This window comes from Trachemys scripta, chromosome 12 (assembly GCF_013100865.1).
Source record: "Trachemys scripta elegans isolate TJP31775 chromosome 12, CAS_Tse_1.0, whole genome shotgun sequence".
In the NCBI taxonomy this organism is placed as follows: Eukaryota; Metazoa; Chordata; order Testudines; family Emydidae; genus Trachemys; species Trachemys scripta.
In genome coordinates, this window is record NC_048309.1 from 1,451,111 (window position 1) to 1,521,493 (window position 70,383).

At 51.2% G+C, this 70,383-nt stretch overlaps 2 protein-coding genes across 2 annotated transcripts in view; both read right to left on the minus strand.

Annotated features, from left to right (window-relative positions):
* Positions 1 to 253: 253 nt before the first annotated feature.
* TGM2 (transglutaminase 2) lies at positions 254 to 34,082 on the minus strand. The gene is made up of 13 exons (XM_034787187.1): positions 34,073 to 34,082; positions 26,700 to 26,879; positions 17,338 to 17,580; positions 15,611 to 15,729; positions 12,409 to 12,537; positions 11,314 to 11,491; positions 9,382 to 9,517; positions 8,906 to 9,009; positions 7,723 to 7,965; positions 7,057 to 7,329; positions 2,449 to 2,609; positions 1,193 to 1,329; positions 254 to 559 (listed from the first exon to the last, which is right to left on the minus strand). Exons 1-13 carry the CDS (start codon positions 34,080 to 34,082, stop codon positions 403 to 405), a joined length of 2,070 nt encoding a protein of 689 aa, XP_034643078.1. The 3' UTR covers positions 254 to 402.
* A 24,821-nt stretch (positions 34,083 to 58,903) lies between these two features.
* KIAA1755 (KIAA1755 ortholog) overlaps positions 58,904 to 70,383 on the minus strand; it is a 25,459-nt gene continuing 13,979 nt past the window's right edge. The window contains exons 7-14 of the mRNA XM_034787870.1: positions 70,318 to 70,383; positions 68,835 to 68,951; positions 68,013 to 68,111; positions 66,726 to 66,874; positions 65,225 to 65,363; positions 64,747 to 64,866; positions 63,799 to 63,990; positions 58,904 to 63,172 (exon numbers count right to left, since the gene is read on the minus strand). The exon at positions 70,318 to 70,383 is cut by the window's right edge and continues 21 nt beyond it. Coding sequence (XP_034643761.1) covers positions 62,117 to 63,172; positions 63,799 to 63,990; positions 64,747 to 64,866; positions 65,225 to 65,363; positions 66,726 to 66,874; positions 68,013 to 68,111; positions 68,835 to 68,951; positions 70,318 to 70,383 — 1,938 coding nt within the window. The 3' untranslated portion in view covers positions 58,904 to 62,116. The remainder of the gene's footprint in view (positions 63,173 to 63,798; positions 63,991 to 64,746; positions 64,867 to 65,224; positions 65,364 to 66,725; positions 66,875 to 68,012; positions 68,112 to 68,834; positions 68,952 to 70,317) is intronic.

Below are 70,383 nucleotides of genomic sequence, written 5' to 3' on the forward strand. Positions count from 1 at the left end.
GGTGTTTTTCTTATATAGGCTCCTATTACCCCCCACCCCTGTCCCGATTTTTCACATTTGCTGTCTGGTCACCCTGCATGGGACTGGGGTGTCAGCTTGGACTGATTTGGTCCTTGCTGTCTGACCGTGGCCGACTGGGGAAGTGTCCGACGCGCGGGGTCTGGGGGCTGCACCAGGCGCTTCTGGCAGGAGCGGCCAGCTCCAGGAGCTGGTCTGGTCAATGGCTGCCGCTGAGGTCAGGGAAGTCCTTTTGAACCCAGCGAATGGCGGAGGCGCCCAGCGTTTGGGACTGGCTGTGCAGGGCGAGGCGAGGTCTCTGGTCTCTGTGGGAATCGTCGTTAGTTCTTGAGAAGAGGCTCATGTCGGCGTCGGCAGGGCCAGGCGAGCACGGGTCCGGCGGCTTCATTTGGGCAGCGGGGCAACGATCACGTTGCGATAGCCCTTCACTCCCTTCAGCTTGTCGCTCTCGAAATTCACCACGAGCTTGTGCAGGCCGGACAGCTGGGGGGTCAAGTCCACCCTGACCTTCGCCTCCTGCCCCGGCTCAACGGGGCTGGCACTGTGGGGGGCATAGGTAAAATCAGCAAACCCCAGCACCACCCGCCAGCGTCACTCGGTCACTAGCAAGTACCTTTGCCAGACCCATGCGTGGCCCTGTCGGGAGCCCATCTCCTTAGAGCCTCGGGGACACCGGACAGGCCTGTCCCTTTGGTCCTCAGAGGCAGCACCAGCCTGAGGGGAGATCCTTGGGGAGCAGCAAAACAAACTGTTTGGGGGTGGGGGGGAGTTTTCCCTTTAATATCGGAGATGACACTGAGCGTCCTCAGTGAACTGCAGCAAATCGACTCTCAGGATACTTGCAGCCAAATGCCCCCAGACCGTTCCGTACGGCTATTTCTGCTGGGCCTGTATTCCTCCGCTATTCCCTGCTGGGGGCGGCTGGTCTGGGGATGCTCTGAGCTTCCCCCGCCAGCCCTCCTCCGCCAGTCCCTTCAGTGACTGTCACTGGGGCAGGAGCAGCTGCAATCTCTCACAGAGTTCACGTCCCCCCAGCAGCCCCCTGGCTGAGGTGGGACTGGAGGAGGGGCAAGCGCCTTCCCTGTGCAAAGTTCTCACCGAGTCTCGAAAGTCAAACTTGGCCCCTGACCCCCCACAGCAGCCCAACCCCGCAGTGGGAGTAGAAAACACCTACAGCTCCTGGGTCTTCAGTCCTTCGGTCAGACCAGCCCCCTCCAGGGTGAACACGCAGCCGCACAGAGGGGTCGAGAGGGGGTTAGGCAGGGTGAGCTCTGCCACCAGCTTCCGCTGCTGCATTGGCTCCCCTAAAACCTGTTTTGAAAAGAAACCAGTTGGATCCTCAGTGAAGTCCCTTTTGCCATGAGAGAGAGAGAGAGAGAGTACGTGTATGTGTGTACGTGTGTGCGTATGTGTGTGTGTACTGTGTGTGCGCGTGCGTGTACGTGTGCACGTGTGTGTGTGTGTGTGTGCAGATACGCTCCCTTCCATTGCTCTAGTTAATGTTGACCAGTTGACTGAGTGTATAACACTCCAGACACACACACGCCCCTCGCCCGGAGTGAAGCCGTGAAGCAGCACCACGCACGGCAGGCCGTGTCTGCATTAGTTGCTTCATTGATTCTAGTGAGACAAAGCCAGTTACTGCGGCTCCTGGCCCCATGGCCTGGTTTGGCTCTGCGCTTACTGGCTGTGTGTGTGTCACCAAGAGCTGTGGCAATGCACCCTGCCCGTCTGACAGCCGCAAGAACCTCCCTGCTGCAAACGCCTCACAGCGCTGCCCATGCCAGCCTGCTCCCCTCAGCTCCGGTCTCTCCTCTCTGCCCTCACAGCTGGCACCTGACCTCCTCCCACACCATGGGGCCGTACCCTGAATTGCTCAGCAACGCTGCAGTGTCCCCTCGGCGGGCTGAAGCCCCCTTGCGTTGCATGGGAGCCGCTCAGCCAATAGTCCATCAGAGGGTCCTGGGGGAGAGCGGGAGGCTGCTGGGTCTCCCTCTCCTTTCCGGTGCTGCGTGAGGTGAAACGGGCCGCACTGGGCGCGGGGAGCCGTGGGAAGGGGCTGGCAGTTCGGTCTCAGGATTGGGGCCCAGGGAGGTGCTGATGCTTTTCAGTTCTGACTTGGCACTGCATCGAACTCCCGTGTGCACTGGGACACAGGCACCAGGGCAGGGCTGCCAGAGGCAGGCGCTCTCCCAGGGCAGCAGCAGAGCCAGGCTGGTTCCCGCGGCTGATTGCAGGGATGTCAGTTCAATACCAGGCACTGGGGGGGGCGCGTATGCTGCAAGCTGCATCTCTTCCATTGTTGTGCCTGGCTAACACCAAGGATACTGGGCTGCGAATGTGTCCCAGTCCCCTCCACGTCTGCGGAGCTGGGCAGGGACTGGACCCGTGCTCAGCAGTGCCAGGACGGGGACATGCTGAAGCCCTTACCCTAATCTTAATGTCCGGGTTCTTTATGTAGATGTCTCGGACCCCCAGGACGATATCTCCCGTCTGGTACTCAGACAGGAGGGCCACCAGCTTGATCATGTTGTCTTGGGTCAGGCATCTGCCGTACTTCTCATACAGAATACGCAGGGGCACCGTCTTTTCTGGAGAGAAAGGTGAAAAAGATCCGGATTAGTGTCCCCCTGAAGCCCAACTTCCTCTGGCTTCCTGGTGCCCACGGATCACTGAGCTGGGGGCTGGGCCATCGCCTAGTCTGGGGCCGGCTGTCTCCCTGCAGCTGTTGCAGTCAGGGATGGAAATGACAGAGAAAAGGGGGCGATTTCAGGTCTGGCACAAGCAGGTGCCACAGACACACGTCAGTGGGAGGAGCCGCCCCCCCACCCTGGCTCTGAGCGTGGTGCAATGTCTGGTTTTCCAGGGTTGGGATTGTCCCCAGAGACAGTGGCAAAGTCTGATGGCAGTACCTTGGCAGGAAGGCTGAGGAGAGGAACTGGAAATCCAAAGGGGTTGTGCCCAGGGCAGCTGGCCTTGGGAAGCCTGGAGCAGGCAGGAGTAGCACTGGTATAGCAAGGGATGATGCTGAGTGTCTGCTTCAAGAACCATGCAGTAGAACAAGCTACGCCAGCAGCCCAGGGCCCCCAGATCTTGGGTGTGGGGTGCTTTCAGTGTAGGGGCACCGTGGAAGTGATTGCAAACAGAGGAATGAGTCCTGTTATCTGATGAGATACAGGCCTGGTTTGTGACTCTAATCTTCATGCATAACTTCCACCACTAAACAGGGATTCACATTCAGCTGCTGTTAACCCCTACACTGCTGGCATTTTCCAGACAAATCCCTAGTCTCTGGAAGGCTATAGACAGAGGTGTGTAGGGCCTGTGAGCCCCGCTGGTTCTGTTGGTGCTGACCCAGTTCTGGGTCCGCGGGCTGCTTCTGGCCAGCCCGATAAAGCTGCAAGCAAATGCAACGGTTCCCTGCGGTGTTAGGGCAGGTTGAGGCCCCTCGGAGGGGGAGCTGATGGGGTTGCTCAGTGACCTTGCTGTGCGATAGCAGGGAGATGCTGAATGGTCTCTTAATCCCGTGACTGGAATTCGGGGCTCCCCCAGCGAGAGTGCTGATGGGAGGGCAGCCTGGGCATGAGTCGCCCCTCGCCCCTTTGGGTTTCACTGACACCACATGGAGCTCTGCCGATGAATGCCACAGACAGGCAACGTCGGGGCAGGGGAGGGCGGCGTAACCGCAGCGACACAGCAGTGCTCGGGCCAACTGCTACCACAAGAACCAGCCCTGCGGAGCTGCCTCGCTAATGGGGGCAGGCTTTGGGCACGCCGGGCTGCCAGTCTCCTTTGCTCAGCTCCAGCAGCAACACTGGGAGCTGGAGAGAAGTTGCAAAACCCTAACAGCCGTGGAGCCCTGGTCCCCACAGGGCATTGGGTGGCAGGAGGCAGCATGGAGTATTGGCGAAAGCGGAGCACTGGTGCTCAGGAGAGCTGGATTCTGGGCATGATCCTCTAGGCCTGTCTACTCTGGCCAACACCGGCGACCTGTACGTCAGCTCAGGCCTCAGTGTCTGTTGTGAAATAGCAAATTCCTCATCTATGGAGTCTTTCGTCCAGAAGGATTCAAAAGCACTTTCCAGGTTAAAGACCTCTTTCTGATCTTTTTTACACTCAGGGAAGGAGAGCAGAGCAGCGCAAGAGAAAAAGGATAAGAGGTTTAGCAAACATGCCCTGTGAGGAAAGGGAAATCCAAATGCACGTTGATACGGCATGTTCTGTTCTCTATTGAGCTGTGTTAGTTTAGCATTTTAGATAGAGCAGAAACCTTTTAAAAGAGAAACCTTATGCTAACCTTCCTGCAATTAGTTTGTTTAATCTAAAAGGCATCTATCCTTTGATGGAATTTAGACCAGATGTAAAACTGAGGTCTTGATAAGCTGTCCCCTTTAAAGAACTTCTTGCATTTCTTGTCAGAGTCGAGGAGTGAGCACCACCTATCCTGGCTAAATGCCAGTTTGAATAAAGGCTCCCTGTTGGACTCACTGCACACGTTCAAATGGATGCTTCAGGTCTTCTTCACGTCCTGTCCTTTACCACTGGGTAGCATTGTTGTGCGTTGTTCAACAGCTGCTGCGTTCCACTCCAGAGGCAGCTACATCACCAAAGGGACTGATTCTGATCTCACCCTGCTGTAACTCTTTGACCTAGGTGCAGTTACTCCCAATTTACACCATAGAAATGGAGGCCTGGAAGGAACCTCAAGAAGTCATCTACTCCCGGCCCCACACGGAGGCAGGATTAAGTAAACCTAGACTATCCCTGACAGGTGTTTGTCCCACCAGTTCTTAAAAACCACCAGTGATGGGGATTCTACAGCCTCCCTTGGTAGACTATTCCAGAGCTTAACATTCCAGGAAAAACTTTCGCGCTATAAATCTATTCTGGTGTTTAGCCGTCCTATCTAGAAAGGTTGTGAAATCCCCGGCAATATAGATGATTTCACTTGAGGAATTGGCAAAATCACTTTTTTGCTGGTTTAAGCTGTGTCTGCACTAAGAGGGTTTCTAGCAGCTGAGCGTGGGTCCAGGGCTGTAAAACCCAGGTCCAGATGGGCCTGGGAGCCATAAAACCTGGCTTAACACTTCATGCATTTGTAAATGGGTTTGGGAACACCTGGTTATACCAATGAGTGGAGCAGCTTGAGTCAGAATTTTCAAAATAAAAATGTATTAATGAGAGAGAAAATAGAATGCAGAAATAGTGAGAGAGAAACTCCTCTGAGAGGGGACAGATGAAAGCGATAAAGACCTAGAAAGAGAGATCAATGCGGATAAGCCCAACTCATTTGGAGAGAGTCAGACGCTGCTTTGGCCCATCTCCAAATCCATTTCCGGCCCTGCTACCTGAATAACGTTCTTTATCCTTTCATCAAAGATTACACATCCACAACAATCAATAAATAGCAGAAAAGCACTGAAAGCTGCATGGGCCATAGAGCAGAAGCCCAGAGAGCCGGAGCCTATCAAATAACCCGCCTGCATGGGGGCTTGCACGTAGAGGCAGGCTGCCGCACCGCCATTTCAAAATCCTCTCCGGGCAATAGTGAAAGTGGCTAATGCAGCTTGGCGGCTGCCTACCAGGATAAACACAACCTACGTGTCTCAGCTGGGAGCCGGCCCAGAGGAAATAACAGCCTCAAGGTGCTATTATCTTGGTAGTTTGCCTCCAAGGTATGTTTGGCACCTTTATTATTTACGGGATTAAACACAAACACTGAATTCTTGCACTGCGCCAGCCCATAGTTTGTATGATCCGATGACCCAGGCGGCTTGCTATATAATTGAATTAAGTAAAATAACATCTGTAGACGCGCACACGACTGTGGCACAAACTGAAAAAGCGGGAACCTGATGTTCAGAATGAAAATTGTCCTCAGCTCACAGCTCGTTTAGCAATTCAATGCCAAGTGCCAGTCTGGAATGAGGGTTGTGTTAATCGGAGTTGATTGGAGTCTCAGCAGTCAATAACCACAATATGTTGGGCCAAATTGTCAAAAACGGGCTCCAACTTTGAACAAGCTAAAACCAGAATTTGCATAAACAGATGGCATGAGTGGGTGCCATCTAGATTATTGGATTTTGTCCATGCAACGTGATGCCTGCTTGATTTGCACCCACAAATCCCATTTGTGGGTGCAAATTGTATGCAAAAGTTTGCATATAAACTTAGCGGTTGGGATGACAGCCAGGTTAGATCTGGCTGTGAGGTTCTTCTGGCCTATGATGTCCTAGAAAAGGGATGATACAGCTGTCACGCTACTGGCAAGCTTCTTCCTGGCAGTGTATTCTTAGATAGCATTTCTGCCCTAGACTGCCCATCAGCGCTACGCTCTGCTGAGACAAAGGCACTGCCAGCCACAAGAAGAAAATGGGTGAGCATGAGGGCAAAGCTGCCTTGGCAGCTCGCCTGCCACCGGACAGTCCCGGCCTTCCCAGAGCACAGTCTCGTCACCTTCAGGTCCAAGTACAAAACTCACTCATTTGACTTGGCTTTCCCAGAATACTGATCAATGGAAAACCCGAACAGCTGGGCAGGGGGAGTAACAAGGGTTTCAATCATTAGATCTTCATTGAAAACACAAACATTAAGTCTTCCAAGGTTCTTCGATGCCCTGGTGCTGAGCAGCTAAACTCCTAGGTAGACATGCGCCATTCTGTGCACTGATTTCAAAGTCAGTCCCTCTGTACCATACAGACACTGCCCTCTCCACAGTACCAAATACTGTTTGAGAATGAGCTCGGCAGAATGCCAGTTCTACCACAATGGAGAAAACACTCTACAACGTTTGTCTGCGATCTCCCCTATTGTCTCAGATCCGGCCGTAGGGTACACACAGGATGCTGAGCTGTGCCGTGCTTTGCAATACATACAGCGAGGGATGGACAGCTACAGAGGGCCGCATATTCAGCTGGTATAAATCACTACGCTGCCACTGGGTTTAAAAGAGCTCGGCTGGTCCAGGAAGTAGAGTATTTTCTCCGCTCCGTTCTCCCTGCTTTATTTCCAGCATCATTCCCAGAGCCGGTCTCTTACCTGCATGGGGTAGGAGAACGACATTCAGAAGATCCTTCATCCCACACTCAGGGCCCATGACTCCACTGTAACTGGCAGTTCGGGCACAGAACATGAGCCTGCACAGCCGTTCGGTCTCGGTGTTGTTGCTGAGGACCGCGAAGACGTCAAAATCGCAGCCATTGTTCATGCCCTCGGACACCTTGATCTTGATGCTCACGCCCTTCTCCTCCTCAGTCAGGTCACTTTTCTGGAGTTCTGCTTTTGCAAACACTTCCCTTTCTTGGTCGGATCCTGCAGTGCGTGAAAAGATTATTGTTACCAGGTAGGTCAACACAGGAGCCCCAGCGGCCTTTGCCCTTCTCCCCACAACCGTCCTGAATGAGACCCCTGCAGCTCGACCAATCAGATGCTTTATTAATTAGATGATTCTTGTCCAATCCTGAGTTCTCCCCATTTATCCCCCAGCACTTGGCTTTTCTCTCACTGGGCAGTGGCCAGACCTCCCCAAGCTGCATCTGCTTTGCCCTTCCTTTCTACCTCTATTTCATCAGGACCCGTTGAGGTCCCTTCCAGTCCCATATGTCTCTGATCCTATGAGCTCAGTGGGAACCAGCATGGTTCCTGCCCACAAAGCGGCAGAAGAAATGAACACCAGCTGGCACCTGTCCGACAAGCAGCACATACCCTCGGGATACTTGTAGTTGTGGGTAATGTCTTCTCTGGCGTCTTTGCCCACGCTTTTTGTGCTCATGTTCTTTCCTACGATAGAAGAGTGGATGGTCTTCTTTCTGGAGCCATCCTTCTGCAGCACCCAATAAACCATGTCCGCGTTGACCTCCGCAAAGACAAACGGGATGTCGTATTTTTTCAGCCTCAGTTCACCTTCCTTGATGGCTTTGACTGGAGCTGGCCCGCAGCAGTATGCCCCTGGGGAGAAAGGACTCTGCATTAGTCTTCCGCGTTTAGCAAGCACGGTCCGTGCGCATGGGAATGCGGCCTGGGTGAGCCGCGCCAGTCAGGATCTTGGATGGTGGGCGCGTGCCATACGCCATCTGGACTGGACTGAAGTGAGCACTCAGGAATTGGCCTCCGTAACGGGGCAGCCTGCCCTTTAAAAGCCGGGAGGGCTGGGGAGCGGCCAGCTCTGTTCTGGAGACGAGCCCGGCAGGCAAGTGCTGGGAATCATCCGACCCAGCTGCGCAGCATCAAGTGAGTGGCTCTGACGGTTCCCATCTGGGGGAATATAAACAAGGACCCAGCTCCGCCAGGGGCTGAAGGGCCAGGAGAGGGCAGGGGGACGCTCTCCTAGGGCTGCAGCAGAAGACCGCGAGAGGGCAAGCAAGCCCCGTGAACCCCTGCCAAGGCTGGGGAAAGTCCTGAGCATTACGCTGCCTTCAGGGGCAACGAGGGGTGGGGGAAGCCGGTACAAATTACTGGGGCCTGGCGGTCCAGAAGGGGGCTCGGGGCCCGGCTTCCCCCCCTCTCGTCGGCCCTGTTTAGCCGGTTCGCCCTTGCTGGGGGGCCTGAAAAAATTCTGGGCCTGCTTGCCCCCCCCCCTCGTTGGCCCTGTTTAGCCAGTCCACCCTTGCTGGGGGGCCCGAAAAAATTCCAGGCCCGGCTTCCCCACCCCCTCGTCGGCCCTGTTTAGCCAGTCCACCCTTGCTGGGGGGCCCGAACCCGCTCTCGGCGGCCCTGGCTGCTGGAGACCAGGGGGCCCCACAACCTAGGTTGGGAGCAGGGCTAGTGCGCTATTTTTCTGTCTTAGAGAATAAAACGGGTCCTGCGGTGAGGGCTACGGGCCGAACCAGGCGGGGCTGATGGCTTTCGCAGGCAGGCATCAGGCCCCCGGCCTCTAGCGTCTCCTTACCTTCGCTCTTCTCCTGAGGAGTTGGATCCAAAGCCTGCCATCCATCATAGCCGGGGGGCAGGTCAGGCCGGGTCATCCAGGACTCCACCCAGCAATGGTAATTCCTGTAAGGAAAGCAAAGAGAGGGGGGAGAGAGTTGAAAGCTCATGTCGTCTGCATCCCTGACGCAGGAGGTGTCCAGGGGCCTGTCCTAGAGAGTCACAGCTTTCAGCATTGTCTGCGAGGGACACTCAGAAACTGTCCTCTGCCCCTTGCTCAATGCTTGCTGAGGGGGACATTGCCAAGTGCCATTACTGATCTTACGGGGGCCTCAACCCTGCATGAGATCTGCCTGTAACTGAGGGGAGAACGTGGCCGGCGTTCCTGCATAGCCCCGCTCCTGGCAGGCTGTACTGAGCAGTATTCATGTAGCCCGGGATATTATGATGAGCATTTCACCCTGAAGCACAGCGTCCCTTGCCGTGAATGCTACTCACCATATCATGTCTTTGGATGTCTTCTGCAGGTTTCCCATTTCGTCTAGGTAATGGTCAATGACCAAGTTGCTGTTGGTATCGTGGGCGGAGTTATAATTGGTCACCACGCGGGTGGGTATTCCCAAACATCTCAGGACTGGGGAGGAAGTGAGAAGGGGAGAGGTGAAGCCCGGTGCATTTGGTGACTGGTTATTGGAATCCCTTTCCATCCCAGGCCCTCCAAGTGCTGTCCACTCCCTGAGCCTCACAACCCCTCTGCAATGGAGGGAAGCATTGTCCTACCAGGGGCCCAGCCTGCGGTGTGGAAGCCCAGAGAGACCATGTCACAGACAGGTGTTGTGGCCACAGCAACCCAATTTTTTTTTTTTTTTTGGCCAAAATTTCATACATGCTCTAGGGGAGGCAACAATGACGGTGCCAGGTGGCCAATAGCTTCTTAAGCCCCATGTTGTCTAGCCATGCACAGAGCAGGTCTTCCCCGACATGACACTCAGAACACAAGTGCTCCCAGCAGTGCGCTGGTGCCTGGCGGGGCTGGACTGGGGAGCAATCGTCACATTCTCTATCATACCCGTTCCAGTGACAGAGCCAAGGATAGAAAACGTGGGTCTCCTGATTTCCAGGAGCTAAAACACCAGGGAAAAGATTTTCCTTTAGATCAACAACATCATCTCTGCCTTCAGCTTTGACTGAGAATCGCCCTCTTTGCCTGCATGAAGAGGATTTGGGGCTTTGTGCTTGAAAGCGGCGTCTGTTCCCCTCTCTGAGCTGGCGCCAGAGCTCCAGCCGGTGGAAGGGATGTTCAGTGACATTGACAGTCTGTCAAGCTCTGATACTTCACTAGAAACAGGGCACAAAAGAGACTGGGGAAATGCTTTCAAGGGATTCCAGGAACAGGTAGAATTTAACATCCAACCAGTTTATTTAATCTCCTAGCTGCTGCTTACAATAAACGGGGCACCCTTCGGAATATATCGGTAGTTCTAAAGTTTTGAAGGCCACCAGTAGGGGTGGGCCAGCCTGAGAAGTCCACGTATGTTTTAGCTATTTTCTTCCTCCTGTTTATGTACCCAGGAGAACAAGGCCAAACCCTCAGGCACTTTGTCCCCAAGAAAAATAAGTGCGTGTCTTGAATGTGTGTCTTGAAAAATGTAAGGCCGGATTCTGTTCTGATTTGCACCAGTTTGACTCCCCTCACACTGGTAAAGTTACCTTTGATCTAGACTGCTGTGACATGAGACTTTGTCCCTGGGTGCACATGGGGGAAGGCCAATGAATTTTCTGTCAATCATTCACATTCTCAACAGTCTCTGTGGATTAATTACATTATTTTAAACTATTCTTTGTCATTCATGTAGTACAGTGGTTCTCAAACTTTTGTACTGGTGACCCCTTTCACATAGCAAGCATCTGAGTGTGACCCCCTTATAAAGTAAAAACACTTTTTATATATTTAACACCATTATAAATGCTGGAGGCAAAGCGGGGTCTGGGGTGGAGGCTGACAGCTCGTGACCCCCCCGTAATAACCTCGCGATCCCCTAAGCGTCCCAATGTCCAGTTTGAGAACCCCTGATGTAGTACATGACGCTGCGCCCTGTTTGGGGTGGGGGGGGGGCTGCATGCTGGGGGGACAAGAGAGAGAAGTAACTGAGAAACCAAGGTGTTTTTATCATGTTTGCAGTTTCCTGACTAATTCGACTAACACAGAGAGTAACTGGTAGGAAATCAGCCCGGCGCTGACTCTCCCCTGCTGACCTGTGCTGAACAAGTCTGGTTTCCCTTGTCTAACGCCATGGACCTCAGCGGAGCTACTCCTGCCTCACCCCAGTGTCAGCTGGGTCACTGTGAGCCCTGCAATGTGAGGAGCGCGTGGGAATCTGAATGATCCAGTCCTGTGAGGAAGGGGGAAATGTCAGCTGGTCTCCTCACCTGTACATGCCACTGCCGCAAAGACCCAGCACTGGCCATATCGGACTGGCTGGCATCCGTACTTCCTCCACCTTCTGAGAATGTCCACGCTCCCTATCCAGGACATGGGGCTCACCCCATCCTCGTACTTATTGTCCCAGCGCCCTGCAAGCACCCCCTGATCATCATTGCAATTCACCTGCAACACAACCGATGAGATTCCTGGTGAGCACAGGGCATGAAAAGACCAGTCAGAAGGGAAGCTGTGGGTGTGAGTTTGGACCGGATGCAGAGATCAGTGGAGAAACGGATTCATAACTGGAGGAGTGGTGGATAGATGCGTGCACTGGTAGATGAACAGAACAGACCAATGAAGGGCGGATGGATGGGTTTAGGGATAGATAGAGGTAGAAGAATGAGTGGATGGGTTGACAGATGGGTGGAGATTTTATACATGAGAGGAAGAGAGAGCCACGTGGTCACTCACCTTTATTCCCCTTGCCTGCTCTCTGCCTCCTAACCCATCCCCCAGGGACCTCTCCCAACACCCAGGCAGCTGCAGACAATCACCCTCTTCAAAGGAAAATCAACCTGCCTCTAACACTGGCTGTTTGCAGCCCTTGACGTTCACCGTTACCACTGCAATGGTGGTCGCCCCCAGCCGTATGCACATTATGCAATTGCACGGTGTGTACCATTGGCAGTAATGCCAGTTGGGGGCAGGGCCACTAGGAGGGAGCAAAAGGGGTAGTCTGCCCCAGGCCCATGTTTGACAGGGCCCCCAAACCTGAGTGGCTCTGTGACCCCCACAACTCCCTGCTGTGGGTGAGTGTGGTTCAATTGTGCGGACCATGTGAAAAATTGCTGGGGTGCCTAGGTAGCCCCTACATACAGAATGAGACAGACCACAGCCGGGTCAGCTGGGCTGAGCGGTCAATGTCACCACTGTCTAATGGTGCCCATAATACCCAGGGGTGTAGCTGGCTGGCTAACCAGGGGCAGCTCGGGAATACATGGGCTCTGGGGATGAGTGAGAGGAATGGCCACTGGATGGGCGGAGCAGCCAGCCGATAAAAAGCTGCCTGTTGGCCTACTCCGAAAGTTTCCTGGACTCACCATGGCGCTCACGACCCGGCCAATGTAAACGGGGTTATTGCGGCGGGAGCAGTCTCGGTTTTGGTCTCGAAGGAATTTGGGGTTTGTATCCAGCAGCTGAAGGCAGATGTCCACAATTTCATCTTCGAACTGGTGTGGTGGAGAGAGAGACAGGAGCGCAGTGAAGCCCGGGAGTTGCTTGTCCTCCCTGGGCGGGCGGGCGAGTAGCCCAGCACTGGGACTAGGTTTGGGAGGGATAAAAAGTCTGCACCCCAGGGCGTGAGACGTATCGGGGACCCAGCCCCTCCCTCGCCTTAGGTCTGTCTCCCCGTTCCATTGTAACAAGGAGGAAACGTGCGAGGGTGTGGGAGAGCCCGGGGCAGAATCTTATATAGCGGGCTGCCCCCATGCCCCACCCTTCCGGCGGCAGAGCTCTGCAGCTGTCTTGGTAGCTGGGGGCCCCCCAGGAGTTTGCCCCTTAGTGTGCGGGCCATGGCCAGGACCAGCACAGGGGGGTCAGGCGCTGATTGTCTCCCTGGTTCAAACATCAGGGAGAATGCGCATTCCTGGCCGTTGCTCTGCTGTGTTTGCACCCGGCTCCCTGCCAAGGCTCCTGAGAAACGCTCGGCAGGTTTACTTAGGGAGGCAGCCCGGGGCACTTGGAAGGAGAAAGCGAGAGCCCGACAGGCTGACTGGGACTGGTGCCCTGTCCTCAAGGCACCTGTGAGAGCAGTTCTGCCATGGGGAGGCCTTGACATTTCAGAGCAATGTTATCCGACAGCCTGGGGCTTGTGCCAAGGGGGGAGGGGGACAGGGAGTCTGGCTGCTTTTGTCCATTTGTGCAGATAAGGAGCTGGTGTGTGCAAAGTTCAAGGCTAAGCATGGAAAATGAATGCGTTGAGCCTGCCCCCCTCGGCACTGAGCAGACTGCTGGCGTGCAGCTGGGATGCCTCTTGGAAAGCCGGGTCATGGCCGGGCCCCACACATCCGTGGGAACCCAGCTGCTTAGCCCATCATCCTCACAGGAGTCACAAGACTTCCCTGAAAAGGCTCGGATCCTCCAAGGGATCTGGGTGCCTCTTGCTGCTTTAGGAGCCTGAATCCACCATTTGGGCCCTACTGACATCCTCAGCAGCTGCCCAAATTCCCTCGGCGCCCACTGTTCTGCTCTCGGCACTGACTGTACCATTGGGTGTGCACACAGCACCCTCGGTGCCGCCCCACCCCTAGCTCTGGAGGTCCCTGCCCATCTCACCAACGGGGCCCCGTGCTTAGGCATGCCCGGAGCACGCCTGAGCCCTCCAGATGAGTGTGTCCCCCCACCCCAGCACAGCCGAGTGCGACAGCACATGTGCAAGTCCCTGGTCTGCAGCGGGAAGTTGAATGTCAGTGTCCCACTTCCAGGGCTGGCTCCAGGGTTTTGGCCGCCCCAAGCAGCCAAAAAAGAAAAGCCGCGATCGGGATCTGCGGCAGCCATTTGGCGGGAGGTCCTTCGCTCCGAGCGGGAGTGAGGGACCATCCGCCGTTGCCGCCAAATAGCTGGACCTGCCGCCCCTCTCTGGAGTGGCCGCCCCAAGCACCTGCTTGCCAAGCTGGTGCCTGGAGCCGGCCCTGCCCGCTTCCCAGGGGAACTTCCTACCCGCTAAAACACTGGCTATGCGGCGGGGTCTCTGTCTGTCTGTCTGCAGATGGGCTGAGGCCTCTCAGCTCAGGATCCCCGGTGGAGGGAGGTGTCTGTCTCTGGTGCCTAATCCCACCACGTTCCCTGCCTGTCACTCCTGGCTAGCTTAGGCAGCTCCCCACCCCGCTGGTTTCTGAAGAGTCCTGACTTAGGGTTTGTCTGCATGGCAAGGCGATGCCTGGCAAGGCCGGCTGTGAATGTCTCCCGCTCCCGCTTGCTGCGCAGTGACACGCTGTGTGGACAAACCCTTCAGCCAGCGTCGAACTCTCCTCCTGCATTGTGCAGGGAGCCGGGGGCTGAGGATTGCACTGGGCAGCCGGCGCTCAGAAGTGCCTTTGAGGAGCTGGGCTTGAGTGACAGCTGCTGTTCTGCACAACCGACCAGGAGCCAGGGAACTTTGGGGACCCAGGGTGATTTTTGTAACGGTGGAGGAGGAATTTGCTGCAGTCAGGGGTGCAATGGCGGTGAATGCTAAGAGGCTGGAAAGCCCCTGATTCAGCTCCACCCCAGACAGGACCCCCGGCGCTTAGAAGGAGGGATAGCTCAGTGGTTTGAGGCATTGGCCTGCTAAATCCAGGGTTGTGAGTTCAATCATCAAGGGGGCCAGGTGGGGATCTGGGGCAGTACTTGGTCCTGCTAGTGAAGGCAGGGGGCTGGACTTGATGACCTTTTGGGGTCCCTTCTAGTTCTATGAGATAGGTGTAGCTGCAGCTGTGTTGTCTGCCTTGGGAACTGCAGGTCATTCACCCCACTCAGAATCAGCCCCAAAGAGAGAGGAGCCCTCTGGAGCTCACGGGTGGGGGGACGTGGCTGGGAGCCAGTTGCAGCCCCCCAGCCCCAATATGGCCAAAGGCATTTGAAATGCAGACGTGACATGCTCCTGACTAGGCAGAGTTTATGGTGCTGGCAGGCCCCTTATCAGCACTGTAACTCGGGAGGGGAGCTGGTTATCTTACAAAGGCCCCTCCATATGTTTCCCAGACAGAAGGTGTTTTTGCCATTATTATGGAGTGTTCTGTCCTGGCCTCTCTCCCAGGCCTCGTTGGCTAAGGATTTATGGGCTGCTCCGGGGATCTGAACTCAGCATTTTCCCCTCCGGAAATGAGATTTTAATTTGCCTCTAGAGGCAGGTGGTGTGAGATGTCCATGAGATTTCCACTGAGGTGTTATCAGAGGACACAGAAATTGACACCTGCTGCCAGGCGCATGGGATGGGACATGTTGGGGGAGCAGCGAACCCTGTTCTGTGTGTTGGGGCTGGAGCTTTGAACCGCCAGGTTCACCTGCTGCTGCACACGTGAGATAAAGGGACGTTAGACAGGCCATTCGTGATGCTATCTGCCAGTAGTGGGTGGGTTCTGCTGTTATTTCCAGAGGGATCCTGCAGGCCCCTTAGAGGTGATATCCTGCAGAACAGACTCTGACTAGCTGCACTGTGATGCTCCACCTGGAGGAACTCCATGTGCGTGTTCCTGGGCAGAGATTACAGCCTGGGCCCCAAGTACCTGTACCTGGGCAGGGGAGTCAGGACTGGAGACTTACCTGTCCGAAATTCCAGGCAATAGGGACAATGAACTTCAGAGATCCCTGGTAGATGAGGCCCTGCTGCGTCAGCACGTACTCACACCGCTGGTCTTCATACTCGAGAAAGACAGAGTCATCTGTGGGGAGAAGGGAGCGAGAGAACAGTGTGAGACGCTCTCCCCCCTCGATCCTCTCATTCCCGCACCCACGAACTAGCAAAGCCTGGGCAGCAAAGGGGCAGCCCCCATCCCTTCTGGGAAAAGTACTGCAGTGACACTAGCAATACCTCTGCTGCAGAGTTTGCACCATTGCTGGAGCAGATCAGAGCCTAGGACTCATGACCCAAGGATGCAGGAGAAAATCCTTCTCTGGGCTTGTGTGGTGGTGCTTTGTCCCACGGCTCTGACCCCACTGGGCCAGATCCTCAGCTGGCATGAACTGGCGCCGCCCCACAGCTGCCCATCGAGCATGGTTCTACAGCTGCTGAGTATCTGGGCCACTGTGCAGAGTGGCCGCGATTTCCCATGAGCAATGCTGAAGGAAATGAAACCGTGCATGTCGCAGGTAACCCTTTTCATGGAATTTGCTGAAAAATTTCAATGCGATTAGATTTGAATTAAAATGTAATATGCGGGGGGGGGGGGGCGGATTTGCTTGTGTACCTGTCTCCTCCCCGTCCCCATCTTTTTTCCCACTGGAAAGGGGAGAGGAAGAAAAAAGAAGAGAGAAAGAGGGAGGGAAATGCAAGAAAATGAAAAATATTCCTGTCGATGAGATTTTTGGTTTTTCTTGTTTCAGTGAAATCATTGAACAATGTGGCCAAATGTTCTGTGTCGTCTGTTCATTGCAAAAACTTCCTGCCAGCCCAGGCGTTCTGTGCAGCGGTGGCCAAGTGAAACTTTCTAAACTCCTTATCTCTGACGAGTCAGCACAGAGCGCTTTGGAATTCAGGAAGTTAGTCATTTTAGGCCTGGTATTTCACTTGGGTGCACTTGGGCGGGGGAGTTGGTGGGGGCAGATTCCTCGCACTGATGGGGAGAGCAGTGGGGGACAAGAACAAGGTGCGGGCAAGCAAACCTGGCTGGTCACTTGCCCAACCATGGCCAGACATTGGTCCCTCCCTCCACATGCTGCTGTCTGATCTCAGCAGGGCTAGTGGTGGCTTTATTTGTGCCCTGGCTGGCTCGTTAACATGGTGGCGTTCAGAGCTGCGTGTTCTGCCCCATAACCTGTGTCCCGATGGCCACGGCAGCGTTGGAGCAGGGCAGCGAGTGGGCGAGGGGTGGGAATAGAGATGTCCCCTTGCAGCTGGCAGAGTTCATCCCACCTCTGGATTGAGTGGCAAGGCTGGCTCCTACCCCCAGTCCGTGCTCTTCCCACGCACCAGACTGCACCCACTGTCAGGGATTTTCCAGGGAAGGAGCAGGTCTGCTCAGCCTTTGGAGCGGGACGCAGGCGTCCGACAGAACGTGCGTTCCTATGGCGTGGGAAGGGGAACCAAGAGTCTCTAGGGCTGCTGGCTCTAGGGTGCAGCTAGAGGGTTCCTGGCTTGGAGCACAGATTCAAACCTCCCCAGAGTTGTGGGTGTTTGGCGCTGGTGTCGGTTCGGCCCATCCAAGAGAGGCCAGCGTGGGCCGTTCAGCTCCAGGCTTGTGCAGTCCCAGCCAGAGGTTGTTGTTCCGAGTCTGGCCCATCTCCATTTTGGAGAGACCCCTGCAACTTAAATGGATGAATGACAATCTCACCTGGACACCAAGGGTTAAAGAGCAAGATGAACTCTCCGAGCCTGAAGCTAGTGCCTTGGTACCCCGAAGAGGCCTCCAGGGTCAGGGTATAGCGGCCGATCCGGGCATCAGGAGGGGCGTAAATCAACAAGGAGAGAGAGGTTCCATCCTGATGGTTCACGACCGCGCTCCATGCTGACTCCTGGAGGGCATCGGAGACGGGGAAATGGGACTTGGTTCCCGACGACTCGATGGGGCATGGCCCTGCCAGAGCAAACGGCCTCATTAGCACACCCTGCCTCTGGCCTCTCGCTCTGATAGTTCTGGGGACAATGCCTCTGGGGCCAGGGGAAGGACAATTCACCCTGCGTGAGCGCTATTCCAGCGTCCCATGGCACAGCGCCCCTCACCCTTTACAGACGTGTCTGCGGGCCCCTGGTCTCCCTGCATTGGCTGTAGGTAGCTCCCCTTACTGAACCAGCCGAGTCTCAGACCCAGTGTTGGCACCACATCTGCCTTCACTGGCCCCACAGCAGGGCAGAGGCTGGGGGCTGTGGTGTCCTGAGCAGACCAGCATGCAGAGGGCAGGAGAGTCTAAGTGGCTGGCGTGTACGGGGGACTGCACCTCCTGCCGATGATTCCCTGCTCCCAGTACGGAGGAGCCACTCGATGGGTGATTCACTGGGGGACAGAATTCTCCTGATTCTTTCATATGCAGCTGATGCACGTGAGGGACTTGTCAGTGTGGCAAGCAGACAACGGGGATCGCATTGCTCTGCTGGCTGGATTGGTATGTGATGTCCCGATCCCCTGCCTGCTATAACGGGATTTTGTCTCATGATATCCTAGCGGGCAGGGGCCTGTAGCCATGGGTAACGTTCAGGCCCAAGGAGATGCCCGGGACTGGAATTTCAAAGCTATTCGGTACACTGTGTGCTTTGCATTGGCTGCATGTGCAGTAGAAACTGCACACACACGGTGCCTGCAGCTGGGGACCTGGGGTCCTTTCCAATCGCTCCCCGTCAGCCTTTCCCGGGCCTTTCCCCTTCGCTGTGATTGTGTCTGAGAGTCAGTCTGCTTCTGCTGCTGAGTGATATCTGGGGGCAACGGTAGGTTCGTGCCCTCCCCCCACCCTTCTGAGGACACACCAATGGAGACCCTAAGGGGAGCCCAGCGTTCAGACTGGGGCACCCCAGTCTGTCTGTGTAGTTGGGGGCCCAAGTCTTGCACTTGTAAGCTCAAACTAACAGCTCCCCAAATAACCATTTCTGGGTCTGCAGTAAGTGCCAGGTAACGCACCCAGATCCAGGACTGTGTGAAAGCATCTCTGCCGGCTACATCCAAACATCCCATAACAACACACCACAGCTGAGCGTCCCTAAGCCCCTTTTACACTGCGTTTCCGCTCGCGGCCTAGACCATCCAAGCTCCAATTCCAAAGCCAGCTGCTCTGGAACCGCAGACGGGTCCCATGGCAGGACAATACCCCCCCTTTCCCCTGCCCCGCGAGACGAGAGCCCCAGCTAGCACTCTGCACTTCCAGCGTCTAGCAGTGACATCAGTGCTCCCTTGCGCACAGAGCTGTCCTTTCACTCTGCTGGGAGTGTTACTCCAAGTGCAAGGAGCCGTCCTGGACCCAAACACAGCTCCTCCCAGAAACGGAGAGGAACACACAGAACAGCTCAGACCTGGCCCTCTGCGCCCTGTGTCCAGGCAGCTGCAGTGACCGGCAGATTTCATTTCAAGGGATGTTCTGTGTGCAGGCTTCCCTCCCACACTGGGAACTCTGTGTTATGCTGGTCCTGGGCCCACACTCCACCGCTCCAGCGCCCCGCCCTTGTTGGGGAGTAGAACTTCATGACCAGAAATACACATGAACTAATGAGAGTGACACACTTTCTCCTCCTCGCTCCCTCTGCGAGGCCGGGGAGAGCTGACCTGGCCAGTTCAGATACAGCTGGCTGTGCTCTGCACAGGCAGAGCGTTTCCCTTTTCAACCCTGCTCCTTACTCATGTCCCCAAGGAATCCCCCTCCCCAGACCGGCAAAGGGAAACTGCTTCCTTCCCTTGCTTCTCTCCCGCCCCCGCCCCACAACCCATTCCCGAAAAGAGCCAGGGGAAAGTTCTTCTCCTCTGCACAGAGATACTAATTGAGCATTGCGAAGAGCAGTGGGGTGGGGACGTAGGGCTGTATTTGGATCTGTCCACACAAGGTACCCGACTGGAACTGTCCAAACAACTCTGCTTTAAAAACAGACCCTGTCTGTCTGCACTGAAATAACCCCCCTTCTTTGCAGGACAGGGCTATTAGCAATCACTCAGGGTGGGGACGACTTGGTAGCAAAGGCTCAGGTTTGAGGGGGAGGGATAGCTCAGTGGTTTGAGCACTGACTACATGGACTCCCTGGGGTTGAAGCTGGCAAGGTGGAGACAGCCCTGTCCTGCTAGCCTGGCAGGTCAATTGAGGTCCGTGCAGTTTAGGCCCCCAAACGCTGAGCCCTCCGTGCAGATGTTAAGGAACCCCTAGCACTTTTCTGCAAGAGTAGACATGTTCGTCCCTGTGCCCTTGGCCAAAATGTCAGCTGCCTGCCACCCTCCACCCCAGAGGTAACTGCATTCAATTGTGCTGTATGGACACACTGGCGTTTGGAACCCCCTTTGGGATCACTTGGGATGAAAGACACTAGGTAAAAATCATACTGATAGCCAAAGGAAATGGAGGCAGCGAGCAGCAGGTCAGTGGCTGCTGCGTCTGTGTCCAGAATGGCCGGGGTCACTCTGACAGGGAACGTGTCTTTCCGCATACATTTACTGACGGCACTCGGCAGGTGTGTACCACCCGTGTGGCTGCAGGGAGTGCGGCAGAGACCTGAGAGCCCCAGGAGGTGTGAGTGCTGGTCTTGGGAATGAGTGTGCCTAGCATGAAGCTAGGGTCGCTGATTCTGGGCTTTCAGCCTCTGATGTCAGTTTGTAGAATTTGAAGCTTATACAAAACAGAAATGTTGTAAACAGGCAAGAAACACCAGGGCAAAAAACTGTTTCTAGGGAAGGGCACGTTTCCAAGGGCAGGCTTCAGTAAATCCCCGGAGCTTCAGAGAAAGGCGAGAACGGCTAAACGGCATCGACCCAGATGGGCAATTCAGGGGCAGGGGGGAATTCCCTCCTGGCCCCTGCAGGATGTCAGTTTATGCCCTGAAGCCTGATGGTTGATTAACTGGATCTTTGAGACAGGCCTGCAGCAAAGCCCCAGCTCCAAACACCCCGGAACTGTACATCAGGTTCAGACTTTGCCTTTCTCTAGACGGGGCTGTGACAAACCTGCACTCTTTCCCCTGCCCCATGGGTGCACCCTTAAAGCTACAATGTCAGTCATAGCCCTGGCTCGATGGGACACAGAGGTGCGGCCCACCCACTCATAACCCAGAGTCACCATCACAATTGCTTCTTTTGAATATCTGGCCCAGGGATCAGCAACCTTTGGCTGGTTTGTTTACCTGCCGCGTCTGCAGGTTCGGCCGATCGCGGCTCCCACTGGCCGCGGTTCGCTGCTCCAGGCCAATGGGGGCTGCGGGAAGTGGCGCGGGCCGAGGGTTTGTTATTTGTTCTACACTGATTGGCTGTTTGATTTTGATGAGGCGCAGTGGGTGTAGCTAGGGCACTGCTCTGAAAGTCACAGACCACAAACTCCCCTCCTCCAGCGCTGCTCCGAAACGTTCTATCCAGAGCCATTCTCCCCTAAACGAAACCCAGGGACACTAACCTTCCTCCCCCGGAGTTACAGGATGTGTCTCACAAAACAAAAACCCTCCCACAAGGATCTGTTCCCAAACGCAGCAGGAAGACAAACTCCCTGGGGAGTTCTTCGTCCTGTCACAGCAAAGGGCAAAACTCCCAATGACCTCAGTGGAGCCAGGATTCCACCATCTGTGCCTAACTCCAAGGCTAATACTGTTTTTCTAGTGAGATTCTCTAGATTCAATGACTTCTCTGGAGAATTTAGGGTTTCCCCCCTAGGGAGATGCCATTACTTACCGGGGTGGATCTTGCCCTAGTTTTGCATCTCAGCTCTGGGATCTAACTCCTCAGACACCTAAAATGAGTCATGTGCCTCTAGGCATCCGCCCATGGGGATGCCTTGTTCTTGAATTCCAAGATGGGGTAACAAAAAAAGCCTGGTCGGTTTTATTCATTACATTTTTTGTTGAAATGTTTTTTTCTGACCAAAAGGTTTTTTCTTTTTTTGACAGAATGGAAATGTTCATGAAAAGATTTCCATTTTCACTGAAAACATTCTCACTTCTCCCCTCCCCCCCCCCCCCGTCTCTAGTTTTAGGTTTTTTGATGAAAATCAGAAAAATTTCTATGAGACTTTTTAACAAAACCGAGTTTTAATGTTTTCGTTGCAACTTCTCATTGGGAAAAATGAATTCTCGGCCAACTCTATGGTTCATGATTTTGAATGTCATTCATGAGCCCTCCTGTCCTCGGCCCTGGCACAGGACATCCTGTTTAGGGCCCGCCACCATGGAGGAGGACCTGCAGGAGGCTAGTAAAACTGCTTGAGACAAGACCGGGCTGGAGCAAAGGCATTATTTATCCCCAGAAGTGTCACACTTTAGCCAGTTGCAGGGCAGATTTTCCCCATTCCTCCAACCAAAGTCCCTCTGCACTGTCCTGCTGGGACCTGCCGTGTGGGAGAGGGTAGCTAATGCTGCCTGGAGAGTTCAGCCTCTCTTTGGAAGCTGCCGACAAGTCAAATCTCGTATGCTAGACAGCGCAACGGCTTTGTGAGGTGGACACAAGTGACTGGATGGAGTCTCACCGAAGCGGCCAGGCCCGCACGTGGTAATGCCTCCTCCTCTGGGGCAGGGATGAAACTGGAGCAAAAGGCCCCAGAGCTCATTGCCAATCCCCTGGGCCAACTGGTGTCCCTCCGGGTAAAAGTTTGTCAGTACAAGGGATTGGAAAGACAAAAAGTGGCTGACGCTATTAATAGAATCTGTGCTGCATTGCAGGGAGCCGTCTCATCCCCCTGCCCTTGGCAGCGCTTCTGGGCAGCCTGAGGATGGCTCTCTGCGTGGAGGTGGGAGGGGCTGGGAGTCAGGGAAGGCACGCAGGTCGCGTCCGCACGTCAGAAATACCCTGTGGCAGTGAGTCGAGGGCCCAGGTCACCTGACTTGGGTTCGTGCTGCCGGGCTAAAAATGGCAGCGTAGCCCTTTGGGCACAGGCAGGAGCCTGGGCTCTGAAACTCGGCGAGGGGGGTGGGTCTCAGAGCCTGGGATCCAGTCTGAGTCTGAACTTCTACACGGCTATGTACAGCCCTGCAGCGCGAGCCTTGCGAGTCCAAGTCATTTGACTCGGGCTCCGAGACTTTTTGTGCTGTGTAGACATGCCCATTGGGACTAACTCCCGGAGAAATTCCATGCAGAGACTTGGGGAAGCTAGGCCCTTTTCTTCCTTGATACGGTATTGCTGAGGAAGATGGGTGTTGGCCAGCCTGCAAGCTTCCTTGTTTTGTTCCCCTCCCCAGCCCTCTTTGGTTGTCCTTGGCGGAAAACAGCTGCCTGATGTTCAGAGATAACACATGAGCCAAGATCTAAGTATCTTTCTCCCCCACACCCACCCAGGCCTGGAACAGCCCAGCTCTTGAATAAATAACCCTAGAGCAGGGGTTCTCCAACTGGGGGTCGTGACCCCTCAGCGGGTTGTGAGCTGTCAGCCTCCTCCCCAAACTCCACTTTGCCTCCAGCATTTATAATGGTGTTAAATATATTAAAAAGTGTTTTTACTTTATAAGGGGGGGGGGTGTCACACTCATAGGCTTGCTGTGTGAAAGCGGTCACCAGTACAAAAGTTTGAGAACCACTGCCCTAGTGTGACACTGAAGGTGGGGCAGTGTTTGAGAGAAACCTAGGAACAGGGCCAGCTCCAGGCACCAGTGAAAGAAGCAGGTGCTTGGGGCGGCCAATACAAAGGGGCGGCACTCCGTCCAGTATCGGGGTGGCACCTCCGGATCTTCGGCGGGAATTCGGTGACGAGTCCCTCAGTCCCTCTCTTCCTCTTTGAGCTGCCGCTGAATTGCTGCCGAAGAGGAAGAGAGGGAGTGAAGGACCCACTGCCGAATTGCCGCCGAAGAATGAAGCGGCGCTATAGAGCTGCCGCCGATCGGCTTTTTTTTTTTTTTACTGCTTGGGGTGGCAGAAAAGCTGGAGCCGGCCCTGGGTGGGAATATTGAGGCAGGAATTAAAGCCCCCAAATCCATGCAGGTTGCTATAACCATGGACAGCTATAGGAGTCCTCCAGCCTCTGCAATGCTGTGGGGTGGCAGGAAGTTCCGTTCTTGGGTGTGGTCTGCTCCCTCCATCCTAGCTTTGTTCTGCGTGTGTGTGCTGTGTGCGCCCAACTATATCCGGGATGGGGAGAGGAAAGGAAATGCAGCATCCTAGCTGCGTTCTCCCCGACAGCCCCTGTAGGACTGGATTAGTGGCGCACACAGCTGGTGGAAGTATGATCCAATGTGGGTAGCGGGTTGAGCATTGGAAATGGTCCAACCCGAGCACTGACAGTGGGGCTGGGTCTTTCTTACTGTATTCTACGGTCACCTGGGCAGGACCGAGATAAATAAACCTTCTGCCAGGCTGTCCCTTTGCTGGGCTTCCCTACGGTGTTCTGTCCATGGACAGATCTGGGGCTCACGCTGGGAAAGGAGTTTGGTCTGGCTAACCTTGACCCATCCAACACTACTGCACCAGAACACCTGGCCTCTCTTGGGAAAGTCCCTCTCTTTGGAGGTCTAATTTTACTCAGCAATTGAAAGATGGAAATTCCCCAGACACTGGCCCAACTCCAAGAGAAAAAATATGCCCAGACTTTGAGACGGTTCATAGCCAAAGCCTCACAACTAAACCCACATCTTTCTGGGCTGGGTCCACCACTGTTGTTCCTTCATGTCTGATTTCTCCCAAGATGGAGGATAGATGTACCTTGACCATGAGCAGAGGCCATCTCCTTACCCAGTCACTAGAAGGGAATTGGGATCTTTACACAGAATCAGAATCAGCCCTGGCCCACACACAGAGTAAGACTGGTTTAATTATAGGCGTGATTTTTATACTGATTTGGTTAAAACGGTACAACTTTGTGTGCAGACACACTTATATCATTTGAACCTGGCTTATATCAGTTTAGCTTGCACTGGTAAATGTACAGGTGCAAGCTAAAGGCATAGAACCAGTTTTAAAGCATTTTATGAGAGTCCACACGTACAAGTTGTATGATTTAACTAAACTGATTTACATTAAACAGTTACAGCTTCCGTGTGCAAACAAGCCCTTAGCCTATGGAGGGTGGAAGCACAGGGGGACCAGGAATTGGGAGTTTTGGGCTACATTCCTGACTCTACCACAGACTCTATGTGTAACTTTGGACTGTCACTCAAGCTCCCTTCTGTGCCTCAGTTTCCTATATGTAAAATGGGGATAATATTACTGCCTTTTGGCATGGTGGTGACATAAGGCTCAGTTAATTAATATTTATTAGGACCTTAAGAGTCTCAAGTGGAAGGGACTATGTGCATATACAGAGGGTCCATGCCACTAAGGGATATGACTTTATTTTATACTTCAATCCTTATTATTTTATTCTGAATTCCTTGAGCTGGAATCTTAGAGTACCATAAAAATAGCTTGTGGATGAATCTCTTATTTGGCTTCTGAAGCCTTCTGGCCAAAGTACCTCTTATTATTCGTAGTAGTCGTTTGTTTTTCTAGTTATGGTAACGCAAAGCCCAGGTGTGAAAGTGACTGCTTGCATTTTTGGAACACCACATTAGGAGTCTACCGATGTTATGGATTCCAACTCAGACATTCCAAAGTAATAGCTGGGCAAAGCCCAACCCTGTCAACTCATCTGAAATAATCCTTAGCCCAGACTGATTGACTTGTCTTCAGGCCCAAACACTTAAGACGTGTGGAACGTGGCAACAATGAACATTGTTGGCTATGGGGAGTTAGTGTTACACTCAAGCAAATAACGTTCACAAGTGCTGGGGCTCTTGTTTTCTTGCTTTCTTTCATAGAATCGGGTTGTAAGGGACCTCCGGAGGTATCTAGTCCAATCCCCTGCTCAAAGCAGGACCAACCCCAACTAAATCATCCCAGCCAGGGCTTTGTCAAGCCGGGCCTCAAAAACCTCCAAGGAAGGAGATTCCACCACCTCCCTAGGTAACCCATTCCAGTGCTTCGCCACCCTCCTAGTGAAACAGTTTTTCCTAATATCCAACCTAGACCTCCCCCACTGCAACTTGAGACCATTCAACTATTATTATATTGTGGAGCTTCTGTTTTTATATCTTTCTGTCCGGGACTGTGAGGACAAACCACCTATGACATCAGGATCAGTGCCAGGGAAATTTTACTTTAATGTTGGAAATAACATGACTGAGATAACAGTCTCCTGACAGGAAGAGGAAGCCGTCCTCTCAGATCCCACAATGTAAAACAAATAAATACAAAGTTTGGACCAAGGACTTTTAGATTCACTTTGTGAGTTGCAAAAACAAGCAAATATAAGCAGTAGGGGAAGCAATTAGTTTTCCTGAACAAAAATGTGAGGGCCATTCATATGGTAGTGCTTGCTTATCTGGATGGTGACAGACCTCGGGATGGACTGTCCAAGGGGAATGGGGTGGGGTTGGCCTCTTACTGAGGTTTCGGGGTGGGGAGGTGGGGTAATGGGGGTGGAAATTGAGGACGGCTTGCCTATAAAATGATTGAGGGAGAGGGGGAATCTGTATACAAGTGATGAGTGTGGAAAGTGCTTTTTTGAATGGGCTGGGGCAGGGATGGCTCTCTCTGCGATGACTGGGGTAGAAAGTGCCCCTCCTGGACACAGGGCCGGCTCCAGGGTTTTGGCCGCCCCAAGCAGCCAAAAAAAAAAAAAAAAAGCCGCGATCACGATCTGTGGCGGCAATTCAGCGGGAGGTCCTTCGTTCCGAGCGGGAGTGAGGGACCGTCGGCCGAATTGCCGCCGAATAGCTGGACGTGCCGCCCCTCTCCGGAGCGGCCGCCCCAAGCACCTGCTTAGTAAGCTGGTGCCTGGAGCCAGCCCTGCCTGGACATGACGGCGCTGAGGTGGCTTAGTTGGGCATGGCCTATCTCTGAGGGGAGGGTGGATAATGTCTCTCTCTGAGGGGAGGGTGGCTGGTGTCTCTCTGAGGAGAGGGTGGGTGAATATGTCTGTCTGTGAGGTGAGGGGGTAGGACGGCTCATCTCTGAGGTGATGTGACAGGGGTGGATATTGTGTGTGTCTCTGAACGAGGGGATGGAGGTGGCTCCTCTCCAAGCTGACCGCAGTTGAGTTTAGTGGCTAGCTCTGGACTTACCTGTCTCTACGTTGAGAGTAAGTCTATCCACTCCTTCCTCATAACCCCTTCCAGCGAAGCGCAGCGTGATGGTGAAAGACTGTCCCCTCCTCACAACGAGCTGCTGGCTGCCCATGTCAGCCGTCATGTGGTTCTGATTGTTGCTCTCACACTCCAGGTTGCATGATTCCATCACCAGATCTGCAAAACCAACAGCATCTAAGGCCGTGGCTACACTCAAAACATCAAAGCGCTGCCACGGGAGCTTTGAAGTGCGAGTGTGGTCGCGCGCCCCAGCATTGCAGGTACTCCACCTCCACGAGGGGATTAGCTTACAGCGCTACAGCGTCAGTGTCGCCAGGCCCTCAAGCTCTCTTTCAGGAAGGCAGCAAAGACACAGCACAAACTGACCCAGACTCCACTCTCTCTTCCTTTGATCCATTTAGTGGTTCAGAGGCTGGGCACCAAAATCTGATGCTCCAGCTGAGAAGAGATCAATTTTACTCCTATAGAGCTCATGCATTTGGCTTCCCTACCATGTGTTTCTCATGTGCACGCGCACACGGCCAGGTTGTTGTTCTGCTGCAGTTAGGGAGTGCAGGGTGCATCTCCATGCATGAGCAGGGAGCTCTGAGCCCCACGAGATTCACGAGTTGGGAATCTTTACCTTGGTGTATGTCGGTGTAACACAGGGCTGGATCTAGCCTCCTCCTCCCCCCGCCACCTCCCCACCCCCACACTCATGAATTGTCATCTACTAATAGTGAGTACAAGTTTGGTTGATAAAGGTAACACTGTTGATGTAATATACGTAGACTTCTGCAAGGCATTTTACTTGGTACCACATGATATTTTGATTAAAAAACTAGAACGATATAAAATTAACATGGCCCACATGAAATGGATTAAAAACTGGCTAACTGATAGGTCTCCAAAAGTAGCTTGTAAATGGGGGAACTTCCTCCAGGAGTGTTTCCAGGGGGGTCCCCCAGGCATCAGTTCTTGGCCATACACTATCTTTTTAACAATGACCTGGAAAAAAACATAAAATCATCCTTGGTAAAGTTTGCAGATGACACAAAAATTGGAGGAGTGGTAAATAATGAAGAGGACAGATCGCAGATTCAGAGTGATCTAAATCACTTGGTAAACGGGATGAAAGCAAACGATATACGTTTGAATATGGCTAAATGTAAATATACACAACTGGGAACAAGATGGGAGGACTCTATCCTGGGAAGCAGTGACTCTGAGAAAGACTTGGGGATCGTGGTGGATAATAAGCTGAACATGGGCTCCCAGTGGGAGGCTGTGGCCAAAAGAGCCAATGCAATCCTGGGATGCATGAACAGGGGAATCTCGAGTAGGAGCAGAGAGGTTATTTTCCCTCTGTATTTGGCATTTGTGCGACCACGGCTGGAATCCTGTGTCCAGTTCTGGTGCCCACAATTCAAGAAGGAGGCTGATAAATTGGAGAGGATTCAAAGAAGAGCCACGAGAAGGAATAGAAAACATGCCGTATAGTGATAGACTCAAGGAGCTCAACCTATTTAGCTTAACACAGAGCAAGTTAAGGGGTGGCTTGATTACTGTCTGTAAGTACCTACATGGGGGACAAATATTTAATAATGGGCTTTTTAATCTAGCAGATAAGGGTATAACATGATCCAATGGCTGAAAGTTGAAGCTAGACACATTCAGACTGGAAATAAGGTGTAAGTGTTTGACAGTGAGGGTAATTTACCATTGGAACAACTTACCAAGTCACGGTGGATTCTCCATCACTGACCATTTTGGACGTTTTTCTAAAAGATCTGCTCTAGGAATTACTTTGGGGAAGTTCTATGGCCTGTTCTGTGCAGGAAGTGAGACTAGGTGATCACAATGATCTGTTCTGGCCTTGGAATCTGTGCACACACACAGCGTACATACATGTACACACAGCGTGCATACATGCACACACAGCATGTACACACAGCGTGCATACATGCATACACAGCATGCACACACAGCGTACATACATGCACACACAGCATGCACACCTCTCCTCTAGCATTCTAGCATGGAAATGGCTTCAGTGAAACCTGTCTGAACTCCCGGGTTATCTGTCCTTTTAGTGTGCCTGGTCGATTGCCTCAGCAGTTAGGAAAATAGCTTCCCACCATGAATCATAGAATCACAGAATATTAGGGTTGGAAGAGACCTCAGGAGGTCATCTAGTCCAGCCCCCTGCTCAAAGCAGGACCAATCCCCAACTAAATCATCCCAGCCAGGGCTTTGTAAAGCCAGGCCTTAAAAACCTCCAAGGAAGGAGATTCCACCACCTCCCTAGGTAACGCATTCCAGTGCTTCACCACCCTCCTAGCGAAATAGTGTTTCCTAATATCCAACCTAGACCTCCCCCACTGCAACTTGAGACCATTGCTCCTTGTTCTGTCATCTACCACCACTGAGAACAGCCGAGCTCCATCCTCTTTGGAACCCCCTTCAGGTAGTTGAAAGCAGCTATCAAATCCCCCCTCACTCTTCTCTTCTCCAGACTAAATAACCCCAGTTCCCTCAGCCTCTCCTCGTAAGTCATGTGCCCCAGCCCCCTGATCAGTTTTGTTGCCCTGGCCTGGGAGCGGAATGCAGAGCTTCCCCTTGCACTAGGCTTCTGCTCTTAATGCTACAACAGCGGAGAGGCCTGAGGCCAGGCCAAAGGTGTGTCGCAGAGCTGCACTGGGTCCATCAGGATTCAAGGGCAGGAGAGTCTTGCAGAGGGGCAGCAGCAGAGAGGGCCAGCGCTTATCCTTCCTGCCTCTGGAGGAGTTTGGCTTCAGGCTTCCGCTGCCAAGTTGTTTGGGTTGTTTCCCCCCCCCCCTCCCGAAAGAGAGAAGCATTTCTGAACTCAGGGAACGCTTAGCTTTGGATGTTCCCTGTGCCCTCGGTCAGGCTGACAGGAAGTTTCCTATTTCCTATGCCTTGACAAATCGGAGAGCCTGCCCACGAAAAGGGATGTCTGACTGCATGGCCTGAGGCATTCTGCAGGGCGTGCTCTTGTGGCAGTCGGGCAGAGAGACACTGATGTAAGCAGGGCCTGTGCTAGGCAGCCGGTGATAATCAGACAGCGCCATTACCCGTTGTTTCAGCGTGGTTTCCTGGGGCAATGCGATATCACTCATCATTGTTCCAGGCTAGCGAGCCGTGAATGCATTGCAGTCAGGCAGATTAGTTGCCAGAATAAGTGAAAGTATTTAATGTAGGAGAACACATAGCGAGTTCAGTGCCAGAGTACCTGAGCTGGAAAACCAGGGCCTGATTTATGGAGCAAGTGCTGACAGTGCTCACTGCTGCTTCGTCCCCATCCTCTCTCAGCAATAGGTCACCTAGAGCAGTGGTTCACAACCAGGGGTATGCCTGCCCCAGGGGCATGCAGGGGTCTTCCAGGGGGGACATCAGCTCATCTAGAGATTTGCCTAGTTTTACAACAGGCTACAGAAAAAACACTAGCGAAGTCAGAACCAACTAAACTTTCATACAGACAATGACTTGTTTGTCCAGCTCTATCTACTATACACTGGAATGTAAGCACAGTATTTATATTCCAGTTGATTGATTTTATAATTCTATGGTCACAATGAGAAAGTCAGCCAGTTTTCAGTACTAGTGGCTGTGACCCTTTTGTATTCTTATGTCTGATTTTCTAAGCAAGTCGTTTTTAAGTGAGGTGAAATCGGGGGCACGCAAGACAATTCAGCCTCCTGAAAGGGGTACAGTCGTCTGGAAGGGTTGAGCACCACTGCCCTAGGGAAGGGGCTGAATGCTGGCCAGAAGGAGGAAGAGAGGGAGCTGCAGAAACCCGTTGCTATAGGAATGGTGCCAGGTGAAAAAAGGAAGACCACTGACCTTGCCGCATCCAGAGCGAAAGGCTTTCTTGCAATAGTGTTTTCATGTTCGTGCTTACGGATATGCCCCCAAAACCTCACCACAAAGTCAGCCCTGTTGCTTGCCAGCAGGGAAGGGCGTGTGAGAGAGAAATAATTGCTTTCACTGGTGGGAGGCTATCACGGTAAGACCTAAGAGATCTAGATAGATGGAGTTATGGGGAAAGCGTAGTGCCCATAATCAAAATGATTCCATCGGGCTGCCGAGCTGCAGGAGTGTGACCAGCGTAGAACAAACTGAAGGGAGAAGGGAGACTTCCATTTTACACATTTCACCCCTGATTTAGCGAAAACTGCGCCCAATTACATGCGTATGATCTTATATCAAGCTAGACTCTGCCAGAAAATGTGGGCCAAGTCAGAAAAAGTGTGTTAGAGAGAGGAATTCTAAAAAATGATGTTTGGCTCAAAAATCCAGCCTGAGCTGGTAACGCCAAACTTGTTGTATTCTGTTGGCCACTTTGATCAGTAACAACCAGTTTATTCCTTAGTTATTAAATTTATGATAACATATACTAGGATGTTTGCAGAGCTCTTCCGGGATCTCTGCATGCTATTCACGGCAGGTATTACAACGTTCATAAGACCATGAGTGGAATGAAATATCTTAACATTCCAGTTCCATTTTCTCTGTGTTTTAAAATCCTTTAATGTAACAGGGACACCAGTTTAACAGTCAAATTTCTGTCTGCCAGACTTCTATTTCCTACTGTTATAACTAACCCAGGACAGCTGCCACGAAAGAGATTAGAAGGGTTTTTCTCTTCTGGTTTTTTGAGTTGTCTTTGCTTTGTGCATTGGAGAGTCGGACCTAGACTCTGGTGCTCACTCCTGCGAGAGATAAGAATGGCCACGGGCCTTGCTGCGTTCACAACAAAACATGTAACTCCCTTTTTCACCCTTGCTTTCCCTCACCATACTTGCACTTTAAACATACACAAACCAGTTCTGAACTAAGCTCTTCCTGGCATCTAGCAGCAGGAGACGCAGAGAGAGATTGTCAGGGTTTGTTTCTATTTTGAAAGACGTGGGAGTGCTTGGAAGTTGGACACACCATGGGAGGGGCCCTGTGAGCACAAAGACAGAGGAAGAGGAGCTCGTGGAAAACTTCAGTTCCACCTTCTCCTAGGAACAGCCCAAGCCGAGGGCCCAAGGGAGGGCCCTCATGGAAGAGAAATGCCAGAAGCAACATTCCCCGGTGATGGCAGTGAGCACCATGCAGCGACCTCAGTGGAGTTTTCCCCATTTACGCCCGCATATAATTTGGTCCAATCTCTGATGTAAGGGATCCTGTTTTTCATCATCCTGAGGGGAAATGAAGGATGAGGGTCTTCAGACTCCTCTCAAAGTCCGACCGCTCCCCTGTAGCGATGAGCAGTCAGAGGGCTTAAAGCAGGCCCAGCTCACTCAGTGCCACAGAGCAGAGGGACCTTGTTTTCCTTAGGATGCAGTCATTGCAATGCCATTACGGGCGCCTCCTCTTTCATTCCTTTTTATTTTGTCTTGGGACTGGATTGAATAAAACCCGGTCTTGTCACTGAGATCCCAGGCGGTTGAACGGAATTAACTTCCCTGTTTGTTTTTGTCACTGTTGTGGATTTGACATGTCTCTCACCTGCCTATCTGCACCTCCACATGAGCTTGTATTGCCTGGTCTCACTGACCATAGACTGAACAAAGAAGGCTACACGCTGATCAGAATCTGACATGGGAAATATTATTTCATAAGAACATAAGAACGGCCATACTGGGTCAAATGAATGGTCCATCTAGCCCAGCAGCCTGTCTTCCAACAGTGGCTAATGCCAGGTGCTTCGGAGGGAATGAACAGAACAGAACAGAACAATTATCCCCATCCATCCCCATGTCCAGTCTCAGCTTCTGGCTGTCAGAGGTTTAGGGACGCCCAGAGCATGGGGCTACATCCCTGGCCATCTTGGTTAATAGCCGTTGACGGACCTATCCTCCATGAATTTATCTAATTCTTTCTTGAGCCCAGTTATATTTTTGGCCTTCACAACCTCCCCTGGCAGTGAGTTCCACAGGCTGGCTGACTGTTGTGTAAAGAAGTACTTCCTTATGTTAGTTTTAAACCTGCTGCTTATTAAATTCATTGGGTGACCCCTGGTTCTTGTCTTATGCAAAGAGGTAAATAACACTTCCTTATCTACTTTCTCCTCACTATTCATGCTTTTATAGACCTCTATCGCCCCTCAGTTGTCTCTTTTTGAAACTGGACAGTTCCAGTGTTTTAATCTCTCCGTGTATGAAAGCTGTTCCATACCCCTAACCATTGTTGTTGCCCTTTTCTGCACTTTTTCCAATTCTAATATATCTTTGTTGAGATGGGGTGACCAGAACGGCATGCAGTATTCAAGGTGGGATGTACTATAATATGATGTTTTCTTCTATCCCTTTCCCAATGGCTCCTAACATTCTGTTAGGAATTTTGACTGCCGCTGCACATTGATCAGTGAACTATCCACAATGACTCCAAGATCTCTTTCTTGAATGGTAACATCGTTTTGGGATTATGTCTTCCAATGTGCATTAATTTGCACTTATCAACATTGAAGTTCATCTGCCATTTTGTTGCCCAGTCACCCAGTTTACCCCTTTGTACCTCTTCACAGTCAGCTTTGGACTTCACTATCTTGAATAATTTTGTATCGTCTGCAAACTTTGCCACCTCACTGTTTATCCCCTTTTCCAAATAATTTTTGGATATGTTAAACAGCACTGGTCCCAGTACAGATCCTTGGGGAATGACTCTATTTACCTCTCTCCACTGTGAAAGATGTAGAGAAGAAAGTATTCTTTTCCCAGCGAAAGACTACACAGAAAAGCCACCTATGTGTCAGCGGGATTTCTAAAGGCTTAGAAGGGTTTTTTTTATGGCTTTATTTAGATAACTCTCTTTAAAAATAGGATGAGACGAAAAGCAAATATTTTTAGAGCAGCTCTCTGCAGAGTCCTGCTGAAAGGGAGCTTGCAATTTAAAACAGTATTTTAAAATTTCACTCTTGACAGCAACGGCTTTATTAAAACAATAGCAAATTACTGTAGTTATGGTAAAGAACAAAATTAACTCAAAATAGTTTCCTCCTGATCATAACTATCTTCTATTTTAATCTTTGGGGTGTCTGATTATTCTGCACTTGAGTCAAGCGTTTGCCATTGAGTTTCAATAAGTTCCAGAAATACAAACAAGTGCAGCTGACATAAAGGAGCTTGTTCATGTTCCAGCCTGAGCTAAATGAACAGACTGCAATACTCCTCAACTCCTAAAGCAGAACTTATGCACACAGATACATACCGACCTACTGATCTCACTACCCACCCTTACATAGCCACTTTGCAAAACTCACTATAACCAAGCAAAACATTTCTGATTTAGAAGAATTATAAAAAAGTTGTCAAGTTTTGCTGAAATGCAGCCTCTGGCAACGTGCCGTTCTGCAACTTTACCTTCAGCCATGGTGTCCAGCACTGGAATCCCTTTCACTCTGCTTGCGCTCTGCCTACAGCTATGAAAAAGGAGCTGATGGTTTATCTCCTCCCACCCTCACTAGTTGTGCTCTCCCTTTATACAGGCAGACACAGCACACACCCCCTCATCTGGGTGGATGGTGGAACCTAAGCAAGAATTGGAAAAAACCCCACTGTTTCCAAGAAAAACTAAATCCACCTATTTTTTTTTTCAACTTTGAGTATGGATTTGTGACAAAAGCAGGTCTGTAATAGCTCACTTCCCCCCACACAGGCTAAAAATATACAAGTAAGTGACACATACAGAAAGAGGCAGTGTGGGGACATTGCTGATAAATAGTCTCTCTTGCTGGTCAATGTTGTGAAATTCTTTCCCCAGTTTCAGGGAAGGAATTTCTTACGTCAGCCTATGAAAGTGGGGCTCGTGTGTAGTGCCTGAGGAGGCTAGTCACAAACCTGGGTAGTGGGGCTTTCTCTTTTAGTTTGCTGGTCTGAAGATTGTGTCCCCCCTAATCTGCACAGGCCGTTAAAGGGAAAGACAGAGCTCTTGGAAACCCCCTTCTTGTAAACACACTGGGAGGAGATGTGCTCTCCCCAGGGAAAACATGGCGGACACCTTGTATTCCTCACGTCAGACCCTCGTCCACCCACCCCCCCACGGGCTAACTAAGAGAATGAGTCGGCAGAGTGAAGCGCTGGGGCTGCGCTCTTTTCAGACTGCAACCCCACATTCTCCCCCTCAGCCACGACCCAGAATCCTTTGGGCCAGTTGCTGTGGCCTTTGACTGTGGGAATTGGCTGCTTTTGGTACCTCAGGAAAACCATTTGCAAGTACATGTAGTGAGCAAATCTGCGGGGGGAAGGCGGGAGCTTGTGACCAGTCGATGGTGCTGAGCTCTTGGGGGAAGGGAGGGAACTACCCACAGATGTGGGGAGGGAATGAAGGTTAAACATTCGGTGGTTCCCCAGGATGGGAGGTGTTGCTGCTCCTGCACTTGGGTGCTGCCTATCGATCGCAAGCGGCAGCGTCAGGGTCTGTCCATGAAGTGAGATGGTTGGACTCACTCACTGATGGGTAATTTACACTTCTTTCTCAATCCTCTCCAGATCTGGCCCTTCGTGAACATGGTCCAGAATAATTCATAACCAATCAGCGCTTTGGGGCATTTTGCTCACAAGCCGCCTGGGACCAGACAACCATATTGTATGTATTGCTGTCTCCCTCTCGGTTGGGCAATCCCAGCACTGGGAGGCAGTTCGTGGGAGCCCGGGGAGGGGCCTGCTCCATGCCACTGGAACTGGAAGATGTTCATGAAAAATGTGTCCCGTGTTTTTAGTTGAGAGGTTTTGACATTTGACACTTCCGCTATTGTCCGTAATGTCTGAGCTGCCCTGTAATGGAAACCGACCAAAACTTCCACCAGCTCCTCTGTGCGCTCGGCTGATGTGCCACCTTGTAAGCTGGAGGGCAGAGAGCCTTGGGCGTCCTGCAGAAGCTATGCAATAGAGGGACTATTTTCCTCATTCTCTATTGGTGGAAGAACCCCACTGTGCTGAGTCAGTGCCCTGGCCTTTTCTACACTGGTGCTAACAGTTCATTGCATTGCCACTGCAAAGCTGAAAAATGACTTTGTTGCAGCCACTGTGGCCCATGAATTGACCTGGCTGCAGCACCGGCATCTAGTCCCTCCCCGCTAAATGGCTACTCTGCTAGGTGGCAGGTGGACGGCAGCTGGGCATTCTCTCCATTGACCATGGGGGGAAAGCGCTCCAGCAGGGAGAAAACAAAATGACCGATGGATTCGGTGACACCCAAGGAGCTGGGTTGTTTTCACATCAGTGTGTGGGATTTTGCAAAAAGAAATCCTTGCTCTAGAGTTCAATCCCGCGTTTGGCACATGCAATGGAGGGAGGAGCAGCCACGGGGAAATAAACTCTGATGGATTTAGCTCAGCCAGTTGAGGTTTTCGTATTTACAAACACTTTGCAGTTGATTGTCCTAGAGATATGGCACAATTCTGTCTCACACGGCAGAGGGCCGGCTGGGGCCTCTGGAAATGAAATCTCTCCCAGCGCATGAAATGAAGCAGGCAAGCAGAGCCCAGCATGGATGTAACGTTCCAGCTGCCCAGCTGTGGCTGGGAAGAGCCAGGCCATTCATCATCACTCGCAGGAGGGGGCCAGGGAACAAGGTTAAATGTGCAATAAATCCGGGCTGAGTGGAAGCCTTGTGACCTGATGTGGTTAGTTCCAGCGTCCTGGGGAATCAAGTGGGGGAGCCATGTCTGGAGCTGCATTGCTGATGGACCTGAGGAGGAACACATGGCGGATGGGCTGCACTTTTCATCCTGCGTAATGTAAATCAGCCGTCTCGAGAATATTTGCCTCATCTTCCCATCGCAGAATGTACCAAGTCAGAACGCGACAGGAGCCCTTGGGCTGCAGAGCTCGTTTAGCGCACATGAATGACAATAAGGGCTGGTCCTGAGTCTCGTCTCTGATAGGCCCCTTCAATGGGCTTTCCTGGGCGCAAAAGCTGGTGGAACACAATGGATCAGGCTCCATTCATAGGTGCTGGAACTAGGGGCGCTCAGGGCCGACGGGGGGGGGGAACCGGTAGAAATTACCGGGGCCCAGCGGTCCAGAAAGGGGCCCGGGGCCCGGCTTCCCCCCGTCTCGTTGGCCCTGTTTAGCTGGTCTGCCCTTGCTGGGGGGCCCGAAAAAAATTTTTCACCAAGCCCGAACCTGCTCTCGGCGGCCCTGGGGGCGCTGATGCACCCCCCGGCTTGAAGTGGTTTCCATCACACACAGGGTTTACAGTTTGGTTCAATGGCTCTCAGCCCCCCCACTATAAAAATTGTTCCAGCGTCCCTGGCGCCATATGTTTTACATTGCAATTAAGTAGCTTATAGGAGGGACAAAATCAGTAATTCCCAATGAGTGAATACAACCGGTAGGTCTGGTAAACAACCAGGCTATGGAACTGCAGTAGTGCCCTCAGCACCCTCTGTATCTGCTTTATGCTGCCGCCGTCACCGGCCAGGCGTCTCCTAGGGCTTGGTGGTAGGATAGGGCCATTGTGGGAGCAGTTTTCTGGGACACAGTTGGGATTAGAGAATGGACTGATAATTAAATCCTATTTTTGGATGGTCAGCTGCCGGCACCTGCCTAGACAGCGTTGATGTGATGTACTAACGGTTTTAAATGTTTCACATTGCACTTTTATCTTTTCGCTAGGGCTCGTATTCTGTCATCACTCTGTACTTTCCGCGGTTGCTGACCCTTTTTTAGTTACCCTCCTAGGTAATAGAATCCGCTCCTGTGTGATCTCAGATGTTGCACATATCGTAACATCGGGCCAACTTTTCCAAGCATTCTCCAAAAATACGCCCCAAGATGTGCAAGTGGAACCCGTTCATTGAGCAACCCACGTATAGAGTATTTGTATCTGAAAGCGCTCAGATTCTCTTGTACATGTGAATTTGGGCACACACCAATGCAGGCTTTTGCATCTGCCAGGGGGTGGGGTACACCCCAGTTTTTTAGGCACATTTTTGAAAACGTGTCTCTTCAAATCAGATTGAGAATGCAGCTCACTACAATTCTTGCCTCAGTGCAGCCCACGTGCTTCATGTCTGTACTCAGGCAAACTCCTGTTGACTTTGCTGTTTTGCCTCAAGGGGAATATAAGAAATATCAGAGCAGGGGTAGTCAGTAGGTGGACTACGGGCCAAATCCGGACCGCCAGGTGCTTTTGAACAAACCACAACATTTTTTAATTTTTATATTATTATTATTATTTTATTTCTGCATTATTCTCTGGACCTTGACTAACCTTGACCAAGAAATTTGGACCTTGACAAAAAATAATTGATTACCCCTGTACCGGAGTAATGAGCGCAGGACTTGGCCCTGTCTGCAGCAGAGCATGCCAGGCAAGCCGTTCTGCCAGGACATTTCCGTCCTGCTCTCGGTCACTGAACTTTACTCCTGCTCGTCGCGTTGAGATGCTGTGCTCTGGAGGTGTTTTGTGCCATGTACAGCCAGCGGACCAGGAATGAGCATCTCAGCAAAGCAAATCTAAAACACATCGAGCAGATTTTTCTCACTCTGCTTTCATTTTGCTCCGAAACCCAAGCTGTTCCTTACCCCGTAATGCGTGTGTATTTGTGCATCTGCTTGAAGGAAAACAGATTAGGAGGACTGGATGGCGGTGAGGACTATTCACTGACTACGGTGAATTTCATCTTTATTTTCATTGTTGGGTCAAACATCGCCTCGCTCAGCAATGCCCAACAGTCGCTACCATCTGGCCATCTATGGCTATCATCATTGTAGTATCCGAGCACCTCACAATCGTGACTGGATTTGTCCTCGCACACCTGTGTGAGGCACGACAGAGTTATTATCACCATTGTACAGAGGGGGAACTGAGACCCAGAGAGATCAAGTGACTTGTCCCCGATTGCACAGGAAGGCTGTGGAAGGGCAGGGACTTGAGCCCCGGCTCCCAAGTCCTACGCTAGTGCCTTAACCACGGGGCCCTCCTTCCTGTGTGGATGCCGACTGGTGGCCTATATGAAATGAGTTTACTGGCGTCAGTCCATGTCCACACCCCATCAACCACTGTCGCCGATTCAGACGAATGAGCAGCTGACTGGCAACTGAATGGGTGAGAGACTGAGCTACTCTCTCATGCCTAGTAGGAGAGCCTTTTAGTTTGGGCATATCAGGACTTGAGTTTTTAGGGACATTTATGGGCACTAAATTCACCCACAGGATGCCAGGCATTAAGAGTGTAAAGCCAGCTATGCCAGCTTTGCGCCATCTGAGGCTTTGCCCACACTCCTTGAGTTTTTTGAGTGCCTAATGCAAGTTTTGACAGCCTTACGTTCCAACTGTGGTGAAAGATTGAGTGTGAGCAGAGTTCCCAAGGGTCACTGAAAAGCCCTCTGCTGTGGGAAGAAAGTAAGGAACGTTGCGGGAAGTGAGTTTGATTAAAGTATCTCGGGAAAGAAGAAAATCTTCATGTTACTGTTGTCTTCATCCAAGCTTCTGCTGCACACTGTAGTGGTATCCGCCATTCACTGGAAAGGCCCACAGACATGGAGAGCAAACCTCAACATGCTTATTTTTACTTTGCTTAGCAAGCCAAGGGCTTTTAGGAGGCATTTGTGCTGCTGGGTGCCAGGAATTTGCTCAAGGAGGATAGCATACAATTGTGTTTTCCTCTCACCCCTGCCTTTGAATCTGGCACCTCCTCAAAGTATGCACATTCTTGGCCTTTCCAAATCACTGTACTGTCAGGTTGAATAATATTTGCATTATTGGATGCACGTACACTAGACAAACGGCTCACCTCTACACTAACTCTGTTGTAGCAGTAGATCCTGACTCAGCCTCCAATGCAGACAGGATAGCAAGCCCACGAAGAGGCAGTACATTAGTCATTTTTCTAAGTTATCCACCCTCAGTTAAAAGTCGTTCTCTTTTCTTAGATTATTTCATGTTACGTGCAGGTGCCATTAAATATGATGAGTGAGTAGGGTCAGAAAAATGTCAACTCCCACTTTGCAAATCAACATGTAGAATTTCTCTGGAAAACCACAACGGCTGAATAACTTCTTTTATCCAAAAAGAACGAGGAGTCCTTGTGGCACCGTAGAGACTAACAAATTTATTTGGGCATAAGCTTTCGTGGGCTAAAACCCACTAACACGACTTCCACTCTGAATTATTTTATACAGTGCCTCCCGAGCACCGTACAGCAAAAAGAAACAGCCGTTCAAATGGGTCACAGGGGAAAGGCAGCTTTAAAGGCAGCCATGTTTCTTCAGGTTTCAGGTAGTGCCAATACTTTGGACTGGAAATCTTCAAAGAACATAAGAATGGTCATACTTGGTCAGATCAACGGTCCATCTAGCCCAGTATCCTGTCTACCGACAGTGGCCAGGGCCAGGTGCCCCAGAGGGAATGGACAGAACAGGGAATCACCAAGTGATCCATCCCCTGTTGCCCATTCCCAGCTTCTGGCAAACGAAAGCCGGGAGGAGATGGTGTTGGTGATTTAGTAGGTGATGGTTGTAGTCTTATGTCGTGCTCATCGCCCTAGTATCTGAGCACCTGCATTAAGCAGTGTCACTACGCCCATGTCGGGCGTTTGTTCTCCCATTCTCTCCCGCATACAGTGCGGTATCTGGTTTGGTAGGGTTGGTTTGTTTAATATCCATATTGCTGTGTATTTATTTGAGAGAAGGCAGGTCAAATAAATGCCCCTTGCACTTGGAGTGGGAGATGATGAGGTCTGTGATGGTCCTTAGTTCTTGGGGGAGTTTGTTCCATGGTCTGGGGCTAGGCCCTGAGAAATCGCTGTATCCTGCACAGACAAGCTTTACCCTACTGTATCCTGCACCGGCACCCTGGCTGCTGTGAAGGGCCGTAAGGGAGATAAGGAGGATGTAATGGCTGGAGATGATGAATCCTGACTCAGCAATGGGGTGACCTGAGTATCCTGCACTACACTTACAGGCCAGACAAGCTAAATGTTAATGTTTCTACCGGCCAGGTGGGCAGCCAGGGGCAAGGTAGCCAGGATGCCATGGTCTCTGTTTCTAGTGGAGGCCACGTGTGATCTCTGTCCTGCCCCTCGCCCAAGAGAGAGCCAGATAAGACTCCATAAAGCTGCAAGCACCATGAATTAGCCAAGCCCGCTGCGAGTTAATATCCTGTAGGAAGTGGGTCATGGATGTGTGGGAGGAGCCCCTGGTTCAAATTCTGCTGCCTACCAGAAGGGAAGGCTGGGGTGACTTCCCTGCCTCTGGTGGCACCCTCACCCCCACTCTGAGTGAGTGCATACGTCCCCGGGACTGACCTCACTGACCTGGACCATGCTCACCTCTCATTTTCCACTGAGCAGCAGTCAGGTTTCAATGGCTGTCAGTCGCTAGCGGCCAGGGCTGGATTTGCACCAGGGCCCCGGAGGTGACAGCCCCTGTGCCTCATTGCCAACCCTCTAGCCTGCCCGGTGCCCGGGCTGTATTGTACAAGAGGGTTGTTAAGTCTGCGTCTGGGGGAGGCGTTCTGGGGGCTGGGCTCTCACAGCTCCTCCTGCTGCAGGGTGAGGTAGGGGCTTTGATCAGGGCATACAAAACTCAGGATGATCAGGGGTTTATCAGCCACTTTCATGCCCCCAGTGTAAGGCAGAGGCCGGTTCCCAGAGGAGAGCGGAGAGGCCGGGAGGCCTTTTCTGACTGAGGGCTTGTTTTTCCCTCTGAGCTGCATGAAAGTCAGGTTTTGGTTTTCACATTGTGCAACATCCGAGCGCTGCTCTCCCTTGCCTGCCAAGTGACCGCCTCCAGACACAGCTTGGACTGGCCAATCCCTATTACATCAACCAGGCGGCTGCAGGCACCGGCGTGGGCTCGGGGCCCAGCCAAACACGAGGCGAGTCTGAGGGCTCGCGGCTCCCTCGGGGCAGAGTAAAGGCCGGTTTGACTTGGGCACTGACAGCGGGTTGGCTGGATGTTAAATTTCAGACCTGTCAGTGAAATCAATCCCAAGCCCAAAGGCCCTGTCTAACTGCTCCAGAGCAGGTTCTTTTTGAGAGAGCTGCTTCTCGAAGCCCTGCAGGCAGCTCTCTGCACACCCCCTCCCTCCGCACTGTCATTGCTGTCACCCCAGCTGCAGCTTGGTGCTGGAGCCAGACTCCATGTGGCCCAGCCTCATCTCCCCAGCTGGCTCCAGCCCTCGACAGAAATCCTGTTCCCTCTGTCCAGGGCTTAAATTCGTATAGAGGATTTCCCGGAGCCCCTCACGCACCTCCCCCCAACATGGTATAAGAACTCCAGGGGGGCTGAAAATATTTACCAGAGCTCCACTCAGGACAGCTGTGGCCGAATTTAAGCCCATTTCAAACATGGGATCTGCTCCCATCTCCTTTGCAGCTAAGGGAGTTCAGTGGGTATTGCATCACACCCCTCGTATTTCAATATTCTCTCAGGACATTGGGCTACGGACCAGGAAGGGAGGGGGCCATACAGCAAGGTATCGGCACAGCTAGGTGGTAGGGGCCTCTGGCTATTTGGACACCTAGGAAGGCTATTTGTGCTTTATACAGTCACCCAGCACAGGCTGCACAGAGCTCCATAGGGGCTTTGGTCACCTGGACCCACAAGGCGACTGCAGGAAAGAGCAAGTCGGGCAACAAACTCTCCCAGGTCTGACCCCATTCAGAGTCCACAGTGTAGCCCTAGGTGGAGAGGCAGCAGTTCTGTGCTGGGTGGGGCCATTCTGAATTAGTTGGGATACAGGGTATGAGGACTGTATTATGTTAGAGTGCAAAGGTGGGCCCCAGCACAGACTCCTGAGTCTCCTCCGTTTGGCCAGGGCCGGATCCAGGCACCAGCCGAGCAAGCTGGTGCTTGGGGCGGCAGATTCCAAGGGGCGGCATTCCGGACGCACTTTTTTTTCTTTTTGTTTTTGGTTTGCCGCTCCGGCCGCCCTGTAGGGGCCAGCGGCACAGAGGGGGGGAGCGCCCTGCAGCAAACTCGGCAGGGCAGCCCGCGTCCTTCCCTCCCAGCCGACTGGAGCAGCGCAGAGCCCTCCTGGCAGGCGGCGCGGCGGGAGGGGCCGCGTGGCGAGCACCCCACTGAAGCCCTGGCCGGCCCCCTTCTCTCTCTCCCCCCTGCTCCCTCCCCCCGCTAGACCGGGCGTGCACTCCACTGCACGTCTGCAGCACAGGGAGTCCCCCTGGCTCCGGCCGCCCTGCAGGTTTTTTGTGTATTTTTTTGCTTTGCTTTGCCGCTCCAGCCGCCTTGCAGGGTTTTTTGTTTTTTGTTTTCCTTTGCCGCTCCACCCCCTCCCCCACCCTCACGGTCCAGTTTTTATTTTTTGTTTTTGCTTGTGGCAGCAAAAAAGCCAGAGCCGACCCTGCGTTTGGCCCAATAACAGCAGAGACAAGTTTCTGTGAACTGGAGTCATGTTTGGAGTTGCCTCCATTTCTGATGAAGCAGGAAGTGTGGTAATCAAATTCTTGGGAAAACCTTGGGTCCAAGGCTCTGGGACCTTTTTTAAAAGAGATTTAAAGGAGAATTTGTTGTTTCACGATCTTTGCTCTCAGGCCCAAGGTCTGTGGATTTTATTTAAATAAGGAGAACCACAAACCTTTGCTTCCAAATGATTTCCAAATTTTTTCAGAAAGAGCCGGGAGTGGGAAGTGGAACCATTTTGTTTGCCGTTCCTGTGGTGGTTACATCTGTGATTTGATCTGTTTGATCTGGCCTTAGAGCAAGGGCAGTGGGAGTCCATTCAGAAGAGCTTGTGCCAAGGCTCCTCCTTAAAATGCCCAACCCCAAACTCTCATTGGTGTTACCTGAGCAGTGATATAGGGAGAACTCGGTAGTGTCCTAGTTAAACTGGCGCAGTATCGTTTGTTGGGCACTTGCATTTCTAAGCCATCTCCGTGTGTGCAGAGTGTAACAGCCATTTTGTTATGGGCACACAGCACAGAAGGTCACACACACACACACACACACACACACACACACACACACACACACACACACACACACACACACACACACACACACACTGTGCTCGCTCCTGGAGATTTCGCTTTTATTCATTAGTGGCCTCTTTAAGATAAAGTCGAGTCTGCTTAGAAGTCCCTGTTAACTTCTGGTTGTACAGCAAAACCTATTGTCTTCTAAATGTAGGTCAGTTATGTCAATGAACATGAAATCGTCTATCTTGGGGAGTTGGGAATCAGCGGGGCCTCAGTGCGGGCCCTTCTCCTACGCCAATGGGAGAGCCCCTCCCGCTGGTGCAGCTAATGTCTTCTCTGAAATGCTGCAGCTGGGCGGCTGCAGCCTTTTAAGCGTAGCCAAGCCCTTGGAGTGGTTAGCAAATGCAGGGTAACTGCACTGTCTACAGGCAGCCCCCCACCTCAGCTGTGGCTGCATTTCAGTGACTGGTGAATGACTTTCTTGGCTGTGTGCACGTTGCTCTCTGGTGTGCATTTGATGATACATTATCCGTGGGGATTTTAATTGTTCACCAGCTAATCTGCTAAATTCAGTCCATTGCAATGGGTCTCCCAGTTATTAGTGTGATCTAGTGAGGCTCTGGGGCGTCTTTGTAAATCCCCAGTGCCCAACAGTGATACTCTGCCGGGGAGTTGGCTTTGACCTAAGAGATGCTGATGACTGAAGTACTGGCCCCAGTGACAGCCGTCAGCTCTTCTTGAATCCTAGCTGAGGAACCTGCAGCAGCGCCCTTGGAAAGGTCAGCATTGGCAGTAGGTTTGGCCCTTGAAGTTTTTGGAGGGAGTGCTCCAATCCAATCCAAAAGCACAACTGAGTGACTAAGCCCCGGCATGTGGCCCCGTGGTGTGCCAAGGCATGGGATGGCAACTTTGCTGTTTGTCATTTGTTGGAGCTGCTGGGAGGAACAGAAAGATCGCAGAGCAAGACAAGCAAGTGACAGGTTGAGTTATAAAACAGGCCCAAGGTTTCTTTTGAAAATTGAAATACATAAATCTGACTTAGGTCAAATTGCAACCTCCCAAGTGCCACTTCCAAAACAGTTCGAGGCAAAAAAAACCTGATTGGAAATGGTCTTGCTCAATTCTCCTTGGAGCCTTAGTGTCTTTGAACCTGTTTATCCCTGAGGAATTTGACACCTCTGTGATATTTGAAAGTAAGTCCCCAAGAGTCTACTAGAGAAAACACAAGGTCTCTATTTGCCTATTAGTTACTTTGATGTGTAACGATACCTTTGCACCTATCCTCCAAGGACCTCAAAGTGTTTTCAAACATGAGTGCATTGAGCAACTTCTGCAGGAGAGGTACAGAATTTATTAGCCACATGTTTCAGTGGCTGAACAGAAACAGAGAGGGGATAAAATGACTTTCTCTCTTCCTGTAGTCCCTGGAGTTTCAAACAATGGCCTTTGTGTTTACCAGCAGGTGGTCAGGGTAATAACTGTACAATTCAAACTTTCCAGCAGGCAGCCAGAGAATGGCGCTTTCCCTGGCTCAGCTGATTTTGTGGAAAACCCAAACCTTGGCTTCCCCTCACTGACTGAGCTCAGACTCTGTCTGATTTTGGACCTTTGACCCTGCATCTGCCCTGTTGTCCCAACTAATCTGAAGCTGCTTTGCAGTTTTTTCCCAGATCTTTGCTGTCTGCCTTCTTTGTGGGGGAGAGAAGGCGGGAGGGCGGGGTGGAGATTCCTCTGTTCTTGAGGGGAAATAGCATCTAACAACATCTGCTCCAGTGCCAGAGGCCCCGTCTTGGCTCGTCATTAAAAAAAATCAATCCCTGGAGCAGATTTAAATGCCGTTGGAAGCTACTTGAGTCAACATGGTTTTCTGACAGGGTGACCAGACAGCAAAAGTGAAAAATCGGGACACGAGGCAGGGGGTAATAGGAGCCTATATAAAAAAAATACCCCAAAATTGGGACTGTCCCTATAAAATTGGGACATCTGGTCACCCTATTTTCTGATCACAGTTTAGCTGGCCACTGTGTTGAAGGTTCCTTAGTCTATTCGTTCATTTCCCCAAATGAAATCCATAGATGCGAATGGTGAGTTGCAGACCAGATCCGGATGTGTGTGAACTCTGTGACTAGCCGCTCTCTTTCTCATGAGCTGAATCCAAATCCTGGGTCCGAACACTTCCAGGCAGCCCTCTGACTGTGTGTGCCAGGCTTGTGGCCACAGCATAAATTACTGCAACCACCGGCTGCTTCCGCTTAAACCAAGGGCCAGGCAGGTCCCTGGCTACCCCGTGGGGAGCGGTTTGCTTCCACTCCATTACTGCACCAAAGGCACGACTAAAGCTACAGAGAACTGGGCCTGTTCCCGCCACTGTTGGCCAAGGGATGGGCCTGTTCTCTCCCCTCCCTCTGGCCCCACGTGTGCGCAGCTCCGAGAAGCAGAGCCGGAGGCCAGTTCCTGAAGCACAAACGCCACAGAGCAGCGGAACGTCGACATTTCCCTGTCTCACCTGCAGTGTCCCTGCGGGTGATTCTTTTCCACTTGTCACAATGCTGTGGGTGTGTCTACCATCGGTGCTGAGTCAGGTCAGTGATCCCCACAGGAGCAGGGCAGAACAAAAGCAGCTAGGGAACTTTATCAGCTTTTGGGCAAACAAAAGGAGGAACATACATAGTGACCTTGATTCAACCTCATATAGCTGTCAGAGTGGTTTCTTGCAACAAGTTCAGAGCTGGGTGTTTATTGGCGATAAGCTTCAGAATTTCCACAGAACATCTCACGCAGCTTTCTTGTTTAAAACAGTCCCTGAGTGGGCTTTGTCAGGTCAGTAGATGTTATTAAAAAGTCACCATGTATCCACAACTGCCACACAAGGCTATTAGAGAGATCGCAGTCTTTCCTGTTGGATGTGTATATTGGACCAGGAAGAGAATCATTACTCGGCCAGATTCTAAACTCAGACACATGCGCCAGCGTAAATCTAGTGCAACTCAGTTGATTCCAGTGGTGTTATTCCAGACAGAAACTTGTGCAAAAGAGATCTGAATCTGTCCCTCCCCCAATATATAATATCACAAAACCACACACACACATATTCCGTGTGCGGCCACATCTGGAATATCGTGTTCACTTCTGGAGGGAATTCAGAGAAGAGCAACAGCAATGATGAAGGGGAGTGGGAGGGATTGACGCAGGAGGAAGAAGATCAAGTGAGCGAAACATGCGCACCGTGGCTAAGCAACATCTCAGCCATGATAGCAGCCCCCGGGTATTTGAAGGGCGTACAGTGGGGGAAGAGTTTATACAGCGGAAGTGAGTGGGGAGAGTAGAGCGAGGCGTAATGGAATGAACTGAAAAAAGGGAAAATGTAGGTTGAATAAGTAATTCAAATACTCATGAAACTTCCTGCCAGCAAGGTCCATGAGGCTGTGGAGCCGTGTCCCAAGGGAAAGGGTTGGAACTCCCTTTGCTGGGGACAATTGAAGCTAGACAGGGTAAGGCATTTATCAACATGCATCAGGGAACAATCCTGCATTGGCTGGGGATGCACCAGCCGTTCAACAGGGTCTTTTTTCCATTTCCAACTCTGATGATTCTTTGAAATAAGTCTGGGAGCCTCCCCCAGATCATGTGAGCTTTGGGATATGGTTATCTGTGTGCTGACTTGTATTTTGTGCCGCTCTGGGCTCCAGTCTTTACTGACTCACTTCCTCCATTCCGACCATATATTGCTGGCTAATGAACTCATTTGCCTCTTTTGTGTCTTGTTTCAGGACCTTAGGTCAAATGGCTTCTTGCTGACACACACTAGAAAGGTTCCTGTAGAGACCATCGCACTTTCTATAGCAGCAGAGAGTTGGTTGCACGTTTGCAGTGTAGTCCGGGGCGGTGAACGAAGACTGGTGCTTTGCTGTGCATCGCAGCTATTGAACTATTTGAAGGGGGACCGCTATTTGGTTAGCCCCATTCTTCAGTCACCTCATTAGACATGAAAACTAATCAGCTCTGCCAGGCCGGGGAAGCTCTGCACTTGTCTGCTATTGACTCAGCTGTGGGAAGCTGGAAACATTCCCTATATTGTGCTTCATTCGCTGTAGCCGGTTTGGAACCATCTCCAAGATCGTGGCTTCTTGAGCTAAGTAGCCCAGATGGTGTCTCCACTTCGGCAAAGCACGCGTGGTCCTTGCGTCCACTGCCTCTTCGCTCTGTGTGGCAACTTTCTAAGCTTCCACCCTTCTGCAGTGTGGCTTGATGAGAAATCCAGCTCCCTTGGCCATTTCACGGCAGCGGGTTTGCCCTAATTCCCGGGGCAGATCCCCACCAAGAAGATTTAAAAGGAACTGACCTGCAGACACTCCCCAGATAACCCACCTCAGGCTTTCACAAGTGCGTGTGTTACACCCTTGATCACACGGCTCAGCTTTCGAAGGAGAACTTTTATTCTGGGAATCCCAACCTTTTTCTTTAAGACCTTCTTGCAGCCAGAGACCTCCTCCATGCCTAGCTACCAGCTAGCTTTCACTTGTGGCAGCCTGCCGGCCACACAAGTGCCTGGTGCCCCCACCCTGTTCTTAGAGGGGCAGCTCCCATTTCTGTTCTTATATCATTTATATCACTATTACCAAAACAACAAATACAGCACTGAACAGGCACTCAAAATGATGACTAAATATAAACAATATGAGTCTATTTCTAAAACCTCTTTTCCAGGGTCTCGTGCATACAGGGCGAGGAACTTGGAGAGTGGTCACTTGGGAGGGCGATGTAGACTCTGCAGTGAGAGTTGTTGCTGGGCCTGGTAATGGAAGGCTCCCAGTGACGTGGGTGCAACTTGGCAGCCCCAGAACAGCACTTACATTTTGCACAGTGCTTCATGCTGGTTAAGCTAATGTCAGACGTCTCCTACTGTCGTCCGCGTGCGGGCTGGCCTGTATGACATCGAAGGTACTGACTGCGTCGGTAGTGATGAATGAGGCACTGTGTTGGTAGTGGAATGGGGAGCGCTGGCGATGCAGTGCAAACAGACACTCCGCGAGGAAGCTAAGAGCTTTTCCAGTTATCTACATAGCCAGGATTAGTCCCTGGTTCTTTACAACACCTACGGAGACTGGCACTCACTGAACGAATACATTGGTATTTTATTTACATGCAGTGAGTTTTGTTCAGGCTAAACCAACTCCTTACTGGAGACAATAGTGGGTTCTCTCTCTCCCGTGGAAAGAGCCTTTGGCGTGTGGGGAGGAGAAGACACTCGCTCCGCCCCCCAGATTGTCCCAGAGGGGAGAAGGGCAGGCTTTGCCCACCATGAGATAAGGAGGGAGTTCCATGGCCAGAACCTGCAGATCTGCTACACACAGTAGGTCATGAGCACTGCATTGGCTCTGGGCCACCTGACTTCACCACCAGCTCCTGGGCAGCACCGCCCTGCAGTGCCAGGGAAGTGCCCATGGTATCTGTCCATTGAGAGTGTCGTTGAGGGGAGGGGAGTCTGGAACATGGGGCAGGGGAGAGACTGTACTAAAGTGAATACAGATTCCCTTCGGGAGGAACAACATGGCTCTCCACTAGCTCCATTCCTTCACTTCCCACCTGTCTCCCCTGCTTCGATCCCTGATGTTAGAGAGAGCTCTCCACAGAGCCTGGACGGTGTTGCTGTGGAAGCAACGGACACTTCCCCTTTCCCTAGAGATAGGGTGAGATGCAGGTGTGACGTTATTGATATAATCTGGGACCGTATAGATCATTGTTGCAACCAAAGTCCAGTAGTGGCACCAAATCTTGTATAAAGGGGGTCAAATGGGGTGTCTAAGACAAGGTTATGGTTGGCTGGTTATGATTATGCTGTCTATCTGTGTGTATCAATTTTGTAGTTGAAGTTATGAATATTGGCTCTAGACTGTCTGTATGGCAAACTTATGCTATGCTGCTGGGTGACATCCCAGACAAGCTGGTGTTAGCTCTGCCTAGCCTGCTTGATGGCCCATTAAGGACCATCAGCTATACAATGGACCCATTGAGAGAAGGCAGATACGCCTTGCAACTCAGCAAAGTATGCAGGGACTGGCCCATGTGACTCCAGACTCCATTTTGCTGTAATTTTCCACAGTAAGAACAAAGAGGTGTTCTTATACCTGGAAAAGACTATATAAGGCTGATGCCCCATCTCCATCTTGTCTTCAGTCCTGCTTCGTACCTCTGAAGGAACTCTGCTACAAACTGAAGCTCTGAACAAAGGACTGAATGACCCATCCCAGCTGGGGATGTTCCAGAGACTTGATTTTGAACCTGCAGTTTATTCCATCACTGCTACAAGCCTGAACCAAGAACTTTGCCATTACTGTATGTAATTGATTCCATTTAACCAATTCTAGCTCTCATCTATATCTTTTTCCTTTTATGAATAAACCTTTAGATTTTAGATTCTAAAGGATTGGCAACAGCGTGATTTGTGGGTAAGATCTGATTTGTATATTGACCTGGGTCTGGGGCTTGGTCCTTTGGGATTGAGAGAACTTTTTTTCTTTTATTGGGGTATTGGTTTTCATAACCATTTGTCCCCATATCGAGTGGCACTGGTGGTGACACTGGGAAACTGGAGTGTCTAGGGGAATTGCTTGTGTGACTTGTGGTTAGCCAGTGGGGTGAGACCAAAGTCTTTACTGTCTGGCTGGTTTGGTTTGCCTTAGAGGTGGAGAAACCCCAGCCTAGGGCTGTAACTGCCCTGTTTGAGCAATTTGTCCTGAATTGGCCCTCTCAGTTGGGTCCCGCCAGAACCGCATCGTCACAGCAGGCACAATGGACACCACCTGGGTTACTAAGGCCTTGGCTACACTTGAGAGTTACTGCACAATAAAGCCGCCCCCAGCGCTGTAACTCACTCCCCGTCCACACTGGCAAGGCACGTACAGCGCTGTATCTCCGTGGCTACAGCGCTGCAGGTACTCCACCTCCCCGAGAAATAACAGCTGGTGCGGAGTGGCTGAGACGCTGGTGCTCCAGTGTCAACGGGGAGTAACCTTATTACACAGTGATTGACCTCTGGAAACTCCCCATCATCCTTTTAAGTGAAGCTTCCTCTCTTGTTCCTCTCTTTGTTTTGTTGTGAACTCCGCTTCCGGGACCTGCTTATCAAAAAAACAAACCCAGCTACTGTTCGCTGTGAATGAGTAGAGGCAGGCAGGGGGGCTCCCTTTGGAATGCCCACAGCTAATGTTTGCTTGAAGAGAGAGGCGGTGCGCGCGGGGGGGGGGGTCCCTTTCGGAGAGTGGCTGCTTATCTGGTCTGTGAGGAAAAAACAAACAGCTGCTGTTTGCTTTCAGTGAGAGAGAGGGATGGAGGGAGGGAGGGAGGGGGGGTCAGAACTTGCATGGTAGGGTGCGTGTCTGCACTCCAAAAACCCACTCTCTCTCCCCCCATGCTCCCTGTCACACCCCACCCCACCCCCTTTTGAAAAGCATGTTGCAGCCACATGAATGCGGGAATAGCTGCCCATAATGCACCGCTCCCAATGCCGCTGCAAGGGCTGCAAATGTGGCCACGCCAGTGCGCTGTCAGCTGTCAGTGTGGACACACTGCAGCGCTTTCCCTACTCAGCTGTATGAAGACAGGTTTAACTCACAGCACTGCACAGCTGCAAGTGTAGCCATGCCCTTAGCTCTGTTATAGAAAAGAAGACACAATCTTAGAAATTGTTTCAAATAATGGGCTCCTCCAATAATACCTGGATCTTGCTGGGGGAATGAGGCCCCTGGAAATTGTGACCGTAGTTTTGTTTCTTAGGGTACATCTTTACTACCGTCCGTATCGGCGGGTAGCAATTGATTTATCTGGGATCAATATATTGCGTCTTGTTAAGATGCGATATATCGATCCCCGAACGCGCTCTCCGTCGACTCCGGAACTCCACCGGAGCGAGCAGCGGTAACGCAGACGACGGGGGAGCCGCGGCCGTTGATCCCGCACCGTGTGGACCCTAGGTAATTCGATCCAAGATACTTCGATTTCAGCTAAGCTATTTGCGTAGCTGAAGTTGCGTATCTTGGATCGATCCCCCCGCCCCCAGTATAGACCAGCCCTTAGTTTCAGTGGGTCAGTTTCTGTTTGTTGCGCCTTCTCTCTTCTCTTTTACATCGAAGATTGATTAGCTTTTCCCTTGGAAAGAGAATCATTTTCTCAAAGCCTCTGGGGGCCACCAGTCTTTGGGCTGCAAAAAAACCCATCTCAGCCTAAAATAATTGTTCACTTGAAATACCTTCAAGCCCAGCTCACCTCACACTTCCAGGACACTCTGCAGAGCTGTTGGAGATCTCGGAGAGATTTGCCACCGCTGAGACCTCATGCTGAAGCTCTTGACAAATGATTTTGCCATTTCAGGGATGGGGAAGAAACATTCATTAACTCCTGCACTTGGCTTCCAGAAAGGTTACAGCTTAATTGGTCAGACTGTCAGCTATAAATCAAGTACTGAAAGGGAAGGAGACACAAGGAAAGGTTTTACAAGAGGATGCAAAGGCTTTTCTTGGGAGAATCCATCCAAATGAGTGCAGAAAACCGAGGGCAGGCAGGACAGCTGAAAATCTGAGAGCATGCAGCTCTTCTTAGAGCAACACTGCACCCTTCCTGGCTTGCCAGTGGCTCTCCAGTCTGGTCTCAGTCACTGGCTAGGCAGCAAGACAAACATTTTTGAAAGAAAAAAAAATCAGTAATTTTATTCAAAATTTTCCATGAGTTTTTTAAATAAAAATGATAACATGAGAATTGTTTTAGAAAATATTCATGTCGGTTGAGTGGGAAAACCCCCACCATGCTTCTGGGTTTTTTTCATCTATAAAGACAGCAGCACAAAATCCAGATGCCTTTCCATGGCGTAGATGCCACCCATAAAGCATTCCCAGGCAGATCATGTACCTTAAACACGAATGGGCCCAATTCTCCTTTGCACAAAGGCCCCTTACACAGTTCTGGCAGTGCAAAGGAGCCTTGAAGTGGGTCTGAGACTGCTGGATTCAGAGTTTCTGGACCCATTGACATTCCCATTGGTGGAGCTTCAGCCGGTGGCTGTGCGAGAAAAGGGAGAAGCAAAGTGATTTCCAGGAACAGGCAGGTTTTCCCTAGAGATCCCAGCTGGTTTGTGCAGTCTCATTGCTCTGATGCTCGAGTGCACATCCCCCCAGAACACAGGAATTGGGGCTTCTCTTGCCAGGGTTCCATGACACCCCTGTTCCCACCCAAAGGCCAGGACTGGTCAGATTTCAGGGTTTGTCTCTGATTAGAAGCTGGGTGTGGACGTGGAAGGAGGCCGTGGAGGGCCCAGGGGATTGGTAAAGGGCAGTGGGTTCTCTCTAGTTGGCTGGCTGGTACTACACAGCATGGTGCCTTCTTGGCGTGAGACTCACATCACAGCCAGCTCCTTTGTTTGTGATTTTGGCAAAGAGTCAAAGGACTAAGCAGGCCACACAGCCTGACTGATGCTTCACCCTAGAACGGGCCATTGTCAGGGGCCGAGGAGAGGCAGATTGCCCTGCCAGTGACCTGTAGGTAAATCAAGGCTGTCCCTGCCTACCCCTGGCAATCAAGCACCTTTCACGAGCACGGAGTTCACCAGGAACAAATAACCTCCCCCCAAACGCTGTTCTCCAAGAAGGGCCTCTGCCAAAGTCAGTTGTGAGACCGGTGCAGATGTCAGCTCAGATATTTTGCCAACTGGCATATGCTAAACTGCGAACAATTAGATTCTGGATGACATTGAGCAGGCAACGGCTGATTGGGCTGGGAGGCCTCTTTGCTACTCAGGTGTGTTGGAAACATTCATAATCCCCAACAAGCCAAAACCAACAGGCATGGCCCTTGGAAGGACATGGCAGCACCCTCACTGCCATCTGCCTGGTCCATCGGGGAACAGGCCGTTCAGAAGGAAGAATAAGGGGGTTACAAAACGTTCCTAGGTAGAAATCAGTGGCAATGTCTTACTGACGAACAGCACAGCACCTGTGCTTAGTGCCAGCCTCAGCGACTCCTGCTGTCCACCCACTGAGGCTGGCATCCCTCACACTGCCCGCCTGAAAGCGAAGCAGGACAGGACAGAGCGGGTACTGCTCAGGGGCTGACATTCAGAGCCAGGATCAAGTGATGCTTGGGCGGGCTGGTAGCCGGCAGGTCAGTTGGTATTAGAGGGAGACCAGGCAGTGGTCAGAGTTCTCGCAGGGGGTCTGTAGCCAGGAGATTCAGTCAAGGGGGCCAGGTTGGCAGAATAGGCAGGTGGCAAGGCAGAATCAGGAGAGACAACGGGTCAGCAAGGCCGGGGCAGATGAGAAAGATTACTGATTGCTTCTTAAATTGGGGAGGGTTGTGTGTCTTTCCCTGTCACGTGCGTTTTGTCAGTTCTATTTAAATCGGTGGAGCGTTAGATATAGTCTATCTCTGGATCTCCACTCAGACATCCCTACCACTTAAATACAGGCAATGAAAGCATGATGCCAAGCCAAGGCTTCCCTCTTGATGACAGGCTGATCGTGGCCTGGCCTGAATCAGCTTATCTGTATTCACAATGCCCTGGTCCCAGAGGCTCCTCCAGACATCTGCTGTGCAGCCCTTTTTTGTTTCCTGGAGCATGTGGTTTCCTGAGACACCCTTTGCTGCAACCAGGTCTCAGCACAGCCCTTTACTTGGCAAAGTTCGGGTCATGCCAATCTGTGAGAACTGCACAGCAAAGGTGCATCTCTCCAAACTTAGAGATGGCAAACACCTTCTGGAGCATCTGTTCCATTCCCTGCCAACCAGGTCAGTCCCAAATTCTTTGTGTAGCTAGAACATGAGTGACTGCTGCAATGTGGGAGACCAACACTTCCCTGAAAGCCCCTTTTGCTGCCTTTGCCTTTCCTGATATCCAGTCTGACTCTTCTCACGTCTCATCATCATCATCCATAATCGTCAGCGCTCTATCCTGACCAGCCCTAAGTAATTCTTCCCTGCCTTAATTCTGATGTTCTTGCTCTTCCTGCATTTGCAGATAGTTCCTTGCTCATCTCTGAGCCAAACTGTTGTTTTTTCTGGCTTTCCGGGTGCTAATATTTAGAGATGAGCCCAAGTCATAAAGCACTGATCCATTATTTTAATCTGCAAAATTCAGCGATGGGCAAGAGTTGGGGGCAGGGAGTGGTTTGGCTGCAAAATTTGGATCCAGATTCCAAACTTCCCTCCCAGAGTTTAGGGATGATTAGAAATAGGAACTTTGATCCATTCCAGATCATGATAAATAATGCATTTGTACAGCTGCCTTTCAAAGGATTCCCAGGGTATTGTACACAGTTAAAATCAATGAAACATAAAGGGCTCCTTTTCCAATTTCTGTTTAAAAATTAAAAGCGACTCAGTTTGCCCAGGTAAGTAAGGGGAGAGGACAGAATATCCAAGGTTCTATCCCCCAGATACTGCCAGATCCTGTATCAAGGGCACTTCAATAAACAACACATTCTGACCTCCATATAACAACGGGGGACATAAGAAAATAGCAAAGCATAAAAGTCTTCTGGGGCATTGTTGTTATTGTCCTTATAAACAAGTAAACACTTTTAAAACCAGTATGAAATTTTATTTATGGCCACAAAAGAGATTTCATCTTCTAAATGATCAGATTGGATAAACTAGATCGGGCTGGCATCTTTTCTATCAGCTGTTTTCTTTTAGCAGCCTGGCTGGGAAACCCTAAGAATTAATTAGAATAATCAATCCTAAAAATGACAAAAATATTGATTAGCATCTCCGTCTCTTCGCTGTCGAGCAGTGCTCCAAGTCTAGCAGGATTGCAAAGGTAATCAAAAGCAGCCCTGGCTATGGATGGAAGATGCTTATCCAATGACGTGCTGTGAAAATGTAATATTCAGTGGTTTTATATCCAAAGATGGCGTCCTTCTAACACTGCTATATCATCACAATATTTTAGCAATAATCATATTCTTCCTCTTTCTTTCCATTTTGCTCTTTTGTTTATTTTATCCATCAGTTAGCTTTTAATACTTGCTTACTTATTCATTTCCTGGATACAATAAAGAAAGTGTGTGTGTGGTGTGTGCGCACGTGTGCCCGTGTGTGTGTCTGTGTTAGTCTACATGCAATTTATATGTAAGGGGAAAAAGTCACGAGTGAGACAGCCAAGCAGAGGAGACCCCTGGAACCAGTCATTACAAGCCCTTGCTGCTTAGGACCTCTTGCTTACATAGGATTCTAGACTGATTCACAAAACTTTGGCTATATTGGGATGCATCTTCAAAAAATTATTTACCATCTGATTCTGGACCTTGCAGACAATTTGTCTAGATTGGAAAGGGCAACATTTTCATCAGAAGGCCCAACACGTGTGTCTAGAAAATACTCCCTTCATAGCATTTGCACATGCAAACAGGCAGCTAGGTCTCCACATAAACAAATGCAAGACTGAGCAGTGCGTGCCCCTTTTCAAAACGGGTCGCTTTCAGCTCAGACGTCCGGAGTGATCCAAGATACCAGTGCTGAGGGAGTGCCCACACTTCATGCCCTGCAGTGACACGCGCCAAATCCAGCCGCTACTGAGTCATTAGCATGGCCCCTGCACATGGCTAGGGTGAGGTTTCTGTGCGTGTGAAACGTGGCATTTATTTGAGAGTGAGATCAACTACAATTAGGAAATGGCTCTAAACTGCTGCTTGCGACGTTTGAAGTTTAGGATGGCTGCTGAATCCAGACTGAACTACTTCAAGTAAATGGTGTCGACTGAGAGCTCAATTTAAGACAGTGTAAATATATTTAACGTTTTGCAGGGAAAAAAAGAAGGGGGTGACAAGGAGACAGATCATCCTTAGGCAAAGGAGGGAACTCAGCGAAGGAATTCGGAGGGCTGCCTTTCAAATGGTTAGCATGTAAGTAAGATTCATAGCTCTCCAAATAAGAGACCCCAAGCCCAGCTGATGTTCCTTCTGCCAGCTGGGTTGGAACTGGATCAAGAGAAGGCAGACTCTAGTTGTTACTCTTCAGTAACATCTGATGAGACTACCTGAGAGAACCTACTTAATATGTCTCGTGAAACACTCCAAGCCCGTTGAGTGCAGGGGAGGGCGGGAGATTCACACCTGTCTTGCTTTCTCTGTGTTTGCAAGTGTAAGCAGAGTCTGGATGAGCTCTCGCCTGACATCTAGTGGTGAGCTGTGGAAAAGGACGTCAGGAGCTGATCTTGTTTGCATGGACACACCCACCCCGCCTAGGTGCTCAGCATGATGGGATTGCTTGCCCAAATGGTCAGTTTTGGCTAGTGTGGGATCCACAGGCTCCTCGTTATTGGGGCAGGAGGAATAAAGGGTTGTTGTCCTTGTGTGAATCAGGGGCAGCAGAACTGTACCTGGCATAGCCTGATGGAGGGACTCACCCTTAACTAAATGGCACTTGCTAGGCAGGGGACCTGGGTTCCAAAGCCCAGTGAGTTGTGAGAGGGTGGGGCCTGGTGCTTGTACCTGGTGGTGTTGGCCTTGCCTAAGGGTGCCAGACACCGTTTGACCCTTCCTTTCTCCACTCTGTCATAACAGCTCATTTAGACTCAGTTGCAAGTCTTGGTACACGCTGCAGAGCTGAAATCACTGACACCTAGGTCAAAGTATGAGACCTGCTTTGGGACAGTGTCTCTGATGTAAGAGGCTGCCCTGTGTGCCCCACTGAGATCATCTTGGTGTGGGCAGCAGGGCGGCTGGTGGAGAGGCATGGCAAGCGAGCAACTGGCGGAGAGGTGTGGCAAGTGGCCAGCAGGGTGGCTGGTGGAGAGGGCCGGACCAGAGCCCCACAGAGAGGGGCAGCGAGTGAGTAAGATGCCTCCTTTCCCCCCAGCACCCAGGGGGGGAGGTGAACTCTACAGATGCACCTCTGAACTCTGGGGCTGCACTTTCCAAGGACAGCAACTGTGAGTGAGGTGCAGAGAAGGAATGGACACGTGAAAGGGACTGTTGGGTTGCTGGACTTAAGAGCCTGAGGAAAAAAGGACACTGCTCACCCTACTTGGTGGTGGGTCTTTTGCTCATGGTTTATGTTTATGAGCCCTGTTTGCGGTGTTTCCCCAAATTAATGCCGCATTATTTCCTTCCTTTTATTAAGTGTTTTGCTACACTCAGACTCTGTGCTTGCAAGAGGGGAAGTATTGCCTTTTAGAGGCGCCCAGGGGCGTGTGTAATTGTCCCAGGTCACTGGGTAGGGGTTCAAGCCGGTTTTGTGTTGTATTGGTGAAAAGGAACCCCTAGGTTCTGAACCCGGCCCTTGTTGCTACCAACTCTGACTGTCAGAAGGGTTACACAAGAAAATCATTATGTGCATTCCTGGAAAGAATAAAATCACGCTTATTCCTTCCTTGGCCTTAGCACGGGACAGGAACCTCTGTACAGCACAAGCCTTCAGCTGGTATTGGGGATTTAGCACATGGAGGTGGAAGTCAGTGGCTGCATCTTGAATCTAATGGCTTCGGAAATGCCCTTATGTGGCCTCCTTCACGTTCCTTTGTGGTGGAAAGCTGTGCAGAGGACATGGCAGATGACTATGATGGTCTGGGAGATTGCCCCACCTAGTCTTTGCTAAGAGCCAGGGTACTGCGGCTAAGGTGTCCAGCTCCCGCAGAAAGACCTATAGGAAGGAAGTTTCCTCACTTCACGCACACCCACAACTACATTCCCCTTCCCAGGACACCCACACATCTAAGGAAGCAGCCTTTTGGACAGATGCTGCTCCAGTGCTCGTCTGACTCCGATAGGAAACGGGGGCTAAGAAAACAGGGGACTTTGTCTAGGTTTCCAAACATAGATGCTCCAGCTCAACCAGACATGATGGGCTCGATGCAGGAATCCCTGAATGAAATTCTGGGGCCTGCGGTGGTTTGTGACGTTATTTTGGATCTCATTATGATTGATAAAGATGATTTACTCACTAGACTGCAAGTTGGTGGTTGCCTAGGGACTAGTGATCATGACCTGATTACATTCAGTCTGGGAAAACAGAGGGCAGTCCCAACTCATCACAAAAAGGTTTGGTACTTCCCAGTGGTCAGTGTCCCAAAGCTGAGGAAAACTATGAACAAACTGGATGGGGAGGAAAATGTTACACAGAAAAATGCAAATGAAAATAGGGAGTTCTTTAAGCAGAGTTTATTAGGAGGCCCAAAAGCCAGGATTCTACCTCCAGGAAGCAAAAATTTGGCTAAAAGCCCTCCTGGTCCAGTGGAGTATGAAAGCAGCAATTAGAAATAAAAAAGCTACATATAACAAGTGTGTGTGTGTGTGTGTGTGTGTGTGTGCGTGTGTGTGTGTGAGAGAGAGAGAGAGAGAGAAATGGATAGCTCATGATATAAATCAGAAGTTGTGAAGTATAGAAAATTGATAAAAGAAGCTAAAGATATTACAGAAAAATCTATGTCTGGGAGGGGTAAGAACAATACTAAGGAGTTTTTTAAAGTGTTATTAGGAACAAAAAAGAATCCTAGCTATGATCTAGGCCAATTAGTAGAAGGAAATGGTAAAACAGTTAATGCAGAAAAGGTAGAAATGTTCAATAAATATTCTGTTCTGTATTTTGGAAAGAAGCAGGATGATATGTTTGTATCACATGATGAATGGAGTACTTTCCAGGCTATTAATAACCAAGGAGTATGTTAAACAACATATACTAGGGATAAACATTTGTATATCAGCAGCCTGGATAACTTGCACACAAGAGTCTGAAAAGAGGTGTCAGAGAATATCTCTGTCTCTCTGATGTTCATTTTTAATAAAACCTGGAATATCGGGGAAACTCCAGAAGACTGGAAGAGGGCTAATTTTGTGCCAACATTCTAAAAGGGCAAGCAGGATGACTGGCCGGTTAGCTTGACATCAGTCCTGGGCAAAATAATAGAAAACCTGATATAGGATTTAATTAATAAAGAATTAAAGGAATATAATTAATGCCAGGCAACAAGTGTTACAGAAAATAAGTCTTGTCCAACAAACCTGATTTCATTTTGATGAGGTTACAAGTTTGGTTGCTAAGGATAACTGCCTGGATGTCATAGACTTGGACTTTTGTAAGGAATTTGACTTTGTACTGCATGACATTCGGATTAAAAATTAGTGCTACACCATATCAATAAATCACCCATTAAATGGCTTGTGAATTGGCAAACGGACCAATCTCAAGTCGTTGTCAATGGGAGATCACCATCATATGGGGGTGTTTCTCGTGGGGTTCCTCAGGGACCAGCGCTGGTCCCAACGCTATTTGACATTTTCATCAGTTACCTGGAAGTAAATATAAAATCACTGCCGATAAAATGTGCGGATGACACAAAGATTCGCTGAGTAGTAAAAAATGATGAGGCCAGGGCTGTCAGAGAGAGCAGTCAGAGTTAGTTGGTATGCTGGGTCCATTTTAATAGAATGTGTTTTAATACAGACAAATGCACAGTTATACGTCTTGGGACAGGAATGCAGAACATCCCTACAGACTGGAAAGCAGGGCCTCTGAAAAGAATCTAGTGGTCACGGTGCATCAGCAACTCACCAGGAGCTCCCTGTGCGATGCTGGGGCAGATGAGGCTAATGTGATCCTTGGAGGTCTAAAGAGGGGAGTAGTGAGTCGGAGCAGGGAAGTGATTCACCTCTGTAAATGGCACTGGTGAGACCGATACTGGATCCTGCGTCCAGGTCCGAGGTCCACATTTTGGACAAGGTGCAGGAAAGAGGCACAAGGGTGGACAAAATGGCTGACAGTGAGCCAGTGAGCGAGCTCAATCTGCTTTGCTTCTCGGAACGAGGGCTGAGAGGTGATTCTGTAAATCCTGCGCCCGGAGAAAAGCAGACTGGGAGCCCGTGGCTGGACGCTTCTGTCTGGAAGACTCTTTGGCCAAACATAAATAACATTGAGTTGTTTCAATACAGGGACAACGGAGTGAAATTTGAGGGCTCTGATCTAGGTCAGACCAGATGATCTCACAGTCCCTCCTGGACTTGAACTCCCTACGTCTATGCAGGAGCTCAGACTAGGAACCAGAATGGTCCCTCCTCGCCTTACAATCCAGGAAGGACAGTGACCTGACCCCACAGGCCTGGAAGCAGGTCCTCTCGTTCCATTGCCAGCTGGCTGTGGGGAAAAGGATGGAACCAAACACAACGCACCCTTCTGAACTGACGAGGGGACGGGAAAAAGGAGGAGGAGGCAGCGCAGTATGAGAGACGAGCCTGGGTTTGAACGTTTTGTTAAAAAGAAAAACACTCGAGACTTCACCAAAATCCTTCCCAGGCAGACACACGGGGCCGGATTTTTAAACCACTCAGACATGAGATTCCTGTGATGACACATGAAAACTGGGTAACAGTGTGTGCAAACTGCTAACAACTGTCACTTGCATGTGCAGTCTCTGTAATAGTGCATGCAAGTTATGGACATCCCTGCATGCGCTTTGTATGCACAACTGTGGGTCCTGCGTGCTTGAAAGTCTATCCAGGAGCCAATCTGAAATGTCCACCCTTGGATCAAGGAGGATAAATGCCTGTCCGCTGGGGATGGATTATGGGCACAGCCTCAGAGGAGTAGAATCCGACACTGACAGGATACTGAGCACAGCTGCTAAGAGAAGATGAATCAGGAATGGATTTTGGTGCTCCCCTAGAATTTATTCCTCTGGCTCCTCCTGCAGGAGTAGTAGCACCCGAGAAGGATTTCTGTTCTGGACGCTGTCTGACTGCAGGCTGCAATGTAGTTTCCTTTGCACTGCTCTACACGGAGAGCTCTGCATTTGGGGTCTATTATTGGTAATAAAATTAGCCTTGAGTAACAGGGACAAAATATCGCAACACAATCTGCAGCAGCCCCATAGACCAGGAGGGAAAGGAGACAGTAAAAACATGTGGGCAGGAGGGAAATTCCACTGGGCAGGCAGGGGAGTTGGGACGAGGAAGGAGGGATTTGGTGATCGCTCTGTTGTGGTAACAATTTACACTCCGAGGCCTGGCGGCTCTGGACGGGGGAAGGTTCAGCAGTGAGGAACATCCTGTAGTGAGCTGCATGGTGCTCCTGCGGGGGATCAGGGATGACCGGTGCGCCTCGGGGAATACGGGTGCTGCTAGAAGAGAAGTGACCAAACTGTCTCCATTTGCCCTAGGCTTTTCTCCTGCAGTTACTGAATGTGAATGGTACCATGAGAACGTTACTGTTAACTCGACCAGTACCCTGCACTTATCCAGCTGCATGCCTTTCATAGGAGGACCACAAAGCACTTCACGATTATTAATTAACTGAGCCTCACAGCTCCCCGGGAGGTAGGTAAGTATTGTTATTCCCATTTTGCAGATGGGTAGAAGTTAGGCACAAGGGAGTTAAGTAACCTGCCTAAGGCCAAGAAATGAGTCAATGGCAGGGTAAGAAGTAGACCCCAGTAGGTCTGATGCCAAGTCCTGTGCTATAACCACTAGACAGCATAGCCACTCCGTGGCCAAAGTTGCCAGGACTGGAAAGCCAAAGCCAACCCAGTTTCGAAAGAGCTGGTTTTACTCGGCATCTGCTTTTTCATGGCTATTTGTGTGGTGGTTTTCCAGATATATGATCCCCAGGGGCTTTCCCAGAGGCCCGGGCAGTCTAGGACTCATGAGTTCCATGGGCAAAATGAGATTAGTTGTTGAAGGGTCTCGGGCCGAGTTCTGTGACTCTGTATCTTCAGAGGAAAAGCTGCCATGTCTGGACACCTGAAAGTATTGGGCTGCTTCCGGCATCTTACCCCAGTGCTGCTGACCACACGTGCTGGGGGCTGAGCAAGGCCCATCACCCAGGGACTCACTCGCTCTGTCCCGAGGAAACTGGCCAGGGTCTGGGCTAGAGGCTTGGGAAAGAAGAGACAGAGGAGGCTTCTGGGGGGGTGCCCCATGGAGGCTTTCTAAAGCCTCCGTGCTGGGATTCTGAGCCAGGGCTTCTCTCTGTTCAAGATCAGCTCCACATGCAGCACTCAGGGGAGAATCTTCAGCTGTTATAGAGCCTTGATAAATACCTCTGCCCTCCTGCACAGCCTCGCAGGACAAGGATTCCTGCTGGGGACACCTGGGGTCCCTGGGATCTGTACCTAGGTCAGAGTCTGTGGGCAGATGCGCTTTTAACTCTAGCTCACTCCTCGCTCTGCATCCTGATTCTTTAACTTGTGTCTTGCTTCCTGCCGATGCTTGGGCAGGGTTGGAAGCGGCTTTGCAAACATGAGGAGCTTTACCTTGGACTCTGGGGCCTGACTGAGTAGCAGCTGAGCTGAAAGAATCTTCCTCCCCACGACAGTCTGGCTCAACACCTTGGGCCTCCTTGAATTTTTCCAGCATCTCCTCAAGGATCTGCCTGGTTTCTTGACACGTCTGCCATGCCTTGTTCCATACTCCTAGTCCTCTGCAGCTGTGCAGGGTGTAGGCTTGTACCTTCATCTCCTGGAACCTCTCTGCTGAAAACTCCACAGAGAGCTTCTGTAGCAATTTCTCTAGGCATTGTAGGGCCTCCCGACTCGCTGGCTGTCCCTCTCCAAGCTTCACACGAGCCATGTGCGGTTTGCAGTCAAGGCTAAGCAATATTATCTAGAAAACAGAGCAATAGTTGGTAGTTTTTCCTTGTCACTCATCTAGAACCTGCTGTCTCTCCTCCCCCACGATCCCGCTTGCTGCTGGTGCAAGAACCGTCTCTTATACCTTCCGCCCATTGCAACATCCTTCCCATGCTCTCCATCTAGTGCACTTTTCTCTCGCTCCAAACCTCATTTCCCACTTGTTTATTTATCCCTCTGTAACTTCTCTCACCCCCTGTTCTGCTGCAGCCCCTCCACACCAACTTCCTTCTGGAGTCCTACAGAAATTCCATCGTAATCACCAACCTGGAGTTTCTCCACCAGTTTGTCTCTACCAGGGTCAGGAGAGCGCATCCTCTAGGGAGAGCGGGGGGGAGGCTCCGTTTCATAGATTCATAGATTCTAGGACTGGAAGGGACCTCGAGAGGTCATCGAGTCCAGTCCCCTGCCCGCATGGCAGGACCAAATACTGTCTCCTTTCCTTGCTATGCAATCAGCGCTGGGGGACTCAAACTACTTCACTGCTCCTACATTTCACACTCTGCCCCACAGATTCTCGTCTCCTGGCTCAGAGCAATATTGTCCGGGTCCAGTTTGCTGCAGTGTACCCATATGGAGCAGCTAGCTTAGCACAGTCACCTTGTCGCAGAACCTGCAGAGGTTGAGCAGAGTTTCCAGCTCCGCCTGCTGCCGCTCCAAGTTCATGTAGAAGCTCCTCAGCTTGGCCTGCACGGTACCGCCGGCTGCCTGGAAGGCTTGTGCCTCCGGGAACACGGAGCCTTGGAACTCAGCAGCTTCCTTACATAGCCCCAGTCCGTGGTTGTAGTGAGCCTAAAGGAGGATACAAGGGAAATGATCTATTCCTAAACAGGCTCTGCTGTCTTTATCCTGGGGGCCTTGTTTGCTGAGGGCCAGGAGCTCTGCTGCAGCTGGAAGATTCCAGCATCAAAGTCAGAGGAACGTTCTCGGTTTGGGCACAAACCATTTCTGGGTGCAAGGAAGCAGAAGAGAATCATTCTATCTTGGGAGGAAATAAGAATGGAGGGTCTCATTCCACACTCCCCATGCTGAGACCTCATTTAATTCGGTGCATTGCACGGGGCTGCTTGTTTGGGTCGATTAAGCAGACGCCTCAGTCTCCATAGACCCCTATCCTGGGTTTTTCCCACACAGCACTGGACCTCCCTTGGAACAGAATGACTGCCCTCCAGAGCTGGAGACGGGGGGAGGAGGTGGGAGCGTTAGGGGTCGGAGCCCAGACGTGGTCCAGAAGTATAAGGATTGTCTCACATTTGGGATTAACGCTGTGCAACACTGGGAACCTCCTTGCAAAAATCTGACCTGACAGTTACATGTTGATGGGCCCATTATCGCTCAAAGGGTCAAAAATGGCATTTTCTGCAGATCTGTCACAATACTGGGCCATTTGTAACGAAATTGCAATGCAATGTGAGAAGCTCTAATTCTGGGGGTTTCGTATTTCATTCTGCGTAGCTGGCAAAGAGCCCTAGCAAGGACCATGTTCCAGACACAGGCAATATAGCTATCGCTAGGATACAGGTTATAGAAAAGCATCCTCAAACATACTGTAGCCTGAATAAAGAATTCCTTGAACTGCTGGTAGGATCTCTCCGAGCTGTCCGGGCTCCATTCCTCAGTGCTCAGCTCACGGAGCCGAGAATCTCCTTCATCAATCCAGCAAGTGAGCTATAAGAAGAAATAAATAGAGTTTCCATGAGATCTCAGTTATTTAACAGCTCCCACTTCCCTGGGAATTTCCCCTCCTTCCCTTGGGTCATCCAGATTTCACAGAGTTTGTGAACATATTTTTCCCAGTAACCTAGTCATTAAAATCTGGGCTTCAAGAAAATCTTGTTGTTCTCCAGGTTCCCTTGGTATCAGTAGCCCAGGCTATGGGCAGAGAAGTTTATTTGCTTCACTCAACTCTGAGCTGAAGCAAAGAAATCTTGTCCTGGATTTGATGAATGAGATTCAGCAAACGTTGCCGTGGTATCCAAGGTGCGAGCTGTCCTTTCTGGCAGCATGTCTTGGGGAGAGCGCTCACCTTGCCGAATTCTGCCTCAAACTCCCGGATCTTTCGGAGGAACTCCAGGCGCTCCAGGCAGCTGTTGGATTTCGTCACCAAAGTGTGAACTTCTTCTTCCACTTGGTTGTAGAGGTCCATGGCTGCGTCCACGCTGTTCCTTAAGAACAAAAAGGGAGACAAATACATCTGGCCCGTCTCTGTTCACCTACAGCATATCAGCCACTGGTGTGCGAGGAGACCATCCACCCCTCCTAGAATTAGAGCTGAACATGCTACAGGTCAGGCACAATTCCTAGTTAAGGAACCAACAGAGGGAGTCCTCTGAGCATCACAACCCCTTAAATGGGGAGAGGGGAACCCTAGCCTCTGGCCGTGTGCTCCCTGGAGCTGGGTTCTAGTTATGACCCTGATGCACACTGTTGGGCACTGAGAAAGGTCATGTGCAAAGATCGCTCTGCCGATTAGCAGTGGTGCCGAAGGATTGCATGTGCGGAGTGGAAGAGCCGCAGTCCCGTTCCTCCACACTGTAGCCCAGCGTGGCAGCCAGAGCTGAGGTCGCTGAGGGGTTGTAACTTGTAGGTGATGTTTTGCCACAAGCTGAGCCATGCTGCAAATGTTTCTAATCACCAGGGGACTCTGGATTTGTACCTGTCCAGAAAACCTCACTGTATCACTCTGTGTGGGACCAGTTTGTGCCCCCAGACTGGGCGGCAGTGGGACAAGGTACATGTTACTCTCCAGCTGTTTGGAGCCCTGAATAGCTGCAGGTGTAACGTCAGGTGATTGCACATGTCCAGCAGTCTCCCAGTTACATCGAGCAGGTTGGAGTTGGATGTTGGATACCAGAGGGAGGGATGGCGCTTGCTAACTCTGCTCTCTGTCACCTTGGAAATATCCTCCACCCCAGCCTGACACTGTCACAACCGGTGCGCGATGGCACCAGGGCAGAGGAGCTCTCGCAAAGGAGTGGAGTGAACTGAGGGGGAAGGAAACCAGCGGGTTTTGTGGTGTGCGGCTGGCTGGAAGCAAGGTGATATTATTGGGAAGCAGCGCCATCTAGCAGCCACACTGGAAAATTAAATGAAATAACATTGGATGACATCTGTTTAAAGTTGCATGGAATCGAGCTCTGCAGGGGACAAGAGTTTCTCGTCTTCCTAGAGCCACCGGCACATGTTCTCCTGCAAAGCCCAGGGAGAAAATCCTCACCCTGCTCAAGCGAACGGTGCCCGTCCGCCTTCCAGGCCTGGGCTGAGCGGGAACCACTCCCGGGAGCTTGGGTCTCCAGCTGGGTGGGGAGCTGGCGGAGCTAGGCCTGGGGGAGCGGGCGGTGGTGGGAACACCTTGAAGGGCTGGCGAGAAGCCTGTGCCGGTGGGTAATGGGCTGCATTGTCCCCAGAGAACGGATGAGGAGCAGGGCTCTGCAATGCCAAAGGCACAAGCATCCTGAAGCCAGTAGGGTGAGAGCTCGGTGCTCAGTGTCCCTCTTCCGGGGCAGGGATGGCTCCAGTCTCCGTACCTGATGTCCGGTGAGAAGCTGAGCCGGGATGCCTCCTTCCTCAGCCTGGCCAGCGTGGCCCCACCCTCTCTCTGCAAGCTGACCAGCTGCACGTCACTGAGCACTGCCTTCATCAGCTCCCTGTATCTCTCCGTGCACTCGGCTGCCTCCTGCCCGAGGGTCAGAGACACACACGCATGTCACTGGGGTTGCCCTGCTCTTTGCCCCGTCACCCTCTGAATCAACAGCACCAAGTCGGCGGCCAGGGGCGAAGGTAAGAATGGGCACAGAGCCTGAGGTCGGAAAAGGCCTCCGACCTGGGGAGCAACATTGCCACCAAGGGAACCTTATTTTACCCTGGGACAAAATGGAGTTAAATGCCATGTAAAACACACATTGTCCTGCAAAGAGAGCCTTGGAGGAGCTAACTGGATCACAGACTGCCTAGGTCAGTTGCGGAAGCTCCTTCACTGGAGGGTTTCGAACGGAGGCTGGAGCCATCTGTCATGGAGGGTTTAGACACAAGTCCTGCATCATGGCAGGGGGTTAGACTAGATGACCCTTGAGGTTCCTTCTAACCCTACAGTTCTGTGGCCCTTGGTCAGGGGATCCCAATGTGCTTTCTGAGCATGAGACAGTAACAAACTCTATGCAGAGATCACCTCATCCACCACTGACTGCAGCCACCTTTGGGGTGCAACGTGGCAGCTGTCTGTGTCCAATGGGACCTGCACAGGGGCTTCAGGCAGGCCGTTTGCAATGATATGGACTGGAATTTGACAGGGCACTAGAGTTCACGCTCCTCTTCTTGCAGCGCTTCCCATGGTATCTGCCGTGACCACAAGTAATCAGGGCGTTGGTGTTAAGTCTTAGCCAATAAACAGCATCTTCAGCAGAACAGTGCATCACACCTGCCAGGTCTCCAGCTCCAGCAGAGATTCACCATGACTGCTGCTTGCAGTTCCTTGCAGGTCTCCTGTCCGAGCAGGGACACAGCCTGACCTGACTTAGCTTGTGGGCTGTGGTAGCTGGCTTCAACATTGTTTTGCAATATAATAATGGCTTCTTTGCTCTTAAATACTGATTATGTAGCAAGCAAAGGCTATGGGAGAGAGTCACTGCTGCTTTTGATCAAATGCACCCAGCGAGTTCCTCTGGCTCTCCCGGTGGGCAGGAATTGCCCAGGGCTGGATTGCCATTGGGCATCAGGAGATGGCCGCACAGTGCACATGCTGATGTTTTGGGGGATAACTGTGTCAGAGCTGGTTGCAGGCTATCCTGTTTGGAACTCGGAAACATGGCTGTTACCTGCATATCCTCTGGGATGTCGCCCTTCTCCAGTTCCTGGATGCAGCTCTGCAGTAGCTTGGAGGCCTGCTTGAGATCTGCCACGAAGGGATGCAGCTTCTACAGAGAAGGAAACACAAGTGAGTTGGCCTGTCCCAGGCCAGGAGGGCTGGCGGATGGATGGCAAGACAGGCTTAGAGTAGAGAGGGGGGAAAGGGTTAGATTGTGTGGATGTATAAACAGATGGACAGTAGTTTAATGGCTGATAGGGAAAGAAGCAGGTGGAAATATGGATGAATAGCAATGCAGCCAATAAGCAGGGTGGGAAGGTTAATTGCAGAGAGACGTTGTAGATAATATATTTCTAAGCAGAACTGAGGTAGCTATTGATATTTAGCTAAAGTTCTGGGCCTTCTTGTTGATTTCTTACACTTGTGTGTAACACATGTGAAAACCGCTGCTTGCTTCAGGGCATCCCATGGGAATCCGCCCCCTCATCCATCTCTCTCTCACTCACTCACTCACTCACACACACACACACACACACACACACACACTTACTTTTTGTGATACATTGAAACAGGGATGTACTTATTGTGATGCAACCAGTTGGCATAACTTGCAACCAGATTCACTCTCTCCCCGCAGTCGGTGTTACGCTGTTATTGCAGTACCAGCAGCCTGTGCATTCTCAGACATTGTCTTCCGGCATTACCCAGGTACCAGGGATTTGCCAGTGATCGTCACTGTGAGCTTTATGCCCCCTGAGAAGCAAGTCCATTGCTGAGGGAAAAGGGCTGCAGCAAACACAAGGAGAAAGCTAAAGGCCATGATAATAGACACCTGGAAGAATTGAACCCACTCGCCGTGGCAGTAAGGGAAAGTCCCATCCAAGTCTGGCGTCAGCTGGGTGCTGTCGACATAGCGGCTCAGAGCTCGGAGGGAAGTCAGCAGCTCCACCTGCAGGAGGGAGGGACACCGCTTGTAAATACTGTGGCGAGCTCTTACAGAGGCTCGTGAGAGTGGTGGGTAAGAGGTTGGTTTGGCAACACTTCCCCAAGGGGATCCTGCAGCGTTTGGGCATGAAAATCCCTCTCTCCTTCTCCAAAGATCCCTGCCGCCTGAATCCCCAAAATGGAGCTGGAAGAGTCAGAAGGAGAAGCTGCTGGCTGAGATTCCCAGCCGTCCGCTCCTGCCTGGCTATGCTGTGAATCCGGAATCCCACATGGCTCAGCGCATGCAGCTGTGTCTCCCTCTAGCGAGCAGAACTGCCTGCTAGTCATTGGCCGCAAATGAGTCAGTTCCTCTGTTGGCTCAAGAGGTAGAGGGGCTTGTTTGGGTAGGTCCTGGTTTCAGCCCCATGCAAGACCCCGGGGTCTGTGTGCAGCTGCCGTTTCTTAAACGCAGTCTTTATTCAGGCAAACGCCTGCTGAGTACAGACCTCAGGGGGTTGCCACTGGGGGCTCGACCCAAAGCCCACTGAAGCGGCTTCCACAGGCTTTGCATGAGGCCTGGCGAGAAAAGCTGTTGTCCTTGGCATTTTAGCAGTTCTGGTTCCTTCCCGAGAGCCTGAACCCAGCCCTGGCTCAGAAGAAGTCACTGTCTCCAAGTGGAGCTCCCTGGGGCTCTGTGGTTTTCGAATGCACAGCAGAACACTGGCATTTTAGTACATCTGCCAGGACAGCCAAGCTGGGTAATCGAACTCATTAATATTTCACATTATATTAATTAAACAGAGCAGCATTAGAAGAACAATAAACTCTTTCCAGTTGTGAGTTATTATCCTAATGCCCGTGTCCAGCGGGTGGAAGTAATTGGGAAAGTACGCGGCTTCCCCCGGGTGGCTGCAGTCCATTACTGCCATCAGACAATGTGAGGACTGCAAGGATTACCTGCCTGGGAGACGGACAATAGGATAAAGGCCCCACAGACAGAGAGAAGGGCACCTCTCCCTGCTCCTCATCCGAGACAGGGTCCAGCTATTTCATAACGGGGGTGAGGGCTGTGCACATGGGCAGGCTCTACTGACGATGTCATGGGAATAGTGGAACCTGAGCTCTAGCAACATGACCAGGACAGACAGACAGACAGAATCCATCTAGTCACTGCTCCTGCTGGCACAGATGGAGCCTGGTGAGCTAGGCCAAGGTGGAGATGAGGTGGAGGAGCACCTTGGTCCAGCTCCATCCCCCTGACTGCAGAGACGAGGGAGGAAAGGAAGGAACCATCCGTCAGTACAGACTCTGTCCTCCTTGCAGGAGAAGGTGCAAATAATATAAAGACGAGGCTAGGGAGCAGCTACAGAAGAAACTGGTCCAGTCCTCACCTGCATTCCAGGTAACTTCTCCAGGTGTGCAGCCGCCTCCTTCTCTGCCAACAGCAACACACCATG

What these genes read in the sequence shown, in the direction of transcription:
- TGM2 (XM_034787187.1), bottom strand. An exon ending in TGCGGCAGTGGCATGTACAG is followed by an intron (nt 9,518 to 11,313) that starts GTGAGGAGACCA and finishes CTTCCTCCCCAG; the next exon opens with TCCTGAGATGTTTGGGAATA. An exon ending in GGACTGAAGACCCAGGAGCT is followed by an intron (nt 560 to 1,192) that starts GTAGGTGTTTTC and finishes TGCCCCCCACAG; the next exon opens with TGCCAGCCCCGTTGAGCCGG.